The sequence below is a fragment of the Neoarius graeffei genome, chromosome 21 (genome assembly GCF_027579695.1).
Source record: "Neoarius graeffei isolate fNeoGra1 chromosome 21, fNeoGra1.pri, whole genome shotgun sequence".
In the NCBI taxonomy this organism is placed as follows: Eukaryota; Metazoa; Chordata; class Actinopteri; order Siluriformes; family Ariidae; genus Neoarius; species Neoarius graeffei.
In genome coordinates, this window is record NC_083589.1 from 23,415,154 (window position 1) to 23,487,242 (window position 72,089).

Below are 72,089 nucleotides of genomic sequence, written 5' to 3' on the forward strand. Positions count from 1 at the left end.
GAAGAACCATAGTGTGATTGTCAGGTGTCCGTATACTTTTGGCCATATAGTGAAGCAATACTTTCATCTGCAGCCTCCGTTTGTGCGCCTTTATCACATCTCTTTGGTGCATACCGCCACCTACTGTACAGGAGTGTGTAAAGGGACTTAGCAGACTATCATGGCTATCTGAAGTTTAAGAGAGAAAAAAAAAGGATCCTAGGCCAGCCTTAAAAAAATCTTTGTTGGGGGTAACATGACCAAATAAAATTCACCAGGCAGGCAGCAATTTTTTTTTTTAGCCTCTCAGAGCCACCACGGATTTGCGGGGATTTTTTTTCCATCTCAGGCCCTCAATATTTGCAAATCACTTGCGAGTTACTGTATAAAGTCAAGATAAAAACATACATTGCAACCAACAATAATTTTATTCTAATAATTTTATTCTATTCTATTCTATAATTTTATTTTAACTTCAGCATGAAAAATACACTGAATTTCAGACATTTCTTGCAATGAATGTTCATTTCTTCCTTTTTGCTCCAGCCAGAGGACCACGCTTCAGAGCTTTGTGTCCCTTCGCCAAACAGTACAGGCATACAGGAAGAACAGTTCTGAATTACTTCTTTAGTGTCTGGTCAATATTTACTGTACTGGGAGAACAGAATGCACAAGTGCTTGGGCTGCCAAACTTGGATGCATAAAAAGCCCACTCCACTGGGCTTGAACAAGAAATTCCCAGTCGAGAGAAGACGACCTTGTGAAGCGCATGTTCTGCAGATAAAATAAGAACTGTGTTGAAATGAAATGCAGTTAATTTCATCTCATCTCATTATCTCTAGCCGCTTTATCCTGTTCTACAGGATCACAGGCAAGCTGGAGCCTATCCCAGCTGACTACAGGCGAAAGGCGGGGTACACCCTGAACAAGTCGCCAGGTCATCACAGGGCTCCATATAATATCTCATCTCATCATCTCTAGCCGCTTTATCCTGTTCTACAGGGTTGCAGGCAAGCTGGAGCCTATCCCAGCTGACTACGGGCGAAAGGCGGGGTACACCCTGGACAAGTCGCCAGGTCATCACAGGGCTGACACATAGACACAGGCAACCATTCACACTCACATTCACACCTACGGTCAATTTAGAGTCACCAGTTAATCTAACCTGCATGTCTTTGGACTGTGGGGGAAACCGGAGCACCCGGAGGAAACCCATGCGGACACAGGGAGAACATGCAAACTCCGCACAGAAAGGCCCTCGCCGGCCACGGGGCTTGAACCCGGACCTTCTTGCTGTGAGGCGACAGCGCTAACCACTACACCACTGTGCTGCCCTATGCACTCCCAATAACGCAAAAATAGACCTAAAAAGCATTTCACTCCGGAGTATTCCTTTAAGGGTACCTGCATTCAAGCTCATGTAGCAAAAAAATCCCACCTATCATGGTAAATCATGGGTAATATTTTTTCGTTCGTACTATAATTTGGAAGAAATACAGCATAGTGGTCGTTGCAAAATTTTGTTCTGGGTATATGTTTTATTGAATGTCGGACATTCATCATTGAGTTAAATGGCCAGATCAAAGGTACTGTCGGTCCTTAGATAGTAATTACTAGTACGGAGTCCGAAAGCGTCAATAATTTTGCAGCCACAGAATGGTGTCTGAGAACGATCTTTTTTCTTTTTTGTAGATTTTCTTCCCACCCGGCTGCTATATTTTAATTTTTTTTTACTACCAAATCATCCACCCGGCGATTTTTTTAGGGAAGTTTCAGCCCACCCGGCTGCATTACCGCCGACAAGAATAATTTTAAGGCTGGCCCTAGATCCTTTTAATTAAACCTGTATCATTAAGAAAAATAAATAGGGATTTGATCCTATCTCTCTGCATTCCTTCTTCCTTAAAGTGCCATTCCACCATTGGATGTATTCTTTGGCATAAAATACAATATACAGTGGGGTAAAAAAGTATTTAGTCAGTCACCAATTGTGCAAGTTCTCCCACTTAAAAACATGAGAGAGGCCTGTAATTTTCATCATAGGTATACCTCAACTATGAGAGACAAAATGAGAAAAAAAAATCCAGAAAATCACATTGTCTGATTTTTAAAGAATTTATTTGCAAATTATGGTGGAAAATAAGTATTTGGTCAATAACAAAAGTTCATCTCAATACTTTGTTATATACCCTTTGTTGGCAATGACAGAGGTCAAACGTTTTCTGTAAGTCTTCACAAGGTTTTCACACACTGTTGCTGGTATTTTGGCCCATTCCTCCATGCAGATCTCCTCTAGAGCAGTGATGTTTTGGGGCTGTCACTGGGCAACGTGGACTTTCAACTCCCTCCAAAGATCTTCTATGGGGTTGAGATCTGGAGACTGGCTAGGCCACTCCAGGACCTAGAAATACTTCTTATGAAGCCACTCCTTCGTTGCCCGGGCGTTGTGTTTGGGATCATTGTCATGCTGAAAGACCCAGCCACATTTCATCTTCAATGCCCTTGCTGATGGAAGGAGGTTTTCACTCAAAATCTCATGATACATGGCCCCATTCATTCTTTCCTTTACACGGATCAGTCATCCTGGTCCCTTTGCAGAAAAACAGCCCCAAAGCATGATGTTTCCACCCCCATGCTTCACAGTAGGTATGGTGTTCTTTGGATGCAACTCAGCATTCTTTCTCCTCCAAACACAACAAGTTGAGTTTTTACCAAAAAGTTCTATTTTGGTTTCATCTGACCATATGACATTCTCCCAATCCTCTTCTGGATCATCCAAATGCTCTCTAGCAAACTTCAGATGGGCCTGGACATGTACTGGCTTAAGCAGGAGGACACGTCTGGCACTGCAGGATTTGAGTCCCTGGCGGCGTAGTGTGTTACTGATGGTAGCCTTTGTTACTTTGGTCCCAGCTCTCTGCAGGTCATTCACTAGGTCCCCCGTGTGGTTCTGGGATTTTTGCTCACTGTTCTTGTGATCATTTTGACCCCATAAGGTGATATCTTGCGTGGAGCCCCAGATCGAGGGAGATTATCAGTGGTCTTGCATGTCTTCCATTTTCTAATAATTGCTCCCACAGTTGATTTCTTCACACCAAGCTGCTTACCTATTGCAGAGTCAGTCTTCCCAGCCTGGTGCAGGTCTACAATTTTGTTTCTGGTGTCCTTTGACAGCTCTTTGGTCTTGGCCATAGTGGAGTTTGGAGTGTGACTGTTTGAGGTTGTGGACAGGTGTCTTTTATACTGATAACGAGTTCAAACAGGTGCCATTAATACAGGTAACAAGTGGAGGACAGAGGAGCCTCTTAAAGAAGAAGTTACAGGTCTGTGAGAGCCAGAAATCTTGCTTGTTTGTAGGTGACCAAATACTTGTTTTACTGAGGAATTTACCAGTTAATTCATTAAAAATCCTACAATGTGATTTCCTGGATTCTTTCCCCCCATTCTGTCTCTCATAATTGAAGTGTACCTATGATGAAAATTACAGGCCTCTCTCATCTTTTTAAGTGGGAGAACTTGCACAATTGGTGGCTGGCTAAATACTTTTTTGCCCACTGTATTTTATGACAACATGACTAGACAGAGAAATCTTTTAGCTTCAAAATGATATATCAAACATAATTTTTTGACAATGACAAGTATATTAATTTTGCGACCAAAGTCACTTACCCTTTTAATTTCCGTGCGGTAGTGAAACGTGATGTCATCGGCAGGTTCCCCTTCTTGTGTACCACGTCACATGTGACGTGGCACAGATTATCAGCAACGGCGGATAGAACGCGATTTCCACTTGTCGATTGCTGTGCCGATATTCACCATCGACCGTCTCCTTTGGGCATCACTTGCTATTTTCCTTCGCTTCTTTTCCGAAGCTGACAATCGCGTTCTATCCGCCATTGCTGATAATCTGTGCCACATCACACGTGACGTGGTACACAAGAAGGGGAACCTGCCGATGACATCACGTTTCACTACCGCGCGGAAATTAAAAGGGTAAGTGACTTTGGTCGCAAAATTAATATACTTGTCGTTGTCAAAAAATTATGTTTGATATATCATTTTGAAGCTAAAAGATTTCTCTGTCTAGTCATGTTGTCATAAAATATATTGTATTTTATGCCAAAAAAATACATCCAATGGTGGAATGGCACTTTAAGGATGTTTTCTATTCCATTATCAGCCTCTCTCTCCATTGCTGTCTGTGTTCTGTGTATTTATTGCAATTAAATAAAACATGAACTACATCTTCTAGAACTTGACATTCACTACATAAACCATTACTCTTCCCTATTAACCGTAGAGTGCCATTAAGACCTGTGTGACCCAATCTTAGTCTACTATATACAGTACCACCTCTTCCCTTCTGTTGAGACCTGATATTATCCTTTTCCCCAAAACATTTTCCTGGATCTCATGATAATGCCTTGCATTGAATTCTACCTTCCATTCATTTTGCCATTTAAGTAGAACTTCTGTTTTTATTTTAGATTTAGGTTCTCCCTTCGGGCGGCACGGTGGTGTAGTGGTTAGCGCTGTCGCCTCACAGCAAGAAGGTCCGGGTTCGAGCCCCATGGCCGGCGAGGGCCTTCCTGTGCGGAGTTTGCATGTTCTTCCCGTGTCCGCGTGGGTTTCCTCCGGGTGCTCCGGTTTCCCCCACAGTCCAAAGACATGCAGGTTAGGTTAACTGGTGACTCTAAATTGACCATAGGTGTGAATGTGAGTGTGAATGGTTGTCTGTGTGTCAGCCCTGTGATGACCTGGCGACTTGTCCAGGGTGTACCCCGCCTTTCGCCCGTAGTCAGCTGGGATAGGCTCCAGCTTGCCTGCGACCCTGTAGAAGGATAAAGCGGCTAGAGATAATGAGATGAGATGAGATGAAGTATATTAATTTTGCGACCAAAGTCACTTACCCTTTTAATTTCCGTGCGGTAGTGAAACGTGATGTCATCGGCAGGTTCCCCTTCTTGTGTACCACGTCACATGTGACGTGGCACAGATTATCAGCAACGGCGGATAGAACGCGATTTCCACTTGTCGATTGCTGTGCCGATATTCACCATCGACCGTCTCCTTTGGGCATCACTTGCTATTTTCCTTCGCTTCTTTTCCGAAGCTGACAATCGCGTTCTATCCGCCATTGCTGATAATCTGTGCCACATCACACGTGACGTGGTACACAAGAAGGGGAACCTGCCGATGACATCACGTTTCACTACCGCGCGGAAATTAAAAGGGTAAGTGACTTTGGTCGCAAAATTAATATACTTGTCGTTGTCAAAAAATTATGTTTGATATATCATTTTGAAGCTAAAAGATTTCTCTGTCTAGTCATGTTGTCATAAAATATATTGTATTTTATGCCAAAAAAATACATCCAATGGTGGAATGGCACTTTAAGGATGTTTTCTATTCCATTATCAGCCTCTCTCTCCATTGCTGTCTGTGTTCTGTGTATTTATTGCAATTAAATAAAACATGAACTACATCTTCTAGAACTTGACATTCACTACATAAACCATTACTCTTCCCTATTAACCGTAGAGTGCCATTAAGACCTGTGTGACCCAATCTTAGTCTACTATATACAGTACCACCTCTTCCCTTCTGTTGAGACCTGATATTATCCTTTTCCCCAAAACATTTTCCTGGATCTCATGATAATGCCTTGCATTGAATTCTACCTTCCATTCATTTTGCCATTTAAGTAGAACTTCTGTTTTTATTTTAGATTTAGGTTCTCCCTTCGGGCGGCACGGTGGTGTAGTGGTTAGCGCTGTCGCCTCACAGCAAGAAGGTCCGGGTTCGAGCCCCATGGCCGGCGAGGGCCTTCCTGTGCGGAGTTTGCATGTTCTTCCCGTGTCCGCGTGGGTTTCCTCCGGGTGCTCCGGTTTCCCCCACAGTCCAAAGACATGCAGGTTAGGTTAACTGGTGACTCTAAATTGACCATAGGTGTGAATGTGAGTGTGAATGGTTGTCTGTGTGTCAGCCCTGTGATGACCTGGCGACTTGTCCAGGGTGTACCCCGCCTTTCGCCCGTAGTCAGCTGGGATAGGCTCCAGCTTGCCTGCGACCCTGTAGAAGGATAAAGCGGCTAGAGATAATGAGATGAGATGAGATGAAGTATATTAATTTTGCGACCAAAGTCACTTACCCTTTTAATTTCCGTGCGGTAGTGAAACGTGATGTCATCGGCAGGTTCCCCTTCTTGTGTACCACGTCACATGTGACGTGGCACAGATTATCAGCAACGGCGGATAGAACGCGATTTCCACTTGTCGATTGCTGTGCCGATATTCACCATCGACCGTCTCCTTTGGGCATCACTTGCTATTTTCCTTCGCTTCTTTTCCGAAGCTGACAATCGCGTTCTATCCGCCATTGCTGATAATCTGTGCCACATCACACGTGACGTGGTACACAAGAAGGGGAACCTGCCGATGACATCACGTTTCACTACCGCGCGGAAATTAAAAGGGTAAGTGACTTTGGTCGCAAAATTAATATACTTGTCGTTGTCAAAAAATTATGTTTGATATATCATTTTGAAGCTAAAAGATTTCTCTGTCTAGTCATGTTGTCATAAAATATATTGTATTTTATGCCAAAAAAATACATCCAATGGTGGAATGGCACTTTAAGGATGTTTTCTATTCCATTATCAGCCTCTCTCTCCATTGCTGTCTGTGTTCTGTGTATTTATTGCAATTAAATAAAACATGAACTACATCTTCTAGAACTTGACATTCACTACATAAACCATTACTCTTCCCTATTAACCGTAGAGTGCCATTAAGACCTGTGTGACCCAATCTTAGTCTACTATATACAGTACCACCTCTTCCCTTCTGTTGAGACCTGATATTATCCTTTTCCCCAAAACATTTTCCTGGATCTCATGATAATGCCTTGCATTGAATTCTACCTTCCATTCATTTTGCCATTTAAGTAGAACTTCTGTTTTTATTTTAGATTTAGGTTCTCCCTTCGGGCGGCACGGTGGTGTAGTGGTTAGCGCTGTCGCCTCACAGCAAGAAGGTCCGGGTTCGAGCCCCATGGCCGGCGAGGGCCTTCCTGTGCGGAGTTTGCATGTTCTTCCCGTGTCCGCGTGGGTTTCCTCCGGGTGCTCCGGTTTCCCCCACAGTCCAAAGACATGCAGGTTAGGTTAACTGGTGACTCTAAATTGACCATAGGTGTGAATGTGAGTGTGAATGGTTGTCTGTGTGTCAGCCCTGTGATGACCTGGCGACTTGTCCAGGGTGTACCCCGCCTTTCGCCCGTAGTCAGCTGGGATAGGCTCCAGCTTGCCTGCGACCCTGTAGAACAGGATAAAGCGGCTAGAGATAATGAGATGAGATGAGCTTCTCCCTTCCCCATTGAAATATTAATTCCTATATGTTCTTTTTCCAGCATTTTCTTAGCAATTTTGTCAGCCACTTCATTTCCTTTAATCCCAATATGGGCTGGAACCCAACAAAACTGAACTAACAATCCAAGGTTCTTAAGATTCAATAAAACATATCTTGCCTCTATTACCAAATCCTCTCTTATTGAGTTTCCTGTTTCAAAGCTGAGTAAAACTGCCAATGAGTCAGTACATATGACAGATCTTAGAGGTTTGACTTCTTCAATCCATCTCAGAGCAGTTATTATTCCCATCAGCAGATTCGCCTCTAGACAGCGCGCTTATTTCTCTGCGTGTGTGTGTGTTTGTTTTAAGCTCAGTATGAAATACGAGGGATTTCGTACTGAAAACGGAATACAAATGATCTTTCCCGTCAGTCAGGCATTTTGTGAATTATCAGATCAAGGTTGCGTTTTACGAATCTGTATTTTGAATCGTCAAATGACTGCTTCTGGTTTGGTTTTGGGCGGGTTAAGTGATAGTGCGGCTGGATGTAAATTTATGTTCATAAATATATCTGCAGTAATTATTTTAACTATGATCATATTTTAGCTCGTGTGTAAAATCAGTAGTAGCTTGTTTTTTTAAATAGTTTGTTTTTAAAAGTTTTTTTTAACTCTAAGAATGAACTCGTAGCTCCGAGCAGCAGCTCGCGCTGTGTTTACAAAATCCTTTAAATCAACAACACTTCATTTCAGTGAACTCTTTCACTGATCTGCTTTTATAGAAATGGAGCGGCCTTCTAGGTCTGTGATCATCTCCTTATTCTCTTTGTAAATGTTTGCTTTTTTGCTGTGACGTGAAGGTACTTATTTCCAGCTTTTGTGTTTTTATTAATTGTATTTGTCAGGAATAAGAAAGCCATCAGTTACTCAGACTTCTTGGATGATGATGATGGTAAGGATGATGATGATATTTTCCTTGGTGTTGCACTTATAGCACTTTAATGCATCCTACAGCTATGATACAGTGCTCTCCACAATTATTGGCACTTCTTGTAAAGATTAGTAATTATCTTATCTTTCCCATGTTGAGGGAACTTGGCCTCTGTGTTACCTCATATTTGTTCCCCAGTTAATCAGGAAGTTATGGATTACAGCTTGAAAGTTCCTACACACTCAAATCAAACATGCTTCAGTTACATTACTAATCTTTACCAGGGGTGCTAATAATTGTGGAGGGCACTGTATATTTTCTCATCTCATTATCTCTAGCCGCTTTATCCTGTTCTACAGGGTCGCAGGCAAGCTGGAGCCTATCCCAGCTGACTACGGGCGAAAGGCGGGGTAGCCTACACCCTGGACAAGTCGCCAGGTCATCACAGGGCTGACACACAGACACACACAGACAACCATTCACACCTACGGTCAATTTAGAGCCACCAGTTAACCTAACCTGCATGTCTTTGGACCGTGGGGGAAACCGGAGCACCCGGAGGAAACCCACGTGGACACGGGGAGAATATGCAAACTCCGCACAGAAAGGCCCTCGCCGGCCACGGGGCTCGAACCCGGACCTTCTTGCTGTGAGGCGACAGCGCTAACCACTACACCACCGTGCCGCCCACTGTATATTTTATGATATTATATTATATGGAGCCCTGTGATGACCTGGCGACTTGTCCAGGGTGTACCCCGCCTTTCGCCCGTAGTCAGCTGGGATAGGCTCCAGCTTGCCTGCGACCCTGTAGAACAGGATAAAGCGGCTAGAGATAATGAGATGAGATGAGAATAGAATGCCTTTATTGTCACTATACCCATGTACAATGAGATTAAAAGCAACTCCAATAACAGTGCAAACAGTGTGTAGAGAAGAAGGGAATATATATATTCAGCTACAGGGTCGCAGGCAAGCTGGAGCCTATCCCAGCTGACTACGGGCGAAAGGCGGGGTACACCCTGGAAAAGTCGCCAGGTCATCGCAGGGCGCTATTATTATTATTATTATTATTATTACTACTACTACTATACATACACATTCCTTTTGGGTGTTCAGCACGTCTTTCTCTTTCAAAATTCTCTCAAAATCTTCCATATTTAACGAAGCAAACCTGGTGGCCATGTTTGTTTACAAATTGTCACAGTCACTCACTAGCGCGGAAGTTTTACGTCTCCAACATGTAATGTCATGTCTTGATGACCATGCGATATCGTAAACCATATTCGATGCTCATTCTCCATTGGGTAGAGTGATGTAATACATGTAGGATAAGCGATATGCTAACAATATTGCATGCTATCAAACCAAATGAATGAAACCTGCTAGAAGGGAATAGAACACATTTTTATTCCGTCAAAAAAGTGTCCTGTATGTATAATAATTCCTGATATTTCACTCCGATGACGTCACTCCCAGTGTTTTCCCGCGGACTAGACTCACCTTGTCAAAATGTTGAACTGGTTCAGAATTAAAATTCTTTTGATTAACTTGTGTATTTTTTGTAGATGTGTCCATATAATATAAAGAACATTACATGGTGGCGCAAAGATATGAAGTTTATCTTCTCGTGTTGAAAAATATTTATACTCGTTCACTTCGTTCACTCTTGATATATACATTCATCACTCGAAGATAGATTTCATATCTTTATGCAACCGTGTAATATCCTCTATGTGTTGTATTGGGTGACAGATTAAAAAAAAAAGATAGGTTTGTGGGAAAATGTCACTGCAGATTGTCCTGTGATGAAGCATTTTTCTTTCCTTATGGGACAGGTGTCTTCCAAGTTGACAGTGTCCTCATCCACAGGACACGAGACTCAGTGAATGGTTTGAGTGTTAAAATGATGTAAATCACATCCTATGGCCTTGGTGATGGTATTAGATGGGAAGGCTACAACTGAATATCAATAGCTTGATAATTAAGCAGACATGTCACAGCAATGGGCGAGAGTATATTCACCCAAATGGTGATCAAAACAAGGGGGCAAGTCATGCTGAAAGTGCCACTTCAGATCATTCTGAGTGTTTTTCTACACTTCAAAAAAAAAAACAAACAAGATCCTATTTAAAACATTTGTTAACTGCAAATGAGAAATGCAAAAAACTAATCCTTATACTGATTCCACCCCCACCCCCCCCCCCCCCCCCCAATCTTGGCTTAGCCATTTCAGCATGTTGATGTAAGCTGCCCTCCTCTGGGAGATTTTAAAGGAATATCTTTGAAAAGAATGGTGTTCATCCTTCCAGTACAGTTCCAGAGACATGTAGAATTGGTGCTAAGGCACAGTGAAGCTGTTTTGGTGGCTCCTGGTGGCCGAAAGCACTACTAATACACTTTATGTTGATTTTTCCTGTAAATGGTCACTCATTTGTATGGCTCAAGTGTGCACTGTTTTCATTTGCTATTGCTAACTATAAGCTTGTGTGCACAACAGATGAGGATTTTGCCACAGCGAAAGCCCCTCCGAATAAAAAAGCTCGAGCTTCTGTTAAGGAATGTCAGCAAGACAAAACCCAGAAAAATGAAATCATTGATTTAACAGCTAAAGCACACAAAGAGAGGTACGTGATTTCTTTCATTAAGTTAACAGGATGAAATCGTACAGTAAATCATGTTTCCTGTGAATGTAAAATAGCTACAGTTATGTGATATACAATTGTTTTTCAGACTGTCTCTGGATGAAAAACTGTATAAGCGAGATTTAGAAACTGCTCTCATTTTGTCTCAGCTCCAGTCGACAGAAACATTCCAGGAACCAACTAGCAACGGTCTAGGTGTGTACGTTATCGTGTTGATCAATCTTTTGATAGATAAAGATGATTTCGATCGATAAATACTATCTAAGCGTGTTTTTTCTGCCCTGAAGATGAAAAGTCAGAGCCCTGTGAAGATGTACCTCCTATGCTGACACACTTCAGTGTAGATAGCAGCTGCTTCGGTAATACATCAGTTCATCTTTCTGTTTGTATTTGGAAATGGTTTTGCCACAACTGACCGTTTTAAAAATGATTTGTTTCAAGAAGATAAACCCTCAAGCCACCCTTCGCCCCCTGTGCTGTCAGACTGTAGCGTGGACGTCACCTGCTTGGGTAAGACACGGTTCTGAGTTCACATCCTGAGAAATACAGTATGATAATTGATTGTGTAATGTATATCAGAATTCTGTTCACTGAAAGAGAGTTGAACTTGACCATTGAATTGAAATGAACCTTGCTGATCTAGGATTAGATCAGATCACCAGTGAGCCCTCATCTGCCATGTGCATGAAGAGAAAGTCCCAAAAAGCAACAAAGCAACAGAGGTGTGTGTTAGAGGACGTGAAAGAAAATGAAGAGGATGAAGACTATAGACTTCAGAACACACCTGGTACATCAACCCACTCAATTCGCCATCTCACCATGGTGTTTGTGATTTAAAAAAAAAAAAATACACACACACACAGCGTTTTGGTTATATTGTATAGTTGTTTGATTTAATGCTGCTCTGTTTTATATGTATCCAGAGAGTGACTCTGAGTTCAGTGACATGGACGAGAGTGAGGATGAAGAATACACAGTGAAGAGAAAACGAGAGAAACTGAAAACAGCTAAGAGTGTGAAAAAGACAGCACCAAAAGCTGTTAAGAAAGAGAAGAAGCCGATGAAACCGGATAAAACCAAACCACAGTCCAAAGGTTTGTACTTATTTATTTATTTATTTATTTATTTTAAATAATCAGATCTCAGTATAATTCAAGGGTAGACACATCAGTAGGCCGGGGGCGGGGACGAGCTGATGCTATGTCCGGGCTGTGTGTGCATATTTACATCAACACATGATGTAACTACAACATGTGCTTCTGAATCCTACCACCTGCTGCACTACACACAAAGGCAGAGGTGTGATCTAGCTCAGGGGTTCTCAACCTTTTCTACTTTAAGGCCCGCCTATTCATACTTGTAACGAGTCGGGGCCCATTGAAAAAGATCCCCAATTATTTTGGCTCATCTATCCTATTACAGTGTAATAATCTACTGTTAAGTGTATTAATGGAATGCAACATCATTCCCTGTTACAGATGGGAGCCCAGGAATTAAATAAATGCAATAAAAACAAACTGTTTTAAATTGTAGGTATTGTATTTAAAACTGTATGGATGTGCCAGAAGCCAACATAAAACCATACATGCAGGGCATTCTCAGTCAGAAGGGATTAATGATCCAAAAGTGGAGTCTGGTCCATTAACACAAGAACTTATTGCCATGTTTGTGTTCAGAAAAAAGTAAGAAATACACTCAAAAGAAGTGGATATAGAAACCACTCAATGGGATTAGATCCTTACACATTAACAAAGAAGGATTTTTCCTACGAGTTGGAAAATTATTCATCCGTTGAGTTCCCTGACATCTCAAACTACCTGCTGCTGCAGACATCGTTCTATACGGACACACAGAGGAAAACCTGGAAGAGCATGGAGGAGTACAACTTTTTATATGTGGCTGGGTTAAAGATCTGGGGCTCAGGACACAAGATAGACAGATCTAAGTGCAGGAAGAGTGTTTAATAGCAGGCATGATATTTACAAAAGCAAAACAGAAGGCAGAGTATTTAAAATGGCTAGAAACAAACGTGACAGTGATAATGCTTCACAAAGCCTTTGTGAAAACGGCGCCCATATCTGTGCGTGCTGATTGCGTTCAAATCAGTATCAGGTGTTTCCCATAACAACTGGGTCCCAAGTGTGCACACAATGTGCTCAGTGAATGCGCACGGCCGGTCGAGCTGTGCTAGACTTGAGCATGCCAAGGTGTGACGGTCAAGTGTTTACCTACTGTGTGACCACAACTTTTAGCTCACATGTATATCTCCATCAACGTGTCTCATTTTCATCAATAACCCATCGCGAGCTGTTGTATGACTGTAGCTTAATGAGGCGGATGTGACGTCGGATGCAACCCAGCAATTGTACCCTACTACGAGTAAAAAAAAAAAATTAACTTCAACTTGGAAAAAAAAATTGCAGCCCAGTAGATGGACCAGTGGTTGAGAAACTCTGATCTAGCTGACAGTAGATAACTTCATGAAAAACAATATGTTGACAATGGAACAATTAGATAAATTTGATAATCAGAAGCATCTACGTCAGTTAGTCTTAATCATGTCAAGTCAAGTTTGTTTGTGTAGCGCTTTTAACAGTAGACATTGTCCCAAAGCAGCTTTACAGAATCCGAATGACCCAAGACATGAGCCAATTTTATCCCTAATCTATCCCCAATGAACAAGCCTGTGGCAAGGAAAAACTCCCTCAGACGACATGAGGAAGAAACCTCGAGAGGAACCAGACTCAAAAAGGAACCCATCCTCATTTGGGCAACAACATGACTATAACATTAACAGTTTTAACATGAAGTCAGTTTCGTTGATGTTATAAACTCTTCACTGATGGAAACTTGAGTGCAAAACTGTACATGACAACTGCAGTCCTAAAGTTAGCAAATCAACTGTAGTCCTCAGCCATAAAAGCATTGCTGTAAGTGTCCAGAGCGTCCTCCAAGTGTGACTTTCAACTGTCCATATGAGGCCGTCCTCCACAGGAGCGATGTGATAAGACTCCAACCAGACACAGGGCACCAGGATGCACTTGAGCTAAATATCAGTCATGGCACTTAAAGAACAAGAGCCCCATAATCACTCTGGACTCGACTGATCGCATTACTCCAATTCTAAGGTCCCTTCACTGGCTTCCAGTAAGCTACAGAATTGACTTTAAAGCATTGCTGCTGGTGTATAAATCTCTAAATGGTACAGGGCCCAATTACCTCTCTGATATGTTGCAGCGGCTTAACCCAATCAGATCTACCAGATCGCAACAGAAAAATTTACTATTAAAACCAGTTGTTAAAACAAAGTGTGGTGAAGCAGCTTTTAGCTACTATGCAGTACATCTATGGAACCAACTGCCAGAGGACATTAAAAATGCTCCTGCTGTTGGCAGCTTCAAATCTAGGTTAAAGACCAAGCTGTTTTCAGATGCTTTCTGTTAAATAATTAATATTTTTACATTTTTTATAATCTTTACTTTCTCTGCATGTTTTAAATTTACTTTAATTTTATTCTATTTTATTCCGCTGGTTTCTTTCTCTTTTTCTCCTTTTTTTCTTTTTGGCATTTTATTATTTTATTTCTACTATTGTTTAATTTTTATTATTTTCTTTTAATTCTTTTAATTAATTGTTTTAGATTAAAAATAAAATTATTTTATGTAATTTTATTTCTCTATTGTTTACTGTTTTTGTTTTTGCTTCTGTAAAGCACATTGAACTGCCATTGTGTATGAAATGTGCTATATAAATAAACTTGCCTTGCCTTAGTGCTAAAATAATCACTGATTCATTTAGTAAGTTTTGCTGGCTAAATTTTCCGTCTTTAAGTAGCATTCAAACATTACAACTGACATCTCGACAGTGTACGTGACAGCACATGTGAATCAAGTCAAGTCAGTTTATTTGTATCACGCTTTCAACAACAGACATTGTCACAAAGCAGCTTTACAGAAAAATAAAGACTTTAAACATATGAGCTAATTTTATCTCTAATAAATGTATTTATGCCTCTCTGATGAGCAAGCCTGTGGTGATGGCGGTGAGGAAAAGCTCCCTCAGGTGACACAAGGAAGAAACCTTGAGAGGAACCAGACTCAAAAGGGAACCCATCCTCATCTGGTTGATAACAGATAGTGTGATTATAAATAACTTGCTTCTATAACTGTGTCCTCTGTAGTCACAAAGTACAACTGTCCAACCAGGAAATTCATTATAGTTTTAACATGAAGTCTATTTTGTTAAACTCACCATCTGTCCATCGATGGAGACTTGAGCACAAAACCGTTCATGACAACCACAGACTCAAAGTCACCATGACAATTGCAGTCCCAAACCATTGTAGCGAAACTGTAGGTGTCCAGAGCCATCTCCTAAACATATCTTTTGACTGTCCATATGGGGTTGTCCTTCACAGAAGCGATGTGATGAGACTTCAGCCAGAAATAAGGCATCAGGATGGATCAGGCAGGTCTAGGAAACAAGAAAGATCAGAGTCACTGGTATTAATACTTTTTATAAACTGAACCTACCAAAATGGGACAGATTGGGGAAAAAGACCCAGTGATGTTTTTCCAAATCTTTAACTGTCCAGTTTGAATGAATGAACCCTTTATTATCACTGTACCAGTAAAATTGATCATCAACCTGTCCTTACATACATACATACACATAATTAACAGAGGGGGAGTAGACAGGACAGGAAGACAGGGAAAAAAAGAAATTGCAGAGAACATGAGGAGAGGAGAAAAAAGCAACCCCCACTCTATGCTCCTGCGAGGAGTACAGTGTGGGAGCATAAAAAAAACCCTCAGCATATAAGCACAAAAAACACAAGTACACTTTACAACATGAAAACACGGGACTTGAGGGGGGAGGGGGGGAGGTAGAGATAACCCAGCGCAAGCAAGCAGCCGTCCGCTCCTGCAGCCATGAGGGCACTGGTCATGCACCCGCTTGTCCCACTGGGGGTGAAAGCAGCGACCGCGGGAAGTGGGGGAAGGAATGCGAGAGCGTATCACAGCAGTGACCTTCAGGGGGAGATGTTGGCCCAGCAACGGCCTTGGCCGAGGCCGGTGCTGTCTCAGGGAGCCGAAAGTAGATAAGATTGGGATTGTTTGGTCTTGCGAGCAGACGCATTCTTTGCACGTCCACTCCGCTCGACCATATCTGTCCATTTTGTTCAATTTGATCTCCGAAATACTTATTCTTTGCAAAGCCGAAAGCTTCTCCAAGATGACAACCATGTTGTGGTTCAAGTTCTGAATAGCCACAGTCTGAGTGCCGACAGCTCTGCCCACCACTTCAATCATATCGGGAAGCTTTGTGGGGCTTTGAACAGCTGTCACCGTTTGTCTAATTTCCTCAATATACCAGGGCAATGCCTAATCCAATCAGCAAAAGTCCTGTAATCATGGTTCCGAATAGGTAGATATCTTCAGTGTCCTCCACAGAAAGAATCGCCAGGCACACGACCCGCCACCGCTCCCACACATCCATCATGTAACCAGCTGCGAACGTTCCGGCAGGACAGGCGGGTTCCCCCGAACCCAGGCTTCTCGTCGAGGAAACTGTGTCAATTTTGTTAGGAGACCAGTTTCTCATCTCATCTCATCTCATTATCTCTAGCCACTTTATCCTTCTACAGGGTCGCAGGCAAGCTGGAGCCTATCCCAGCTGACTACGGGCGAAAGGCGGGGTACACCCTGGACAAGTCGCCAGGTCATCACAGGGCTGACACATAGACACAGACAACCATTCACACTCACATTCACACCTACGGTCAATTTAGAGTCACCAGTTAACCTAACCTGCATGTCTTTGGACTGTGGGGGAAACCGGAGCACCCGGAGGAAACCCACGCGGACACGGGGAGAACATGCAAACTCCACACAGAAAGGCCCTCGCCGGCCCCGGGGCTCGAACCCAGGACCTTCTTGCTGTGAGGCGACAGCGCTAACCACTACACCACCGTGCCGCCCGGAGACCAGTTTATCATCTCATCTCATCATCTCTAGCCGCTTTATCCTTCTACAGGGTCACAGGCAAGCTGGAGCCTATCCCAGCTGACTACGGGCGAAAGGCGGGGTACACCCTGGACAAGTCGCCAGGTCATCGCAGGGCTGACACATAGACACAGACAACCATTCACACTCACATTCACACCTACGGTCAATTTAGAGTCACCAGTTAACCTAACCTGCATGTCTTTGGACTGTGGGGGAAACCGGAGCACCCGGAGGAAACCCACGCGGACACGGGGAGAACATGCAAACTCCACACAGAAAGGCCCTCGCCGGCCCCGGGGCTCGAACCCAGGACCTTCTTGCTGTGAGGCGACAGCGCTAACCACTACACCACCGTGCCGCCCGGAGACCAGTTTATCAATATATATATATTTTTTTTAGTTTAGAGAGCAATGCGGAGAGAGTCTCTCAGAAGTTAACAGGATGACAGACAAGACGAGACAAAGAAGCACAAGCAGGGAAAAAAAGGAGGGAGAGGGAGAGCAGAGAAAAATGCGACCGCCTTCCGTGGAAGCACGGAGAGAAAAAAAAAAGTTTGGGTGATCCTGTGCCAATGCATCCTCAGATTTCTATTCTTGGTTGACCAGAGTGGAACTCCATGGGTCCTTCTGCTCTTGTAGCTCATCCGCATACAAAAGATATGATGTGTTGCATGTTCTGAGATGCTTTTCTGTTCACCCTGGTTGTAAAGAGAGGTTATTTGAGTTACTGTAGACTTCCTGTTGGCTCAAATCAGTCTGGTTGTTCACCTCTGACCTCTTATCAGCAAGGCGTTTCTGCCTGCAGAACTGATGCTTACTGGATGTGTTTTTTTTTTTTCTGCAGTTTCTGAAATACTTAAACCACCAGCAACCATGCCATGGTCAAAGTCACTCACCACATGTGTCACTCATTCTGGTGTTTGATGTGAACATTAACTGAAAACTGCCTTTTTGCTTGGAAAGAATTCGAGCTTGCCTTGTATGCTTTGGTGATAAAGTGACCTTGGGATGACCTTGTGGTTGAACCTGGGATTTCTGCCAAAATCCATTGTTATTACTGCACTGGATGGTACTTTGTGACTTTGCAAGAAGATCTCTGCTCGTATGTGCACATGCACAAAGCTGTATCCTGGTGATTCTCGCCTGCCCTTTAGCCAGGGTTCATAGATCAGTACTTTCCCCAGAGAAAAATATCAGAGTGGTGCTACTGATGCAGAACCCTGGCCCAGAGGGCCAGCTGCTAGTGGGGTCCGGGGGCATGCTCCCGTGGGAAAATATTGAAATTAGAGACTTCAAATGGTGCATTCTGGTGACATCTAGGACTGACTTAGGCACTATTCAACATTTATTAAATTTCCTGTTTTTTACCTTGTCAAATATGCAAGGGGCAAAATTTAAAGGGCAAAAATAGATTTGAAGTGAAAACACTGGAAACAGTCGATTCAGAGAAATATTTAACTTTATTGCACACCAAACAAATGCATAATATTGAATCTGGCAGCTGAAATTAGAATATTAGCAATACGACTGTCAACTACAGACCTGCAACCCAACAGGCAAAAGTCACACACAAAAGCCTGCATTATAGTGCCAGGAACAGAATTGAGGTCAAATCGCACAACAGCACCATCTAGTGGCCAGTACCAAGAACCTGGTTTTATGTATGGTTGCGAATGGCAGTCAGTGCATGCAGCGAAACCCTTTATTTTCACTTCTGGGTTCAGTACCAGGATAGTCTAGACCTATATATTACAATATCTTCCTATTTCTATAGTTATTACTCATTTTCAGAGAGGAATAAGAGATATTTAGGTGTGGAAAGTACTCTGCATTGTTCGATTTATGGTATTATTTTTTGGTTTGTTTTTTGGTGTGCAAGTGACAGCGTGGCGCTGACGTCGCACAGCGCGGCGTGTATCTGCACTTTGGAGAAAACCATGATGGTTATGTACATAACTACAGCTTGTCTGTTGTAGTGCTGTGTTTAGTTGTTATAAATGGCAAGTTAATGTTGCACTAAACAGTTAGTGCTGAATACACACTATATGATCAAATGTTTGTGGACACCTGGCTATCACATCTATTTGGGCTTGCTGAAAAACCCATTCCAGATTTAGTGGCTCATTCAGCCACAAGAGCATTAGGGATGTAGGGCGAAGGGGTCTGGGGTGCAGTTGGTGTTCCAGTTCATCCCAAAGGTGTTCAGTGGGGTTGAGGACAGGGCTCTGTGCAGAACACTCAAGTTCTTCCGCTCCAACCTTGACAAATTGTCTTCATTGAGTGTATTTTGTGCACAGGGGCATTGTCATGCTGGAACCAATAACTGACTTTTTGCTCTTCTTCTCAGTCAAAAACACAGTACTCAGTAGTCCAGAGGTCCGGAGTCCAGCTGCTGCTCAGCCTCTATGTGCACTGAACAGAACTCCCACATCTCCTCCTGTGACTAAATCTACTCTCCATACCAGTCCTGCTGGGGGCAGAATGCCAAAGTGGACTCCTCCTGGTAAGGCGTGTGTAGAATGCATGCGTATGTAGACAACAATGACTTCTTTAAAGTGAATCTTGTACAGTTGATAATCATGTACAAACAGCAGTCTCTCTCTGCAAGGGATGTATCCTATTGTCTGAATGTCTGAATTTTTATCTACAAAGCAAACTGATGCTTTACTCTAGAAATATTTATCATATTGAGGTATACTAATTATTAATCCCTCTATCTAAGACCTAAGCAAATGATCTGTTCATTTTTTTTTCATTGGATGTTATCAGGTCTGGTAGGAAGAAGCCCTAGCTCATGTCAGAGTCCTCCTGTGAAGTCCCCTGGACTTGGTCTACGATTAGGACTGTCCCGCCTGGCTCGAGTAAAACCCCTGCACCCCAACACTGTAGCGCATTAGAAGCTTTTTGTTTAAAAAAAATCATTATACTGAACATAATTGTATCTGTCTAGCCAATATCTTTTTTTTTCTTAACTGTCTTCACTTTTTTTAATTGAAAAACGTCCAATCTACATATTTTGTGTTTTATTTGTCTTTGGCGTGTAGTGAGAATTAAAGGTGTAAATTAAATCCTTGTCATGTTTCAATTGAAATCACTCCTGACTGCCAATTTGTACGCTGCAAAATTGTTAAAGAGGGTGATGGGAAGTCCAGTACGTTTGAACCATTCAAGTTAAATGAGTCAATTGCTCCAAACTAAATCAAAGATTCGAAACATGGGTTTTGCACGGAATTAGGATGGTTCAAACATGCGGCACATTTTGTTACATGTTGTGTCTCTTTCTTTTATAAGTTAGATTTCTGGTTGGTTATAAATACATTGACTTACATTAATCTGCCTGTAGGGCGGCACGGTGGTGTAGTGGTTAGCGCTGTCACCTCACAGCAAGAAGGTCCGGGTTCGAGCCCCGTGGCCGGCGAGGGCCTTTCTGTGCGGAGTTTGCATGTTCTCCCTGTGTCCGCGTGGGTTTCCTCCGGGTGCTCCGGTTTCCCCCACAGTCCAAAGACATGCAGGTTAGGTTAACTGGTGACTCTAAATTGACCGTAGGTGTGAATGTGAGTGTGAATGGTTGTCTGTGTCTATTTGTCAGCCCTGTGATGACCTGGCGGCTTGTCCAGGGTGTACCCCGCCTTTCGCCCGTAGTCAGCTGGGATAGGCTCCAGCTTGCCTGCGACCTTGTAGAACAGGATAAAGCGGCTAGAGATAATGAGATGAGATAATCTGCCTGTTCATACACAATAGAAACAGTTTGAGGAAGAATCAGATACGGGTGTAGTCAGGTATCCACATACTTTTGACCATATAGCGTTGAAATTAAAAGTTCCTGCACATTATTTTTCCTTCTTGCTTTAGAAAAAAATTAACCTGTTATTATTTTAAAAAAAAAAGCTTTTGTTCATCAAATAAGTTGGATGATGCATAGAAACAAATTCCTGGCCAATTTTTTCCACACAACTTAAACGATACAGACAATGATCTGGCTTTATTTCGCCACGTAACATTTGATCAACTGTCTGTAAATAAGACACATGTATTGATCAGGCAGAATGCATGTTTATTATATACACGTTTTCACAGATCAGAAATAAAAAAAGCATTGCTCTGCATTATTGTAAGTAATGTATTATTGTGTGGATAGAGGCAGTGGAGTGATATTTATTGGAAGGCTCGGTTTTGAGGTGTTCAGAAAAGACTACACTGAAAACTGTTCATAGTCGTAGCAACTTTACTGGGAGTTAACAAAAGTTAATGAACTGGAGGCCAGATTTGTAGTCATTCAATGTTAATGTTGCTTAAAACTGATTCATATTCACAAGCAGCGTTTTCAGTCTAGTTTTGTCTCACTAAAATTCTGTTCTTGAATTGTGTTTTTATTATAAAATAAAACCACAAGTTCCACTTTAATTCAGAAAAGCATATTGTAACATAAATTATCACAATATCACCCAGCCCTATGTGATGGAGACTTTTAGAAAACATGAAGGTCAGGATTTAGTCAAATAGCCAAAGGATCTCTGCAACAGTACTCCAATAAACTATGGCTTCACCAGAGAGTTGGTGGTTGTTTTTTTTTTTTCTTTTCAGTGTGAAAATGTCATTCAAGTGTTTTCTTCAACTTTCAGTAGCTATGGTGAATACTTCGATATAAATTTGTTCCATTTTTGCTGCCATAAGGCCATGGCCTTATCCTTAAGCACTGCTGGCAAGGAACTGTACCTGTACGCAAACAAAGCAAGTCAGTCGGAAATTTCTTTCAAACATAAAAAAAAGCTTTAATCTAATTACAAAGCAAAAGTCATTCACCTGATTGAATTCATTGCCAACTCCTTCAGCATGCCTACATTGGCACTCAGACCTCCAATTCCTACAAAGACTTCATAGAAATCATAGGTGAGTCCAGTTGTGCCAAGCAAGGCCGGATCATCGGAGCTCACCACCATGGGATGGCCCTCTGACATTAACACTGCAGCGGGGTGATTTCGCAGATCTGAGACCAGCTTCAGCACCTACAATACATATAAATCCACCACGACATTTGTGAAGAGGAGGACAGGTATCCATATGCACTATATATATATACACACACAAAAGCATGTGGACACCTGACCACCATACTCATATGTGCTTGTTGAACATCTCATTACAGATTTCATCACCCTGTGTGTTTGCTGTTATAATAAGCTCCACTCTTTCAGCTCAGATCATTCAGATACAAGAGCATTGCTGAGATCAGGTACTGATGTTGGATGAGGAGGTCTGGGGTTCAGTTGGTGTTCCAGTTCATGTCAAAGGTGTTCAGTCAGGGTTCTGTGCAGGACACTTGACTTCTTCCACTCCAACTTTAACACACCATGTCTTCATGGTGCTCAGTTTGTGTACAGGATCATTGTGATGCTGGAACAAGTTTCGGTCTCAGTTCCAGTGAAGGGGAAATTGTAATGCTACAGGATACATTCTATGCAACTGTGTACTTCCAACTTTGTTGGGAGAAAAAACACATATGGGTGTGATAGCAGGTGTCCACATACTTTTGGCCATATAGTGGACCACCACCACCAATACCACTTTTTGACCAACAGGGAAAGGGTTCTGGAACCAGTTCTGTTCAGGATTCTTTGAACCTTGGTGCCAGCTAGAGAACTAGCTTTGCTCAGAATCATAGTAAATCAATGATGCATCATCAACGGAGGGCATTGCACAATTCACAACAGGAGTAAACAGTAGCAGCAATATCTCATCTCATTATCTCTAGCCGCTTTATCCTGTTCTACAGGGTCGCAGGCAAGCTGGAGCCTCTCCCAGCTGACTACGGGCGAGAAGAGGGGTACACCCTGGACAAGTCGCCAGGTCATCACAGGGCTGACACATAAACACAGACAACCATTCACACTCACATTCACACCTACGGTCAATTTAGAGTCACCAGTTAACCTAACCTGCATGTCTTTGGACTGTGGGGGAAACCGGATCACCCGGAGGAAACCCACGGGGAGAACATGCAAACTCCACACAGAAAGGCCCTCACCGGGCACGGGGCTTGAACCCGGACCTTCTTAGTAGCAGCAGTATATCAGAGCATATTGATTACCTGCAAACTTTTGTTCTGTTATTACAGATACTTGTTTTCGGTCCATTTTTTCTGAAGATATATCCTTTTCCGTTGCGTTCTCCATTGCTGCACTCTGCTTCCTCTCCAAACGAATGACACGACCATTGATGTCACGGTTTGTGCTGGAAAAAACAGCTATATTTTGGTTCCAGCTGGGAACTAACTTTTCAGGTTTCGAACCAATTTATTTTTGGTTGAAATGCTCTGAACAGTACAAAATTTGGTGCACGAACAAGAACGGAACCTGTTCCCTGCTGGTTGAAAAGGGGTACAAGAAAACTACTCCTATAAAATATGCCTTTAAAGGCTGTTGTTGGGCACAGTCAATTGAACTTGCAGATTTTCATGCTAATTTCAAAAACCCATGCTAATTAAACTGATAATTATATCATCACTATTTCATGAATAGTCTTCATCCAGAATGTAGCTGGGCATTTTTTCTTCAACTGTTTTCTCATGTGTTTGATTCAACTAATCATGGCACATTTGTATGTCAGTATTTTGTGAATAAAGTGATTGATATGTTAGTGGTATTTAAATGGAAGGGACTAAGGGAGCCTATAATTGAATCAAAGCACCCCAAAGACAATAAAACGTTCATATTTAGCTAAATAGCTATAGGGATACGGTATTTGTGTGCAGTCTATTTGCTTCTATTTGCTTTATCAACACTTGATACTGATGCCGTACCTGGTTGGATATAGAACATACTTCCACTGGCACTCCCAGTTTTCTGGAGAGCTCTTTAGCCAGGGGATGGTGTGCCAAGGCAAAACCATGCCCAATACGCGTAGTGTTGAAATACAGAGCATCCAGAATGTTCCTGTCAACATCTGTGCCGTATAAGCCTATAAACACACATACACTCCAGTATAAACAAGATGATAATCTATATTGTAATATGGATGTATTTAATATGTTTATATCAAAGTAACATTAGGGATTAGTTTATAGTTAAGTGAGTCTCAAAAGTATATAATGCATTCAGATGTACAGTGGTGCTTGAAAGTTTGTGAACCCTTTAGAATTTTCTATATTTCTGCATAAATATGACCTAAAACATCATCAGATTTTCACACAAGTCCTAAAAGTAGATAAAGAGAACCCAGTTAAACAAATGAGACAAAAATATTATACTTGATCATTTATTTATTGAGGAAAATGATCCAATATTACATATCTGTGAGTGGCAAAAGTATGTGAACCTTTGTTTTCAGTGTGGGTGCAATCAGTTAATTATTCTTATTAAGTGATCAATCTCGTTAAATCAGTCTCATTAAATTTTGAAGGTCAGTAATTAAAATGAATCAATCCCATTGAATCGTTTACTTTGACTCGTTTGAATTGAATCATATCATAGAATCAGTCTCATTCAGTGAATCATTTAGTGAATCGTTCAATGAATCGTTTAGTGAATCATTCAATGAATCATTTAGTGAATCGTTCAATGAATCATTTAGTGAATCATACCAATGAATCATTTAGTGAATCATTTAGTGAATCATACCATTAATCCTGGTGCTTAATAATAAATTACCAAACAGCTAAATTATGGTATATTTCCAAATTATTACGATCACTTACCATATTACATAACTTTTATATGCACCCTTTTGAATTCTTTGAGAAGATTGGGGACTTCACATATTGTTGTTCACACAAATAAACACAGTTTCTTTAATAAATGAATTTATTATACAAAGATAAAAATAATAAATCAATATATACAAGCAGTGAAGTGTGTGTGTGTGCGCGTGTGTGTAGGACTTGACCATGTGTTTAGCCTCGTGTAGCTAACTACACGTGGTGGAGGCCTAGCTTGTTGCTAGCTAAAACAAAAGAATGTTATCTAAATAGAACAAAGGATTAGCTCTGTGTTTAGCCTCGTGTAGCTAACCACACGTGGTGGAGGCCTAGATTAGCCTTGTGTTGCTAGTATGTGTTTGTGAAAGGCCCTATGGCCTAGCTAAAGTGTGTTTGTTAGGCCTTATGAGGCCTACTGAGCACGTGTTGCTAAAGACAAAGGGAAGCTATCTAAAGTGTATCAGGCCTGGTCAGGCCTGTTGAGCACGTGTTTTCTCAGTAACAAAAAGATTCCACAATCATAACATTACCAAACTCACTGAAACCTTGATAAGGTCAAAATGTATGATAAGGAAGTTAGTGTTAGTCAGAATAAGAGAGAGAGAAGCATGCGCAGCCTAGCTATTAAACAATTAAGAGAACATAGAACCAAAATAAATCAACACGCTGCGTGTCTAATAGTGTAATGAATAAACCTGGGTTTAAAGTCACACTATTTCAAATAAAAGCAAATTCCTAAGACTATCTTAATTATGCCCAAATGCCAAAATCTTACTTAATCCTGCCTTTAGCAAGATATGAAGAACTATTCGCCGGTGTAGTTTCGGGCCTCGCCGTGGGAGCACGTGAGCCGCTCGTGATGGAGGCGCAGAAAACTTTCGGGTCCAGCGGAGCACTTGGGTGGTTCCTGTGGAAAGCAGAGGATTCTTGGTCCGAATCTCAGCGTTCGTGAGGAAAAGTCTCTGCTCAGAATAAGATGCACAGCACTTTTGAGTTAAAAAGGATTCAATCGCTTCTTAACTTTTAACTGCCTGAGCTGCAGTCGTGACGTCACTTCTAATGCAAGTAAACCGGTTGTAACTCAGGTTGAGTTTAAAGATCGCGCGACTCTAGAGTTTACCTTTGCCAAGGGTAAGAAAGAAAATCGCGCTGAGTGATGGATCTTGCAAGAAAGAAGACGTCTTTTTGATGGAGAGCGCCTCTTTATGCGTCCAGATTCATCGGAAGCCAGACGAGAGAGACAAAATGGCAGAGCTTCCGCTTGGATTTATGCGTGCATGGCAGACTGACGTAGATGATCCCGCCCACGCGTGATGTAGGTCACGCGGAAGTTGCCTGGGAATTGTAGTTCTGACACAAGATGGCGGCATGATACCTACATCAGTATCTGGTGTGACCCCCTTGTGCAGCAATAACTGCAACTAAAGGTTTCCGGTAACTATTGATCAGTCCTGCACACCAGCTTGGAGGAATTTTAGTGCATTCCTCCGTACAGAACAGCTTCAACTCTGGGATGTTGGTGGGTTTTCTCACATGAACTGCTCGCTTCAGGTCCTTCCACAACATTTCGATTGGATTAAAGTCAGGACTTTGACTTGGCCATTCCAAGACATTAACTTTATTCTTCTTTAACCATTCTTTGGTAGAACAACTTGTGTGCTTAGGGTCGTCGTCTTGCTGCATGACTCACCTTTTCTTGAGATTCAGTTCATGGACAGATGTCCTGACTTTTTCCTTTAGAATTCGCTGGTATAATTCAGAATTCATTGTTCCAACAATGATGGCAAGCTGTCCTGGCCCAGATGCAGCAAAACAGGCCCAAACCATGATACTACCACCACCATGTTTCACAGATGGGATAAGGGGTTTATGCTGGAATGCAGGGTTTTCCTTTCTCCAAACATAACACTTCTCATTTAAACCAAAAATTTCTATTTTGGTCTCATCCATCCTCAAAACATTTTTCCAATAGCCTTCTGGCTTGTCCATGTGATCTTTAGCAAACTGCAGATAAGCAGCAATGTTCTTTTTGGAGAGCAGTGGCTTTCTTCTTGCAACCCTGCCATGCACACCATTGTTGTTCAGTGTTCTCCTGATGGTGGACTCATGAACATTAACATTAGCCAATGTGAGAGAGGCCATCAGTTGCTTAGAAGTTACCCTGGGGTCCTTTGTGACCTCACCGACTATTACAGACTTTGCTCTTGGAGTGATCTTTGTTGGTCGACCACTCCTGGGGAGGGTAACAATGGTCTTGAATTTCCTCCATTTGTACACAATCTGTCTGACTGTGGATTGGTGGAGTCCAAACTCTTTAGAGATGGTTTTGTAACCTTTTCCAGCCTGATGAGCATCAACAACACTTTTTCTGAGGTCCTCAGAAATCTCCTTTGTTTGTGCCATGATACACTTCCACAAACGTGTTGTGAAGATCAGACTTTGATAGATCCCTGTTCTTTAAATAAAACAGGGTGCCCACTCACACCTGATTGTCATCCCATTGATTGAAAACACCTGACTCTAATTTCACCTTCAAATTAACTCCTAATCCTAGAGGTTCACATACTTTTGCCACTCACAGATATGTAATACTGTATCATTTTCCTCAATAAATAAATGACCAAGTATAATATTTTTGCCTCATTTGTTTAACTGGGTTCTCTTTATCTACTTTTAGGACTTGTGTGAAAATCTGATGATGTTTTAGGTCATATTTATGCAGAAATGTAGAAAATTCTAAAGGGTTCACAAACTTTCAAGCACCACTGTATTTGTATGCATATAGAACCTATAGATCATCTCAGTCTGAACAGAAAAGGAAACCAAATACGTTCAAACTTTAAGATGTTTGTTATACTAAAGCTTAAGTGCAGGTCATTTATCACTAATCCATTTTCTATGCCATTTATCCTACGGAGTGTCATGGATGAGCTGAAGCCAATCCCAGTTGACATTGGATGAAAGGCAGGGTTCACCCTGGACAGGTCACCAGTCTATATTGTAGGGCTAATATGGAGAGACACACTCACCATCACACCTACAGGCAATTTAGAGTAGCCAGGCATGGCAAGAACATGCAAACTCCATGCAGACAGGCCCCTGCTGACCAGCAGATTCAAATCCAGAAGCTTCTTGCCATGAAACAACACCACTATCCACTGCATGACCATGGCACCAATTTATCACCAATAAAACAATTTTCTAAGCAATAAGGGTGTATTTGAGAAGGTGTTTGGGTGGTACAATCCTTAATCATACTCAATAATTAAGTTATTCCATGAAATCGAGTCGTACATGAGCTGATAGCCAACGAGGCACGTAGCACCGAGTTGGCTATAAGCCATGTACGACGAGATGGAGTGGAATAATTGTTTTATTCTATCCACATTCACTGGATTTTGAGAAACAGAGCATTTTTATTTTTGGCAAATTCAATAAATAAAAACTTTGTACAAAACTTCTGACAAAATCATTTCTACTTAGAATGTAAACAAACCGGTGAAATAACAGTAGCAATTTGTGAAAAATATAATAATAAATATTTCTTGAAAAAAGATATGTTCTTACCATCAAATACTTTTATTCCATATTTTGTTGCTTTTTTTGTATTTTCTGGGTTTTTGTTTTCAAGTAGAGTTTTTATTTTGTCCTCAGTTGGTTCAGCAACACGCTCCGCCATTTTGTTTTTCTCCACTCACGGTATATGAGCTGATAACCTAGTAGTAGAGTAGCCAGTCAGAGCATACGATTGCTCATATCCAGTGAATGTGGACAGAATTAAAAAAAAGATACTTTTTAAACCCTTTTTCAGAAGGAGATTTTAATAGGACAAAACCAAAAATCCATATCCCTGCATTTTTATTGATTGATATTTGTGCAGACCGCTGATTTCAGAGACGTAATGGGGGAGTAGTTTGTGTACAAATATGTGATTTACATTTTTTTGACTGAATATTTCTGATGAGATTTACCTGGTGTTATCATATCATACTGCTATTATTCGCAATGACATTCATCTAATGAACTCTTCAAACTGCAGTCTCTTCAAACTAGTCACAAGTACCTTCATAGTTATTTAAGCACTGCTTTTATTGGATGTTCTATTATCTGTCATTTTGTTAATGCAGCTCTTGCCATCTAGAGCTCTGATATGGCATGTATCAGCCAGCACCAGGTCTCAGACAGGGCATGAGTCCTTTATGTGGACATTAAAGAAGGTGCAGGAAACTTTGGCACACATCCAGAGCTGTAGGATCTTGGCTGTGAGTGTGTGGACAGGAAAACACACAATGAGGCATTACATAACACTGGAGGAACTGGCATGTACATTGCTGATGCCCCCATAGGGAAAGTGTGAAAGTGCTCTCGAGGGTGCCCCTGTGGTCCAAGCCCAAATCAGAACAAGTTGGGACAGTATGTTCAAATTGAAGTTAAACCTGAAAACAATGATTTGTAAATAATATTTGACCTGTATTGCACTCAAAGCAATACAATAGCACATTATGTGATGTTTTACCTCATGAATTTTATAGCTTTTCAGAATAAACACTTATTTTAATTCTGATTCTTGCAACACATTTCAAAAAAGTTGGGATGGTAAAGCATTTACCACTTTATAGTGTTTCCACTCCTTCTTACAACACTTAAAAAATGTTTAGGGATTGGAAACACCAAGTGTTGAAGTGTTTCAGGTGTGATTTTGTCCCAGTCTTCCTGCAAACAGGTCTGAAGGTGTGCAACAGTACAGGATCATCGTGGTCATATTTTTCATTTCAGAATTCTCCACACATTCTCTATTGGGGACAAAGGAGACAGACACCCTCTTCTTCCAGAGCCATGCCTTTGTAACGTCAGCAGAATGTGGTTTTGCATTGTGTTTTGAAATCTCCCTGGAAAAGATGTCTTCTTGAAGGCAGCATATGTTGCTCCAAAATCTCAATGTACTTTTCTGCATTAATGTTGCCATCACAGAAGTGCAAGGTACCTTTGCCAAGGGCACTGACATAACTCCATACCATGACAGACCCTGGCTTTTGGACTTGTTGCTGGTAACAGTTTGGATGGTCATTTTCGTCTTTGGTCCAAAACACACCATGTCCATTTCATCCAAAACAGATCTGAAATACTGATTCATCTCACCACAGTACACGTTTCCAATGTGTGATGGTCCATCCCAGATGCCTCCAAGCCCAAAGAAGTCAATGGTGCTTCTGAACACAGTTAAGATAAAGCTTCCTTTTTACACAGTAAAGTTTTAACTGGCATTTGTGGATGTAACTCCATATTATAGTGCTTGATAAAGGTTTGCCAGAGTAATCCCGAGCCCATGTGATTATATCAGCTATAGATGAATGACGGTTCTTGATGCACTGCTGTCTGAGGGATTGGAGATGACAAGTGTTCAGCTTTGGCTTGTGCCCTTGCCCTTTATGCACTGAAATTCCTCCAGATACCTTGAATCTTCTAATGATATCATGCACCGTAGAGGGTTAAATATCCAAATCCCTTCCTATATTTCTCTGAGGAATATTCTGTTTAAACACCTCATTAATTTTCTCACACATTTGTTGACAAACTGGAGATCCTCAGCCCATCTTTGCTCCTCAAAGACTAGTCCTTTCCTGGATACTGATTTTGTACCAAATCATGATTACAGTCACCTGTTGACATCACCTGTTTAAAATCACATCATTATTTAATTGTTTTACCTCATTACTAACCCTAAATTGTCCCCATCCCAACTTGTTTTGGAATGTGTTACAGGCCTGAAATGCAGGAATGGATGTATATTAACAAATGAAATTAACTTGACCAGACAAACCATGAAATATCTTGAGTTCATTCTGTATGCAAGGAAATACAAGTCAAAGTAAATTTAGAAAATCACTGCTGGGTCATTCCATGCCAAATCAACAAATATCTGACAAATTTATGCTCGACCATCTCAGATTTCAATGAAATTTGGAGGGCTCAGAGATACTATTAAAAGAAGTTAATCCCCAAAATTTGAGCTTCCTATCTCCAACGGTTTCAGAGATACAGGCATTTGAATTTTTTCAAATTTTTTTGCATTTTGCTCAAAACATACATATTTCAAAGTGTAATATAATCTTTATTATGCAAGATAGAAACCTAAAATTTTGCAGAGAGAGACTCAATGTCTTGTACTACAAGCTTCAACTTAGAATTTCAATGGTCATTGTATATTATGCCGCTTTTCCACTACCAACTCGGCTGAGTTGGGCTGAGCCGTGCCGTGCTGAGTTGGGCTGAGTCGAGCTGAGTGGGGCTGTTGGAATTGCATTTTGACTACAACCACGCTGAACCGTGCTGGCTGGAAGTGGGTGGACACATTGGGTGGAGTTAGTGAAAGTGGGTGGACGTCACGTGATGTCGTTAGGTGGCGCAAACAGTGACATCAGTGGTCTTTTAAGCGGTAGTCTCACGACCGGGATAGTAAACAATAAACATGGAGGACATGGAGTCGTTAGTGTTGCTGGTCTTGATGCTGTGGCTTGTTGTCACCGACAACGCCAACAGATACTGGCAAGAGCGTATAGATGAGGCGAGGCGCATAAGGCTTCATAATTCTCGTAATTCATAATTCTCCTTCTTCCGGGTTTACGGTGTTTACAGATCCCATCGTGCTCGCGGGGCGTGTGTGGGCATGTGAGGACACTCCTCCTCACCAATCAGTGCACAGGGGAGTGTCTCCTCACGCCCCTAGCCCCACTCAGCTCGGTTTGGCTCGCTTCAGCCCTACTCCAAAACCGTGCGAGTTTTGGGTGCTAAGTAAGGCTGAAGCGGGCTGAGTCGTACTGCTCTGAGGTAGTCGAAACGCGAGCCGTGTCGGGCTGAAGTGAGCTGAAGTGAGCTGAAAAAGGGTAGTGGAAAAGGGCCATAAGATGGTGATTTTAACAAGGAAATTAAAAAGACAAATTTGCATTTTTTGCATTTTTAATTCATTCTGGAAGCTTGTCTGTGGCAGTAATGCTTAAACTAAGAATGTTATTCAAATCTACACAGAAATATCTACCAATTTCAGTTTTACCAAGTCTCCACTATTCCTAGTTTGTCTGTAATAGGGTTTTGAAATTCGCCAATTTCTAAAACATGCCATTTTCAGTAGCTTCCAATGTGGGATAGCAGTTAGGAACTTGTAAATTTTTTTTCAGTAATCTCCTAGACCCATATTTTATATTTCCAAGTTTTTGCTCTGTGTCTCTCAAGTATTTCTGAGCTACAGGTGTTTAAAAAATCCATTTTTTCCAAATTCGAATTTTTGATATTATTTCCATTTTATTGATGATTAAGGACTGATAAATACAACTAAATGATTTGTATAGATAAGGAAACATTTTACTTGTGTTCATGTCACAGAAATATGGTTTTAAAAATATTATAATTTTGACATAAGCTAAATAATATATGAACAGGGTTTTTTCTAGAAAAATTTAGTATGAGGGCGCTCACCATGGCGAGGGAGCGAAGCGGGGGGGGGGGGGGATGGTGCCGGTTGTCCCCCCCCGCCGTGCAAAGCCTTTGAAAAATGCTCCAATGGGACATTCTGAGGCTATCTGAGAGGGAAATTGTAACAAATTGTCTGTCAACATTGAAAAAGAAAGAAGTAATCTTCTTCTGCCCCGGACAGTCTTTGGCTTTCTTCCGCTTCGTGCCGTGGGATGACATCTTTAAATGCCCAAGTGTCAACAAAAACAACTCGCGAACTACTTCTGTCAAAAGCTCCCCCGCCGGTGGGTGAAAGGTCATTCAGTCTCGAGAAATCTCGCTCGACAAGTCAGCTGACCTTGTATGTAACCCATGTCAAATCTCGTGAGAGCAGCCGCGACAAGTAAACAACTAAACAACATGGCGCCTCAGTCTGGAAAACGCCAATTCGGATTGTTTTTGCGCCGTCTGGCGGTGTATCTACTATGATTGGAATATTTTTGGAGCAATTATAACGTATTTGATGATCAGACACATTGTCATGTAGTGTTGCTGGGATGTTTTCATGGAGTTGGTAAGGGGGCGCACGCCGAGAGTAAGAGGGCACAGCGCCCCTGTTCCCCCGTTTAGACGAAAGCCTGATGAACATTTCACATTTTTCAGTAAATATATATATAAAAAACTAAAGAAGTCAGTCATTTTTCATATAAATCACTTACAGTAACTTACAATTTCTGTTGTATGTTAGTTTATGGCACTCAGAATCTTTCTTTAGTCCAATTCCTATAGAACAGGGAGGAAGTTCAGCAATTTCTAGATGTCTAAGAACAAACTCATTTACACTGATCTCAAATTGAAAGCAACTACAATTAAATTCCCGAGTCAACTATTCAAAATATCCAATCCTTGCAAAGAAACACATTCAGTTAATAACATTGGTAAATTTTCTCAGTGCTCTGTATTACAATGTATTTAATATAATCCAAGCAATATAATGTTATCTGAACAAGTATGCAGTTTACAGACTCTAAAACTATAAGATATGAGCCACCTGTTCTGGTATCAAAGGTCACCTATTGTGCTGTGTTGATATTGATAAAGCTGACTGTTGACTGGTACACAATAGCTGGTCATTGATTGTTAATGTTACACAGTCTTAGATTAAAATCAATTTACAAATAATTAATACTGAGCATTAATTGAAATTTTATTTAAAACTGAGGAAGAAACATGTCTCCTAACCTACTTGAGCCTTATTGAAGCATTTATTAACCCTCAAATATCAGTTATATGAAAATATATCAAAAATTCGAATTTGGTGAAAATGGATTTTTTAAACCCCTGTAGTTTAAAAATACTTGAGAGACACAGAACAAAAATTTGGAAATATAAAATATGGGTCTTGGGGATTACTGAAAAAAATTTACAAGTTCCTACCGGTAACTGCTATCCCACATTGGATTTCTTGCTACTGAAAATGGCATGTTTTAGAAATCGCGAATTTCAAAACCCTATTACAGACAAACTAGGAATAGGAGACTTGGTAAAACTGAAATTGGTAGATATTTCTGTGTAGATTTGAATAACATTCTTAGTTTAAGCATTACTGCCACAGGCAAGCTTCCAGAATGAGTTAAAAATGCAAAAAATGCAAATTTGTCTTTTTAATTTCCTTGTTAAAATCACCATCTAATATACAATGACCATTGAAATTCTAAGTTGAAGCTTGTAGTACAAGACATTGAGTCTCTCTGTGCAAAATTTTAGGTTTCTATCTTGCATAATAAAGATTACACTTTGAAATATGTATGTTTTGAGCAAAAAACAAAAAAATCGAAAAATTCAAATGCCTGTATCTCTGAAACTATTGGTGATAGGAAGCTCAAGTTTTGGGGATTAACTTCTTTTAATAGTATCTCTGAGCCCTCCAAATTTCATTGAAATCTGAGATGGTCGAGCATAACCTCTTGTTGATTTGGCATGGAATGACCCTGCTTTCTTTTTAATTTGCATTTTTCCATACCACCCCAACTTTTTCTGATATGGGACTGTAGATAAAATGGAGCACTGCCCTACTGGGTGGCCCTTTACGGTATAAGAAGAAACATGATGGAGTGCCCAAATGGTTGCCTAATATGAGGTGTTTTTTTATTTATTTATTTTTTGCTAAACCTATAAGTTACCCCTTAAAGCCAATTCTCTCCAAAGAATAATGGTAGTTTGAGAGTCTGATCAATTGTATAAGCAGGACTGTCCAAATATGCCTGCACTGAGGGATGTAAAGTCGATTGAGATGCATTTAAACACACTATAATTCATGTAAAAGACACCATAAATCACAGTGTAAATCGCAAGATGTTCCTTTAAACAACTCATTTATTTTCCTTTTAATTATGAACTTTTTCATAGATTTAATTTTTTTTCGGCAGGATGTTGTGAAGTATTTATGAAGAAATCAGAACAAAATATCTTCTTTTGTAAACATTTGAATGTGAGTTATATTGTCTGTATATGTAATATATTAATATGACACTTACCAGTCTCACCTGCATGGAAAAAGTAGGAAAGTTTGGCTTTAACTTCAGCAGGAATTGATAGAGCATCTCGAAAATACCAGATGGAATTTCCTTTATCCTCTTGCCCAACCTACAGCAAGAGATAATCCCAAATTTAGATCATTAAATTACTGTAGATCGTAACAGAATTTCATTACCAGATGTATTTCTACTATGGATTTGGCATAAAGTCATGTAAAGGATTTCACCAGGTCAAAGCCAGCGATAATCTCTGGATATCGTTTTTGCATCTCAATAGTATCTCTTACTGCTATTTTGACCATGGACAAGTTCTGTAATCTGTACAAGGAAGCAGAAGACACACATCTCAAAACAGCAAAGCATTCACAAGACATACAGATGAGTGACAGTCAACATCAACAAAAATCAACATAAAAAGAGTCTTCAAGTTTTCAGCCAGGAAAATCAGACAAAACAGCTTCAGTGCAACTTGGGTCAATTCTACAAGTTTCTGGAATTGTTGTACCAGAACAACTTGTCAAATGTAATTCCATGTCAGCTTACCTATCGACAGAATAAATTAATCGAATCCCAATGAAATCTGGATACTCCAGCGTGAACTGCTCCGTTACATTTTTGTAGGTTTGAATAATCCATTCTCTGTCATGAATGGTGCCATCAAGTTCATATGTCTGAGGCAGAAAATCATGCTTAGTATTGCTAAAAAAGCAGTATCATTTAGTCAGTTACAAACCTTGCCTGGAAATGAATACATCGTTACATACACTATGACTTCCTGAATAACTATACTCAATATTCACCAACCTGGGAAAGGTCAGTCCTCAGCTCCAAATACAAGATATTGTCATTGTAGAGTTGCAGGAGGCCTTGGTAAATGTACTCTTTAAAAACAGGTGCATATGAGACCAGCCCTGAGATTGACTGAAATACTTGCTCAAACTGATTCCACACTTCATCCTGAGTCGGGTATTTTACATCAGGGTCCTTAGTGAACAGCATGAGGTTCCGTATCAAACTGAGAGGAAAATGTGGAAAAGATTAGATTGACCTTACTTAACAATCCCTTGCATTGTTCATGTGTCTGTACTTGGGGTAGGGTGGCTAGACTGAAGCAGTTCCTCAAGAACAAAAAGCATTCAAGCCTGCTTAAACCAAGTTCTTCTCCAAGTTCTTCCATGGTAGAACTTTTTGAGCATAATTCTAAAATATATGTTTGGTGCATAAAAACAAACAAACAAACAAACAAGACAGCTTATCATCCAAAAAATGAACCCACGCTGAAGCATGGTGGTGGCAGCATCATGCAATGTGGCTGCTTCTCTTCAACTGGGACTGGGGCTCTAGTCAAGATAGAGGGAATTATGGATAGCTCCTAATACCAAACTAGTGTATTTGGGCACAAAACCTGTAGGTCTTTGTTAAACAGGTGAATCTGAAGAAATATAAAACACAGCTTCCTCCAAACCAAGTATGAAATGTATCACATTCATAAGTTTCTTCAGATTCTTAAAGAAGTACTTAAGATCAGGAATAGAGAGTGAGGATTTTATATTCATCTCATCTCATCATCTGTAGCCGCTTTATCCTGTTCTACAGGGTCGCAGGCAAGCTGCAGCCTATCCCAGCTGACTACGGGCGAAAGGTGGGGTACACCCTGGACAAGTCGCCAAGTCATCACAGGGCTGACACATAGACACAGACAACCATTCACACTCACATTCACACCTACAGTCAATTTAGAGTCACCAGTTAACCTAACCTGGATGTGTTAGGACTAGGACTGTTTTGGCCTCTAGAGGCCGCTGTTATTTCCTTTTCATGTCGTGTTTATTTTGGCCTCTAGAGGCCGCCACTGTTCCTGTGTCTTGTGTTTGTGTTAATTGCCTAATTATCTTCACCTGTGTCCTTAATTAGTTTGTCTATTTATACCCCTGAGTTCAGTCCTCTTGTCACGGAGTCTTTGTGCTGTTATGTTTATCTCCAGTTTCCTTTGTACTGTGTTTTTTGATCTTCTTAAGCTTTTGAATTTTTGCACTTTGCTTTTCTTTTGGATTATACTCTTTGGTTTTTTTTTTTTGTCTTTTGTTTTGCCCTGTATATAGTGTATATAGTTTAAATAAACCTTTTGATTCTTTTTCTACTTCCGCCTCACGCCTCTGCATTTGAGTCATCCCCCTGGTGGCCTAGTGGGGGTTTGCTGGATTATCACACCAACGAACCAGGTTCGAATCCCAGCAAAACCCTAACAGAAAGACTCCGTCATGACCGACTCAGCAGAGGCTGCTTCAACTGTCTACCCGGCCAACCTTCAGGGAATTATGGCAGCTTTGACACGCTTCGGAGCGACCATGGACGCTCATGGACGTACGCTCACCAGCCAACGTGAGGCCCTCGCTCGCCACGAGGAACTGCTTCAGCAAATTGGGAAAACCCTGGCACAGCTGACATCTCTGCCTGCATCTCCTGATCCAGTTCCTGCTCCTGATCCAGCTCCCACTCCTGCTCCAGTGCCTCCTGCAATGCTGCCTTCTTCACCTCGCGAACCCAGCCTTCCTGCACCACAGAGGTATGACGGCAAGCACAGTGAGTGCCGAGAGTTCCTTACCCAGTGTCAACTCACCTTTGAGCTTCAGCCTACCACCTACACTACGGATCGCCGCAAGATTGCCTTTGTGATCACCTTATTAGCTGGTAAGGCGCGAGCCTGGGCTACTGCTATCTGGCAAAGACAGGGACCTGAGTGCTTTGATTTCCAGCTGTTTTCTGAAGAGATGCTTCGGGTCTTCGATCAGGCAGACATCAGTACCGACGCAGCCCGAAAGCTCATGTCCATCCGGCAAGGAGGAAGCGTCGCAGATTACGCCATCTCGTTCCGAACACTCGCAGCAGTAAGTGGATGGAACGAGACTGCCCTGGTGTCAGCCTTCCACCATGGTCTGTCTGACCCCATCAAGGACGGTCTGGCCTCTATTGGATGCCCAAGTGACCTCGAAACCCTCATCTCACATGCTATTCGTCTGGACAACAGGATGAGAGAACGCCACCAAGCCTTGAGCCCCCCCAGCCTCCCTACCTCTACCTGGAGACCGTCTACCTCCTTCAGTGACTGTCCAGAACCCATGCAAGTGGGTCGTACTCGCCTCTCCGCATCTGAGAGGGAGCGCAGAAGGAGGGACAAGTGCTGCATCTACTGTGGCAAGCCTGGTCACTTCCGAGCATCATGTCCCGAACTCTTGGGAAAAGGACCGCCCCGTCCAGCCGAGGGAGGGTTGTGACGGGGCCTACCCTCTCTCCCGGACTCCCTGGCCAAGGAATCTACATCCCGGTCTCCATCTCCTGGGGTGAGTCTGTCCACTCTTGTCAAGCTTTGATAGACTCAGGGGCGGCTGGGAACTTTATGGATATTCACTTCGCCCAAAGCATCAATATTCCGACTGCACCTCTTGAAGTCCCACTGTCTGTGTCTGCCCTCGATGGCCAAGCGTTAGGTGATGGAAGAGTCACCCAAGTTACTTCTCCAGTTTTCCTCCAGTCTCAAGGTCACAAGGAAGAAATATCCCTGCACCTGATTCCTTCACCTGAGTTCCCAGTTATTCTAGGCCTTCCTTGGCTTACTCGCCACAACCCTCGCATAGACTGGGTAACAAGCCAGGTTGTGGAATGGGGCCCTGCATGCCATGCCTCTTGTCTGCTCTCTAGCTCTCCTGTGTCTCCTGCCGAGCCCCCTGATCTCACCGAGTTATCTCAAGTTCCCACAGAGTACTGGGATCTCAAGGAGGTATTCAGCAAGAGCAGGGCCGCCGTTCTTCCTCCGCACCGGGCCTACGACTGTGCCATCGACTTGCTCCCTGGGACTACCCCTCCTCGTGGCAGACTGTTTTCACTCTCTCAGCCAGAACGCAAGGCCATGGAGGAATACCTCAAAGATGCCCTGGTCTCTGGGTTTATTCGACCCTCCACTTCACCTGCTGGAGCCGGCTTCTTCTTTGTCGGCAAGAAGGATGGGGGGCTCCGACCATGTATTGATTACAGGGGCCTGAATAAGATCACTGTGCGCAACCGATATCCCCTTCCGCTGATGTCCACAGCTTTCGACCTGCTCCAAGGCGCCACCGTCTTCACCAAGTTGGACCTACGGAACGCATACCACCTCATCCGTATCCGACAGGGAGACGAGTGGAAGACTGCCTTTAACACCCCGTCTGGGCACTACGAATACCAGGTGATGCCCTTCGGACTCACCAACGCACCAGCTGTTTTTCAGGCCCTAATCAACGACGTCTTAAGGGACATGATTAACCTATACGTTTTTGTCTACCTCGACGACATCCTTATCTTTTCCAAGACCGTGCAGGAGCACCGCCACCATGTCCGCCAGGTTCTCCAGAGGCTGCTACAGAACAATCTGTTCGCCAAGGCCCAGAAATGCGAATTTCATGTTCCCGAGGTCTCCTTTCTGGGATTTATTGTACGGACAGGCCAACTCCAAATGGACCCTGCCAAGACCCTGGCCGTCCGGGATTGGCCTACTCCCAAGTCCGTTAAGGAGGTTCAGCGGTTCTTAGGATTCGCTAACTTCTACCGCAAGTTCATCAGGAACTTCAGTTCTGTGGCAGCACCCATGTCAGACCTCACCAAAGGGACAGGTGGATCTTATGGCTGGTCTCCTCAGGCAGAAAAGGCGTTCAAAGACCTCAAGGACCGCTTCTGCACGGCACCCATTCTGGTTCTCCCGGACACCTCCCAACCATTCATCGTGGAGGTGGACGCCTCGGACAGTGGTGTCGGCGCGGTGCTCTCTCAACGTTCGGAAGGAAAGCTGCACCCCTGCGCTTACTTCTCCCACCGCCTGAGTCCTGCTGAGTCCCGGTACGATGTGGGGGATCGAGAACTGCTAGCGGTCAAACTGGCCCTTGAGGAGTGGAGGCACTGGCTGGAGGGAGCACAACATCCATTCCTGGTTTGGACTGACCACAAGAACCTGGAGTACCTCCAGCAAGCCAAGAGACTGAACCCTCGACAGGCTAGGTGGGCCCTGTTTTTCAGTCGGTTTGACTTCACCCTCTCATACCGCCCCGGCTCCAAGAACACCAAACCTGACGCACTGTCCAGACTGTTCTCTGCCACTAACAGGGAGAATGAAGTCGGGCCTATTATCCCTGTGTCCCGGATTGTGGCCCCTGTCCGCTGGGGTATTGAGGAGGCTGTCCGACGAGCCCAACGCCAGGACCCCGGTCCTGAGACGGGGCCACCAGGCCTCTTGTACGTCCCACATCAAGCCCGGGCCAAGGTTCTCCAGTGGGGTCACTCTTCCCCTCTCACCGCCCACCCGGGAGCTCGGAGGACCCTGGACTTCCTGAAAAGACGCTTCTGGTGGCCTAACATGGAGAAGGAAGTAAGGTCATTTGTCCTGTCCTGTGAGGTTTGCACCAGAACCAAGAACCCACGACAGCGTCCCCAGGGTCTCCTGCATCCTCTGACCATTCCCCGGCGTCCCTGGTCCCACGTGGCAGTCGACTTTATCACGGGTCTCCCTGAGTCACAAGGTAACACGGTCATTTTGGTCTTAGTTGACAGATTCTCCAAGGCCTGCCGCTTCATACCACTGTGCAAACTCCCCTCTGCTCTTGAAACTGCGAAACTTTTGTTTAATCATGTCTTCCGAGTCTTTGGTCTTCCACAGGACATCGTCTCAGACCGAGGGCCCCAGTTCTCCTCCCGAGTGTGGCACGGGTTCTGCAAGGTCATCGGAGCCACTGCCAGCCTCTCCTCTGGGTTTCACCCACAGTCCAATGGTCAGACGGAGAGGCTCAACCAGGACCTGGAAACCACCCTGCGAGGCCTGGCTATGGATAACCCGACATCGTGGAGCACCTGGCTGCCATGGGCGGAGTACGCCCACAACACCCTGCAGTCATCGGCCACCAAGCTGTCGCCATTCCAGTGCCAATTCGGGTTCCAGCCACCTCTGTTCCCGGACCAGGAGGAGGACGCGGGGGTGCCCTCGGTCAACCAATATGTGAGACGGTGTCGCAAGACCTGGAGCAAGGTCAGGAAGACCCTCATACAGACCTCCAGAACCAACCAGACTCAGGCCAACCGCCATAGAAGACCTGCACACGCTTTCCGCCCTGGGCAGCGTGTTTGGCTGTCCACTAAGGACCTTCCACTGCGGGTGGAGAACCGCAAGCTTGCTCCTCGCTACATTGGCCCCTTCAAAGTGGTGCGCAGGGTGAACCCTGTCTCCTACCGGCTCCAGTTGCCCCGGACTCTGAGGATCAACCCCACTTTCCATGTTTCCCTGTTACGGCCCGTACTGACGTCTACGTATGCCCCTGCCCCTAGGAACCCCCCACCCCCCCGCATCTTCCAGGGGCAGACTGTGTTCACTGTGAATCGCCTGCTTGACTCCCGCCGGGTCCGCGGCGGGTTGCAATATCTGGTGGACTGGGAGGGCTATGGTCCTGAGGAGCGCTGCTGGGTTCCTGCTCGGGATGTCCTTGATAAAGAACTATGTCGGGACTTCCATTCGGCCCATCCGGATCGCCCTGGGAACGTCAGGAGACGCTCCTAGAGGGGGGGGTCCTGTTAGGACTAGGACTGTTTTGGCCTCTAGAGGCCGCTGTTATTTCCTTTTCATGTCGTGTTTATTTTGGCCTCTAGAGGCCGCCACTGTTCCTGTGTCTTGTGTTTGTGTTAATTGCCTAATTATCTTCACCTGTGTCCTTAATTAGTTTGTCTATTTATACCCCTGAGTTCAGTCCTCTTGTCACGGAGTCTTTGTGCTGTTATGTTTATCTCCAGTTTCCTTTGTACTGTGTTTTTTGATCTTCTTAAGCTTTTGAATTTTTGCACTTTGCTTTTCTTTTGGATTATACTCTTTGGTTTTTTTTTTTGTCTTTTGTTTTGCCCTGTATATAGTGTATATAGTTTAAATAAACCTTTTGATTCTTTTTCTACTTCCGCCTCACACCTCTGCATTTGAGTCATCCCCCTGGTGGCCTAGTGGGGGTTTGCTGGATTATCACACCAACGAACCAGGTTCGAATCCCAGCAAAACCCTAACAGGATGTCTTTGGACTGTGGGGGAAACCGGATCACCCGGAGGAAACCCACGGGGAGAACATGCAAACTCCGCACAGAAAGGCCCTCGCCGGCCACGGGGCTCGAACCCAGACCTTCTTACTGTGAGGCAACAGCGCTAACCACTACACCACCGTGCCGCCGGATTTTATATTATCTGGCTTTATTTAATACATTTTAGAGGAACATAAGATTGGGTTTGTATTTCATACTACTCTTATAATGGACAAGATTGCTCTGATTCAACACTTATATGCATTAACAACCAAATCAGTTCAAACAGTTACAAGTATCAGCACTGCTATCTTAATAAAACATTAAACACTCCAGTAGGTGGTTTATAAAGACTATTCTCTGCTTCTCATTTTTTTAAATACACAAACAAATTTAGGCGCTCAAGTAGGTCACCTCTTGTCAAAAGTTGTTACATCACTGAGATTGGCCCTCAGGTTCTCCAATAGGTTCCATTGAGAGCAATTCAAAAGTGCTAAAGGCTGTTGTGCTGAGAATATGAACTGCACGCGTCCCATCCATGTGAAACAAACGTAGCAGTGAGGCCGATACGTTACATTCATCACAAGCCAATTCACATGTACCAGAGTATCACCATGTACAAGTAGCACCTTAAAGGAACAGATAGTAGAATTTTGTGGTCATGACCAACTCAGTTCTTGGTTCTCTATTCAGTCCTCTGGAACACTCAGTGTAAATTCTTAATGTCTCACGTTTCTAAAAGCTCAGTAACCTGGATCAGGAATCATTATACTGTAGATAGTACAAATAGAACCAAATAAACCCAATGTAGGCTTGTTGGGAGTCCTTGAGGAAATTTGGTACATTTTAGATAAGGAGTTAGAGATTCACAAAAATACCTTTTGGCATTTTTTTTAGTAGTTTAAACACAGGACTCTTTTGGATGTAGGGCTTTGCTTTAAAGAAGTGCATAGCTGGAGGGAAATATGAAGCCATTATCTCCCGCTCTTTCAGTTTACGCAAGAGTGAGTCAAGTCGACGTTCTGCTGCACTGAGCTCCACTCTGCCACCCATCTGCCTGGAGGCTTCCTCTTGGAGTAAAAGCTTTCTCTGATGAGGGTCTGTTATACATTTGCTATCTTTCACAGAGGCTAAGATCAACATCGTCAGCAGAGCTGTAGTACTGCATGATATGTAAAAAAATCTCTTCATGGCCTGTAAAGAAGGATGGGCAAAAGAGTCATAAATTAAGTGTAATTCATTACTGCTGATTCTCAGATTTAATGCAATAAGGCCTTATTTAGCTCAGCAATTTCCAGCTCACACTTAATATGTCATTTGTTTGAATTATTTGAATTAAGCGAACATGAAATAATAATAAGTTCAATTTATTTCACAAACCCAAGGATGCTTTACACAGGAGTTACCCCCCCCCCCCCCCCAAAAAAAAAAAAGCCACACTAGGAAGAGTAGTGTGAGGAAAAGAGAAAAGTTCAAGTTAGCTTTGAAGGAAGAGAGAGTGGAACAGTCACGAAGCAATTGTGGTAACGAGTTCCAAAGCCTAGGAGCAGCAACACCGAAAGATCTGCCACCCATAGATGCCTGTTTAAAACGTGGGACAGTCAGAAGCCCACAGACAGAAGATCTGAGGGAGTGAGAGGGACAGTACAAATGAATTAGCTCACAGAGATAGGAAGAGGCGAAACCATGAAGAGCTTTATAGGTTAAAAGCAAGATTTTGTATTTAATCCAAGAAATAACTGGCAACCAATGCAGTTGCTGTAAAACAGGAGTAATGTGAGCAGTGCACTTGGCGAGTGTGAGGACTCTAGCTGCTGAGTTTTGGATGTACTGCAGGCGATTGAGCAATGTGGCAGGGAGACCATAAAAGAGAGAATTGCAATAGTCGAGATGAGAAAAAATAAACGCATTGACCAACATTTTGGCATCAGTTTCCAAGAGAAGAGGGCAGAGACGTGCAATATTGCAGAGGTGAAAGAAAGCATTCTTAGTAATTAGTTTTAAATGGGGTTCAAACGTAAGGGTGGAGTCAAAGAGAACTCCAAGGTTTTTTATAACTTGGGAAGGACAAAAAGACACACCATTAACATCAATAGTGAAACTGGAGAAGTTCAGAACCTGTCTTTTGGTACCTACTAATAGAACCTCCATTTTGCTAGCATTAAGTTTAAGGCAGTTCTTATGCAACCATTGCTTAAGGGTCAGTGATGCAAGTTCTTAGCAGCTGAACAGAGGCTACGGAAGGGGTAATAGTGATGTAGATTTGAATGTCATCAGCATAACAATGAAAGTTAAGGCCATGGTTACGAATAGTCTGGCCTATAGGAGACATATATAATATAAAAAGAAGGGGACCAAGGACAGAACCCTGAGGCACACCTTGAGCAACAGTAACAGTGGATGATTTATGAACACCAATAGAGATTAACTGTTGCCTGTTTGCTAGGTATGACTGAAACCAGGCTAAAGCTAAGCCAGTAATACCAAAAGAAGATAGTCTGGAAATGAGTATCTCATGATGTACAGTGTCAAAGGCAGCTGTAAGGTCCAAGAGAACAAGGACATTGAGATGGCCAGCATCAGCTGAGAGCAAGAGGTCATTAACGACTCTTAAGAGAGCAAATACAGTGCTATACAGATTGCGAAAGCCTGACTGAAAGGGTTCATAGAGATCATTATGAGCAAGGAAAGTATAAAGCTGAGAGGCTACAACTCGCTCCATTACTTTAGCTAGGAAAGGGAGATTCGAAATGGATCTGTAATTGGACAGTGAAAAAGAATCTAGACCAGGTTTCTTTAGTATTGGTGTAAAAGAAGCAATTTTGAGGGAGATGGGAACAGTGCCTAAAGCAAAACACTGATTAATCATATGAGCAATATAAGGGGAGATAGCAGATACACAGGATTTAAGAAGTGCAGTGGGTGCAGGGTCCAGCAGACATGATGAGGAGGAGGACTTAGTCATAATTTCTGATACTTTAAAAGAATCAACAGGAGAGAAAGCAGAGAGACAGCAGTCAGCTTTATGAGAAAGAGCTACTTGCAAGACAGAAGAATGAATTTCAGAATGAAAGTGTTGGTAAATAAATACTGTCAATTTTATACTTGAAAAAATCCAAAAAAGCCTGACACTGAGCAGGGGAACTGGGAGTGGTTGAGGAAGGAGGCTGAAGAAGATTATTTATTGTATTAAACAGAGATTTGGGTCTATGGTTGCCACTCTTAATGATGTTAGCGTAGTGGGAGGATCGGGCAGCATTAACCCTTTGGTGACTGACCCCTTGAAAATGGTTCCTCCAGGAACCATGACGTTTCAGTTGTCAAGACAACGGAAAAACTAAAATACAAATACAAGAGCATTTTGTTTTGTGCACAAGAGCATTGCGACGTATCTTTCTGTTTTTGTATTTTAGTTTTTCCGTTGTCTTGACAACTGAAACGTCATCGTTCCTGGAGGAACCATTTTCAAGGGGTCAGTCACCAAAGGGTTAAGAGCATCCTTATACTTTGTGATGTGTTCAGAGAAGAGTGAAAGATGAATAGTAAGGCCAGTTTTCTTATAAAGGCGCTCTAGCCGCCTTCCCTTGGCCTTCATGGCCCTAAGCTCAGAGGTGAACCAAGGAGAGGCGCGATTTGCGGAGCCCTGTCTTGTTTTAAGTGGAGTGAAAGTGTTAAGTGTGTTAGATATAGTATTATTGTAAATAGAAACTGTATCATCAGGGGAGGAAACCTCAGCAAATTTACAAAAAGAAGAGAGGCAGAGAAAGAATGCATATCAATAGAAGAAAGATTATGGAAAAAGACAGAAGAACGCAGAGGAAATTTAGAAGAAGGCACACTGAGACAACACTCAATCAACTTGTGGTCAGTAAAACCTACATCAGTACCTGATACAGATACAATTTTTATACCAGTAGAGCAAAGCCAGTCAAGTATATGACCATGATTATGTGTGGGAAAATCAACATGCTGAGTTAAACCAAAACATTCAAAGACAGACAGTCAAGAGCTCATCAGTAAGGGTAGTATCTCACTGGGCTGCAACAGCCTGCAACTAGTTGGAGACACAACAATTGTGATTTAAATATGCGAATTAGTGACAATTTTCACTTGGAATCACACTGAATTGATATTCGCATATTTTATCGCAATTGTTGTGTCTTCAACTAGTCACAGGCTGTCGCAGCCCAGCGAGATACACTCACACTTCCTGTCTCACGGAAACTAACTTGAGAAGGGTTCGTGATGGCTTTGCGACACCAGCGACGCATTTGCAGCTATTTTGAGAGAAATTTTGTCACACAAATTTTTTGAACATGTTCAAAATTTCAGCGATGAAGGAGCGACACTTTGCGACTCACGCGAGGAAATTGAGAAGCCCCGCGAATGTTTCAAGACACTTTTGAAACGCTCTCGCGAATGACGTTCGCCATTTGTTGCAAGCTGTCGCAACCCAGTGAGATACTGGCTTAAGGGAGCAACTAATGTCAACATGAATATTCAAGTCACCCAGAAGAATGACAGCAGTACAGACAGATGAGGCGACAGTTAGCAGTTCATTCAGTTCAGACAGAAAAAGAGATGGCAATGATTTGGGAGATCGATAAATTAATTGAGGCTCCAAGTCTCCCGATAAATCGGGAGATCTCCCGTTATTTGGCACTTTTCTAAAAAAATCTCCTGATCTCCCGACACATGAAAAAAATCCTCCCGACATTTCGTTGACTGAAGTCTCATCTCATCTCATTATCTGTAGCCACTTTATCCTGTTCTACAGGGTCGCAGGCAAGCTGGAGCCTATCCCAGCTGACTACGGGCGAAAGGCGGGGTACACCCTGGACAAGTCGCCAGGTCATCACAGGGCTGACACATAGACACAGACAACCATTCACACTCACATTCACACCTATGGTCAATTTAGAGTCACCAGTTAACCTAACCTGCATGTCTTTGGACTGTGGGGGAAACTGGAGCACCCAGAGGAAACCCACGCGGACACGGGGAGAACATGCAAACTCCACACAGAAAGGCCCTCGCCGGCCACGGGGCTCGAACCCGGACCTTCTTGCTGTGAGGCGACAGTGCTAACCACTACACCACCGTGCTGCCCTGACTGAAGTCGAAAATTATTTTTATACAGTTTTTTCTGCGGAAGGTGATTGCAGCGCCACTCGATCGTCAGTTACTATTTTCGCCGTAAAATGTCACCTCACCTAGTCTAGTTCCCTCCTTCCGCCAGAAGTAAATCTGTGTACTTTCAGTTTTCTGTGGTCGGCAGCATTTTTTTGCTCTGACCAACGAAAAGTAGTAAATTAAGGATGCCAAAACGACAAAATACAGAACTTGATGGCTCTCAACTGCTTAATAAGTCAATGAAGTACTTGTCGAAGTATCAGTCGAGTTGGAAAATGGAGTATCCATGGGTCAGAGAGAGCAAGAAAGGACTGACGTTCGCCAAGTGTGTTTACTGTTTTGAGACTTTCTCGGTAGCCTATGGAGGTAAAAACGATCTTCGAAAACATTCCGATCGACAAAAACACAAAGACAGTGAACGTTCTGCCAAACAGAGTGGTACTCAAGCAAGATTGACTGCTCTACGTCACTCAATATTAGTAACTGAAACTGTGTACGATAAAGTGACAAAAGCTGAGGTACTGTTTTGCCAGTTTATAGCTGAGCATAACTTACCATTTTCTGTTGCCGAGCATATAACTCAGCTTGTGAAGGCAGCTTTTCCAGACAGCAGGATAGCAGAAAAATTTCACTGTGGACAAACAAAAACCACAGCTATAATCAATAAGGCTCTTGCTCCTCACTATATGAAAAACATTGTGGAAACTGCTCAAGAGGGCCCGATCACCATCATGATGGAGGAGTCCAACAAAAGGTCAGATGGCAAAGCTTGTGCCATCAGGGTCAGACTGCTTGACAAAAGGACCTTCAGAGTTGAAAACAGATTTCTAGGCATTCCAGTGTGCAATATACCGAATGCTCAAAACTTGTTCACAACTCTACAAGACACACTACAGTAAGTGTTTTTCCCATAATATAATAATTATTAACAGATAAGAGAATAGCTTTTTATTCCAGTTCTTAAATTCTGTGTCAATCTAATGATAGGCCTACAGTACCACTTCTTGTTAATTTTTTTTTTAATAAAACACAGATAACACATGCTATGAGACCAAACCAAGTACCTCCTTGATCTCTTTGGCTAAGATGGCAACAGTCCAGTATAATACTGAGTTTATGGAGAAGAGAGTTCCTGAATAAATAGATTGTGATACTGAAACTCTGTGATTGAAAAAAGGACAGTAACTGCAATGAGTAAACTTAATTATCCTATTACAGTGATCCATCCACATTGTTTTATTTGTCTCCTATTGTTGTTATAAATTTGATTCTTGATATTATTTTATCATAGTTCTAAAATTTCAAAAAGATTGTTTTGGATTTTTTTTATTTACAGTTTATTTTTTTCAAGATTTTATTACTTACTCCTTAATATGATTGTACTTCACCCAACTGACAGATAACAAAATTTTAATAAATAGATGTTGTTTTGATACAGAAATCTTGTTTGTTTGGACATTTTTAATCATTTGTACTGGTATGTGTATCATTTAGCATCTTCCTGTAGCTTTGTGTACTGTAAGTAATTCAAGGTTTAAAAAATTCTCCCTATTTTCTGGGGTGAGTGTAGGGAGATCTCCCTCTTTTTCATTGAGCTTGGTTGGGGCCTCTAAGAGCAGCAACATCGGTGTGGGAGTGGAGATTTTCAAAGCCAGATATTCACAGGATGTAATATCATGAAAAACAAACAAACAAAAACACTAAGTTTCAAACCACATCGGAAAACTGCAGCTAGACCTCCACCTTTCCCTGTGAGACGTGGCTTTGATATATGTGTGTATCCAGCTGGTGAAGACATATTTAAATGTAGATAGTCCTCAGCCTGTTGCCATGTTTCCACCAGCAGAAGTATGTCCAGGGTCTTTTGAATAATTAGGTCATTAATGAGTGATGCTTTGTTGGTGATGGAGCGGGAGTTTAAAAGCCCAATCTTCGCATGAAACACAGGTGACAATCCAGAGTCAGCAGAACATTGCAGTTTCCCAAGTGAATGAAGAACACCGTCATTAGCGTTCTTGTTGACCGTGGCAATCTGATTACAAGTCCGTATGACGGGTATAGAAGACTCCGAAGCATAATGAGCAGTCGGAGAGCACAGAGACCGGTGAATATACTGAGGGCAGTGCGCGATTCCAAAAGAGCGGCACAGATTAAAGTGCATATCACGGGTAAATTCAGGAGCAAGATCAATGTAATTCTCCTATTTTATATTAAACTTTGGTCAAATGTCTAACATTTTGCATTCTCTGCAATTTTTTTACCTTGCGCAATACCAGAAAAATTGAGTTGAAATCAAGCCATTTGAAGCGAATTGGTCCGCCTCTGAAAAAACTTGGCATTTGGATTTCCCGGCAAACATTGATTTTCGTGACGTCACGTGCGGGACGCTTCCCTCTGAATCCTACATCAGCGCTGGTTTGTTTATGAGAAAACGACATGGTGGTTTTCTGCAAATTTCTTCAACGTTATCACGTAATTATTAAAATGGTTAACAGATGTATCATAGGAGGGTGTAGCAACACCAATCTTGATGGGATTAGTACTCATTGTTTCCCAAAAGACCGGACAATGAGAGAGAAATGGGAGCGCTTGGTCTACACAGGCTGTGCACTGAAACCATGCAAAGCTCGTGAAGCCTGCTGGCGCTTCCGCAGGTGACGTCACGAATCTGGCTCCAGACTCCCTTGGGATTTTTCCAGACGTGTTTTGTTATTTTATTTTTTTCTGCTGTAGACAGATGGCCTTGTGCAAAATTACCCTTCTGGATGAGTGTGTAAAGGGACATACTTTCATATAAAAAAAAACAAAATTCGTCCAGGATATGCATTTTAAATACCGCGGAATCCAAGCGGTGCCGCGCACTAAGTCTTTTTAATTCCTCTGCCGAGTAGGTGTAAAACATGGGTAAAAGCCCGGGCCACAAAACCAATACCCAGACCCACAGTCACGATCCAAAAACAGATGGATAGACGCAGTCCAATGTAAGGTGCAAAGCCACCTTAGCCTAACACCACTCATAAACACCAGCGGTACCACACCCAGAGTACGGTGCAGGGAAGGAATTTGACTTACCAGCACATAAAACAAGGCAACAGCGTAGTACATGGTGGAAGCTCACTCACTCACCACTGCTGAAGTCAAGCAGGTGGAAAGAAAGAGGAGGCTGGCAGGTGGGTTAACTACAGGTGATTGCAAAAAGCCGGTGTCAAAACCAAGCAAGAAGAGTCCGAAATTAACCAAAAAGAAACAATATGGATTTGCAACATGTTGGCAAAAATCAGAAGCACAGTTAAAGAAAACAAAAAAAAGAAAGAAAACGCCAGGGAGAAGAGACAGCAAACTCAACCGGAAACGGAAATGTGTGTGTATGACCACTAAGTGTAATGCAATAAGATTTAAAACAATGTTTCCAGTGTTGTGTCTCATTTTTCTTCATGTGCAAGTGATGTCACGTTTGACGTCCCAACCCAGAAGTCTGCCATGTTGGATGATAAACAACAAACAGGAACCAGCGCTTCACGTCTGAGCTGCTGCAACGCGTCGTGCTTCGCCATTGCCTTTGAAGAAAGACAATGCCTACTTTATGTGCAGTGATAATGGTACTCGTGACAAAGAGAAACGGTTTTTTAAAGTTCCCAAAAATAATTAAAAACGGTGACAAAACAGATGAACTGTCCAGAGAATGCCGTGGTTCAAAAATATACATCGTAAGGACTTAAATGAGGAAAAAGCTCATTACACCCGCGTGTGTGTTGACCTCTTTATATCTGGTAAGAGTTCATTGCTAAGTAAAGCAATGTTTTCTGCTGATTATACTGAATTTTTGAGCTTTAACGCGAACACTCTGCTTCTCACCTTGCAAGAGCACAGGCAAACCTACACGATAAAACAAATCCAGATTGGGCTCCAACACTCAAATTAGGGCACAAGAAGATCAAGACGAAAACTTCTCGCAGTATCAAGAAGCAACAGGATAAATAAAAGATCTTATTATTAAAGATCGTATTATTAAAGATGGCTCTGGACAAATACATTACCCTAAATACTTTAATGACAAAGGTATCGAAAATTATAACATGGATGTAGTTGCTAATAGTTTTAATAATTTTTTTGTTGATGTTGGACCAAGATTAGCTCAAAATATCTCTGATCCAGTAACAAATGATGATTGTATTGATAATATTATAAAGAGTGTCAGCCCTGTGATGACCTGGCGACTTGTCCAGGATGTACCCCGCCTTTCGCTCGTAGTCAGCTGGGATAGGCTCCAGCTTGCCTGCGACCCTAGGATAAAGCGGCTAGAGATAATGAGATGAGATGAGATGTTGGACCAAGATTAGCTCAAAATATCTCTGATCCAGTAACAAATGATGATTGTATTGATAATATTATAAAGAGTGTCAGCCCTGTGATGACCTGGCGACTTGTCCAGGGTGTACCCCGCCTTTCGCTCGTAGTCAGCTGGGATAGGCTCCAGCTTGCCTGCGACCCTGTAGAACAGGATAAAGCGGCTAGAAATAATGAGATGTATGAGATGAGTTAATAAATGTAGTAATAAAATATCCACAGATTGTAATGATATTGATATGAAATTCGTGAAAAGTATTATTGGGGGGATTTCTAAACCATTAACATACATCTGTAACTTGTCATTTCAAACCGGTACATTTCCAAGCAATATGAAAATAGCAAAAGTAATTCCAGTGTATAAATCTGGGGACAAACACAACTTCACAAATTACAGACCTGTTGCTTTCCTTCCTCAATTCTCCAAAATTCTTGAAAAACTATTTAATAACAAATTAGATAAATTAATTGAAAAATACAAACTACTCAGTGATAATCAATATGGATTTAGAGCAAATAGATCAACAGAGATGGCACTAATGGAATCAATTGAAGAAATCAGTAACTCTATAGATGATAAAAAATATGTCGCTGGGATATTTGTTGATCTTCAAAAAGCTTTTGATACTATTAATCATGATATATTAATTAATAATCTGGAACAATATGGGATAAGGGGAGTTGTATTAAATTGGATAAGAAGTTATTTGAGCAACAGCACACAATTTGTGAAGTTGGGTGACTCTGTGTCAACTCGTTTGAATATTGATTGTGGTGTCCCCCAGGGGTCAGTATTGGGTCCTAAACTGTTCATTCTTTATATAAATGACATGTGCAATGTATCAAAGATATTTAAGATGATATTATTTGCAGATGACACAAATATGTTTTGTTCTGGAACAAATTTACATGAGTTAGAAAACATAATCTCTTCAGAAGTGTGCAGGTTAAAAAGTTGGTTTGATCAAAATAAATTATCATTAAATCTGTCTAAAACAAAAATCAGGTTATTTTATAATTATAAAATAAATAAAGCAATAAATGTACAGGTAGGTGGTATTGATACCGAAAGAGTTTCTACTAATTAATTTCTTGGGGTAATAATAGATGATAGAATTACTTGGAAATCACATATAAAATGCATACTAATTAAACTATCAAGAAGCATATCTGTTTTGAGTAAAGCTAAGCACGTCCTGGACTATAATTCACTCTGCATTCTTTACTGTTCCCTGGTTTTACCGTACTTAAATTACTGCTCAGTGGTGTGGGGAAATACGTATAAATGTTCACTTCATGCAATAACTATACTTCAAAAAAGAGCTATAAGAATAATTCATAGTGCTGGGTACCGAGATCATACTAATTCACTATTCTTAAATTCAAAATGTTTAAAATTCAGGGATATTATAGAATATAAAACTGCCTTAATAATGTACAAAGTAAGGAATTATAAAGTACCAAGGAATATTCAAATGTTCTCGGATAGAGAGGGGGGCTATAATTTTAGGGGGAAATTGAAATTTAAAATTCGCAGTGCTAGGACAACGTTAAAACTCTTCAGTATCTCTATTCGTGGAGTAAAGCTATGGAACAGTTTGAATGTGGAGCTCAGGAAATGTACAACTATAAACCAGTTCAAAAAAAAAAGTATAAGGAACAGATCTTTATGAGGTATAGGGAGGAGGAATTACAATAACATTCTATTGATAATACAAGTGTATACATGTGTATATGGGTACGTACGTATATATATATATATATATATATATATATATATATATATATATATATATATATATATATATATATATATATATATATATATATGCATAATTATGATATTATGGGTGTCTTTGTACATATGGATATGTGTATAGTTATAGGTATGGGTATATTTGTATATGTATATATGTATGTACTGTATATATGTATTGCATGTGTGTGTATATGCATAACATAAGTATCTGTATATATTATTGCTCTGGTCGATATTATACCATGTTGGTATGTCTTGGTATATGGGTATGTTTTCTTTTTTGTTGTTGCTTTTGTATATATAGTTTATTATGGCGGAAAGTGACATTTGATTAGCGGTGGTATAGAGGGTTAGGATGTGATAAGTTATTTACTTCTTCCTAATCCTTTCCGAACATTATTATGTTACTGCCTTGTGGCTATGCTATTCTGTTTGTTTATGATGATGTTTTGATCATTGCAATTTTATTTTTGTATCTTCTTTACTGTTCGGAATAAAGCAATCAGTCAGTCAATCAAAGCAAGATTAGAAGCCGCACTCACTTGGTGAGTTTGGATACACAAGGAGAACCACGTGGGTCAACTTTGCCAGGTGAGATATTAACGATGCATTTCTAGTAACTTCATGTTACTTATGCACTTTTTGTTTTACAGACGTACCAGAGTCATGAAATTGTGCCTGAAAGCCTCCCAGCACAGACAGACTGGAAGTGATGCCGGACGGAACTCAGTGGGGTTACAAATATCTCAAATGGAGCAGTGCAATAGCGATATGACTTGAGAATTGTTGCAACTTAAGAAAAAAAATACTGGAAGCTGATTTAACTTGATAAGATTGTCAAAGTCTGTGCCTTGTGCCTCCATCGTTTTTCCTTTTTATTTGAATGACGTGAAACAAGATTTAAGACAGTATTGCCAATGCTTTGTCTCCTTATAATCATATCTTCTCTCTCCCCTGCTTTAATCCAAAGGATCCCCCCCCCAAAAAAAAAGTACAAGCGATACAAAAATATAGAGCAAAATATGCAAATACACTTACCCTTGAAATGAGAATCTGTTCCACTGAATCTTTATTCACTACTGAGCCATACAGTGCTAGTAAGAGACTAAACTTACACAACTGCCCCATGTCAAAACCCTTCACTTCCCCATGTCAAAACCCTTTCCCATGTCAAAACCCTTCACTTCCCCATGTCAAAACCCTTTCCCATGTCAAAACCCTTCACTTCCCCATGTCAAAACCTTTCACTTCCCCATGTCAAAACCCTTCAGTTCCCTATGTCAAAACCCTTCACTTCCCCATGTCAAAACCCTTCACTTCCCCATGTCAAAACCCTTCACTTCCCCATTGTGTAGTAGCACATTTGGTCAGCTGAATAAGTCACGCCATTATTTCTCCCAAGGACATTGACAATAGGGGAACACAGTGAGTCATAAGATCCTAAATATGTTCACAAGAACTTCCACAGTTGCACATTCTTCAGTTTACCATCCTCCATTTTGAGTTGCGAAACAGAGGCGGACCCTGAATGATACATTTAGAGTCAAAGACAGAGAGGAGGACAGAATATTCTTTATTTCTTTACATTAAATTCCACCTAATTAAGTGGTTCAACAAGAAAAATTTATTCAGTTATGGAGCACATAATCTGGACAAAATAGGACAGGGAACCACAGTAAACATCTTACAAACAAAAAATGCTGTAATGTGGACTAGAAAGTAAACCAAGCTATGGAGGAATGTCCACTTACCATTAACACTTGGATTCGAGTCATCATGAGTGAAACCATTCAGACTCGACTGTAAACATAAAAAGTAATCCAACAGTAACAAGAAGTCACAAAATACGCCAAACATATACATATAATTCATATGATAAATACTACAATACTGGACACATTAATTCACTATTTTACATCCAAATTAAAAAGACAAACACTGGTGGGGTTTTTTTTCCTGTTTTGGTCCTGAATGCTCCTGGGATCCCATGATGATTAATCCATGAATTTGCGGTTCTGATTCACGCCAAACAGGGCAACTCTGATTTCAGGCATCATCTAAGCCAAAGAAAGAAAGTCAGTCAAAGAAAGACCTGGTTTATTTGTTACAGTGAGAATTCACATAAAAACACTTGACTGATCCTACAATCAGAAAAATGCAGTTAAAGTATACAGAAAGGTTTTATTAAGTTTTTAAAGCTCTACATGGTTCAGCACCAAGCTACATCTCTGATCCTCTTTGTCCCCTTTCCACCTCCAGAAATTTCTGATCTAATCAGCAGCTTCTCACCATTCCACGCTCTCAGATGAACGCTCTCCTCTGAAGAATCTTTTCTGTTGCTGCTCCAAGATTGTGGAATACTTTACTTTGTTTATCCCCTAAAACAGACATTTTAAAAAAATCCAATCTGAAACCGTATTTATTCTCCAAGGAATCTGATTCATGGGAAGATCTCCATTATCCAGCGACCTCTTTATTTTTGTCCTGTTACTGATGTCTTTGGGTGTCTCTCTGTTGCTTTATTTAATCTAATTTCTTAATTGTGGTGTTTTATGTTTAGTTCATGTTGCGTTAACTTTCTACTGATTGGTCAACACTTTGCCTTTTAAAATGCGCTATATAAAGCCGACTTGACTTAAACCAGATATAAATATCATGTATTGCTCTTGGAATTAAAATAGTAGTTCATTTACAGTAACAGATTTCTCATTTAAAAGTTCATATTCGGTTGGGAACATTAGCACCTGATTTGTATATCTCTCTGATTAAACTAAACGCACTAGACCATCACACAGGGCTGAGTCGTGTCACTGATGTTCGAGTTTTACATCGTGAACTGATATGCTTGAGAAACTGAAAGAAAAGGAATTGAAACAGAACTTCTCTACATGTACTGACATTCAGCACTGATATTTCAATGCATCCAGGTCTCCTGACTACTGATTTGACATTCTTGACCCAGATCATAGCAAATCTGAGATGGATTTTGTGTCAAGGATTTAGTTTCTACTGAGATTTGGAAGTTTGTCAACATCAAGAGTTTCCTTTAAAAAAAATAATCTATATATAATCAGACGCACAGCTTGTGAAGAGGCAAGGCAGGCAACTGCTTGGGGCCCCCCGAGAGTCAGGGCCCGAGGGCTTATTTATTTTGTTTTTTTTTTAAGATATTTTTTGGGCTTTTTTCACCTTTATTGGATAGGACAGTGTAGAGACAGTAAATGAGCAGGAGAGAGACGGGGAGGGATCGGGAAATGACCTCGGGTCGGAATCGAACCCAGGTCCATGGTATGGCGCCTTATCCACTTGAGCCACAACGCCCCTGTTTTTATTGTTTTTATTGTTCTTTACCATTGTATTTTCACATTTGGAATTTAAAAAACTTTGGTTTCATACATTTTTTGTTGGTGTCAGATTATAACATAAATGGTGATGAACACTGGTCAGAAGGTCCCCCTGGAAATTTTTGCTTGGGGCCACAACAGACTCTAGAATCGCCTCTGATTATTATTATTATTATTATTATTATTATTCAGGTAGCATTTTTAACCTCAGGGTTAAAAGAGCTTGTGGTTTAAATAGCACAGACTCCCAGCTGTACCAAAATCTCTTCCTGAAATCCTTAACCACACCAACCATTCATTCCGTGCAGTATAAGCTTTCATCATTAAGCTGCTGGGATTTTTTTTTTTGCATCAAGTTTGGTTGCACTGCTCGGCTGCGCACCGCGTCTGCATGCTCCGTTTGTGTTGTCCACGTCTTGTCTAAAGTTTACTAAACGTTATCCTAGTGTGAAGAAAGATGAATGTCCTACTAACCGTTCTACTGATCCTGTAGATTATTGCAACGTTACTTGTTAGATCTTGCTTGTCTCTAACATGGCAGACCGGCAACATGGGTGCAAGTGGTGAGGAGCCTCGGCCCATACGTTACAGTCGGGGAATCCTATTTGAGTTACAAACTAAACTGATTCAGGAGATGACATTAAACCACATACTTTTGGACAAAATCCCAAAGGAGCTGATAAGGCCTGGAAGACGGAAGAAAAGAGGAAGGAGAGGAGGCATCCGAAACTGACTACGGCAGAGATTTAATGGGCCACCCCTTCCATCTATTATTCTGACAAACCTTCGCTCATTAGGCAACAAAGTGGATGTGATACAGACATACACAAGGTACTGTAACAAATTTTGTGAGGCATCCTTGCTTTGCTTCACAGAGAGCTGGCTTCAACCTACAATGCCTGACGCTCTTTTTGAAATCCCTGGATTTACACTTGTTCATGCAGACAGGGAAGTCAGTTCTGGGAAAACCAAAGGAGGCGGCATTTGCGTCTATATTAATGACCTGTGGTGCCGATTGCACACTGTTAAGTGTAAGGTTTGCGACCCCAATGTTGAAATTCTCGGCATGATGTTAAGACCCACATATCTGCCTAGAGAATGTGGGTGTATTGTGCTGTTTGTTGTCTACTCGCCTCCTAGCGGCAGAGCGACACAAGCAGCCCGCACTATAGCTGACTATGTACATGACACCCAATTACGGTACCCTGACGCACCAGCAATTGTGCTTGGAGACCTAAATCAATGCCATTTGGAAACTGTATTACCCAGGTTTGAGCAGTATGTGAGGGATCATACCAGGAAACAAAAAATCTTGGACAAATGTTTTGTTAATGTTAATGCTGAAAAGCTGAAAAGCCTGAAATACTGAAAGCCTGCCTTGATTGGACCAATTGGGAGGTCTTCCAACAGGGCCCACTAGAGGAAATGACTGTTGTTATTAATGACGACATTAATTTCTGTGTACAACTAACAGTCTCCATAAAGGACATAAAAATCTATCCAAATAACAAATCATATGTGACTAAGGACATAAAGAAAATAATAAACTCACGTAAATATGCTTTTAAGAACAAGGACCAGGTAGCACTTAAAGAGACAGAACGGGAGTTAAAAAAAGACTTGAGGAGGCAAAGTCAATGCACAGACAACACTTAGAAGATGCCTTCAAAGCTAATAACCCCAAGAAGGTGTGGAACATCATGAAATCTATGACTGGACTATCTAACTCATCCAAGCCTGTTGTGTCAGAAAATGAAATGTGTTTTGCTAATAACAGTTTCTTTTCTAGATTTGAATCACATGACAATCCTGATGAGTGTGCAGATATTCTCAAAAACATAAAAGTGACCCCTGCAAACAGAATCACTTTCACTGGTGAAAATGTTAGAAAAACATTCCAATATACCAACCCAAGGAAAGCTGCAGGGCCAGATGAGTGCAGTGCTTTTCTTTTAAATAACTTTGCCTCAGAACTGGCCCCAGCCTGGCAACCTGTCTTTCAAGCATCAATAGATACACACACAGTTCCCTTACTTTGGAAAACTTCATATATTAATCCAATACCCAAAATTCTCTGCCCTAGAAAATACAAGGATTTTAGACCAATAGCATTGACCTCAGTGGTCATGAAAGCACGAGAAAGAATTCTGTTATGTTACTTGGTCAACATCATGAGGGATAAATTTGACCCTTATCAATTTGCTTATAAGCAGGGCTGTAGGACAGAAGATGCGGTAGTCACTCTGGTTCATTTGATAACCAAGCATTTAGACAAATACAACACATATGCAAGAGCTCTCTTTTTAGACTTTTCATCAGCTTTTAATACAATCAAACTAATCTATTGGTGACCAAGATGGTCAAGTGGGACCTGAACCCCTATCTAATACACTGGTATGCCTCCTTTCTGAGTGATAGAATTCATCTCATCTCATCTCATCTCATTATCTGTAGCCGCTTTATCCTGTTCTACAGGGTCGCAGGCAAGCTGGAGCCTATCCCAGCTGACTACGGGTGAAAGGCGGGGTACACCCTGGACAAGTCGCCAGGTCATCACAGGGCTGACACATAGACACAGACAACCATTCACACTCACATTCACACCTACGGTCAATTTAGAGTCACCAGTTAACCTAACCTGCATGTCTTTGGACTGTGGGGGGAAACCGGAGCACCCGGAGGAAACCCACGCGGACACAGGGAGAACATGCAAACTCCGCACAGAAAGGCCCTCGCCGGCCACGGGGCTCGAACCTGGACCTTCTTGCTGTGAGGCGACAGCGCTAACCACTCCACCACCGTGCCGCCCCGATAGAATTCAGTTTGTAAAAATAAACAAAACCATTTCATCTGTTATTACAACCAATGTGGGAGCCCCCCAAGGGTGTGTCAGCTCTGCTGTACTTTTCACTTTATATACAGATGACTGTCGTATAGATACGCCAAACCAGTTTATTTTAAAGTACTCTGATACAGTCCTACTGTCTCTTCTAAATAAATCAACTGCTCCTGAACTACACCAACATGGTGTAACTAAAGTTGTTGAATGGAGTGATGACAATGCTCTTGAGATAAATACAAAAAAAAAACCCTGAAGAAATCGTCTTTGGGGCCCCACCTGACTCACATAAATGTCCTATTGTTATTCACACTGAAGAAATTAAACAGGTAACGTCCTATAAATACTTAGGAGTATGGGTAGATCACTTGCTGTCCTGGAAGGACCATATAGAATACGTTGGCAAAAGAACAAAGCAAAGAATTTATTTTCTTCGTTGTCTTTGATCATTTGGAGCGAGCAGACAGATTCTTCTTCTTTTTTTTTTTTTACTTCTGTGATAATGAGCATCTTGCAGTACTGTAATATTGTTTGGTATGGCAGTCTATCCATGAGCTTAAAAACTAAATTGTCCCATCAAACTAAAATCTGCTCAAAGATTATTGGTCAACATCTTCATAACATCTATGAATCAGCCTATCACAAAAGCATGATAAGGATGGCTAATAACATTGCTTCTAACCATAATCATGTCTTAAATAATGAATTTCAACTTTTACCATCTAACCGCAGATTCAGTGTGCCACAATTTAATAGGATAAGATTAAAGCATTCTTTTGTACACCAGGCTATCCTGAAGTTAAACACTGAAATTAAAACAAGGTCAAGCAGACGGTGATTGGACATTTATGTCATATGTGCTGTTATTTATTTCATGTGTTGTTAAATGTATTGTGCCTGTCTGTTGTGAAACTGTGTGGGTATGTAGTTTATGTGTGTACATCACGGGCGATTGCTCTAAGACAACGAGGGAGGCTCAGCCTCCTCTAAAAATGCCCTTATAACTTTAATGTGTGCGTGAGTTTTTCCCCCTCGTGACAGCGCGATGCAGCACAGCCTCAGTGGACTTCAATGGCATTTGGGAGCTCTGCGCTTTTCAATCTCAAAATGCAAGACGGTTATTGGACAAATACTGCGAAAATGCCCGCCCACGGAGTCTCACAGACTCCCAGCCTCATTGGACTTCAACGGCATTTGGGAGCTATGCGCTTTTCAATCTCAAAATGCAAGACGGTTATTGGACAAATACTGCGAAAATGCCCGCCCACGGACTCCGAGCCTCACATGGGAGGGACATGGCAGTTTCCGCGAGGAGACTGGTGATTGGTGAAAGCAGCCAGATATTTTCTTTGATTGACAGCTCGTTTCAAATATAGACAGGCGGCGGTGAATCTCAGTTCAGTCCCATGCGGATTCGCAAGTGCTGTGGTGTATTGTAAGAGATCAGCTTACATTTCGATTTCATTCATTACATACGGTTTCTACCAGCTTTTTTAGTTTGTATATATTTTCATTGTAAATAAAGTGTAAATATAGTGTTGTCAAGTTTGCTATCTTAGTTCCAGAAATTTCGTTTATTTGAGTGACTGAACTTGAACTTGAGGGGGCTAGTCAGCTAGCAAGAAAGCTGCGCACGGATGCCAAGCATTGCTGATTTAATTTTGGCGAAGCCATTTGCCAGTCTTCCTTTCAAGGAAAAAATTAAAATTAAAGAGCAGGGTAGACCAACGCCTCAAATTGATTTGGTGAAAAAGGTAGGGAATAATACTCATTCCTTTCAGCTCTCCTGGTACGAGAAAGTGAATTGGCTAACAGCAAGTGACCCACATCAACAACAGTAAATAGGCTACTTTAGTAATATGTCATAGATGGACCAAAAATATAGAATCTATTTAAAATGTTTATGCTGAGTCTATTATATTGGAATATATGTTTTTCTGGATATGAACTAAACACAGCTACAATTTGGAAAACATTTTTAAACAAAAACACAGCCAAGAACATTTCACACTACAGACCTGGATTAAAAGTAAAGCATTATCAATACTGTCAATAAAACATTTCTCAGTCAAAATAAGTAAAATATAGGGAAAGTGTCATTGAATGAAATGTGTGGCACCCAGCTCTACTGCTGAGGTTCCTGACAAAGAGCTGCTTTCAATAATGATCAATTTTTAAACAACATGCCACAATTTTAAAGTATAAAATGTTAAAATATACCCCCCCCCAACACCACCATCATGTATATTGGACAGTAGGCTAATGGGCCAAAAGAACCTGTTATTTCACAGTTTGTGACGCTGCCAACAATCAGCCAGATCAGAGGCAAGAGTATGGGCAAAATTGATGTTTTTTCTTTTAAAATCTGGAAATATCGTAACCGACCAGCCTCCCCTGTTTGAAAGACTACCAGCCGCCACTGGTGTACATGTAACGTAGTATTGTATGTATTATCCTTCACAAATGGAGCTGCATTTGCAATACTTTGCTAGGACGTAAGACAAATTTTCAGAGTTATCTGACATTAAAGTGTTATCTATCTATCTATCTATCTATCTATGCTGGGATTTAAAAATCCTCTCACGGTCACTGATTGACGCCATCATAGCATTTCCCTGATACAGTTTAACCCATCATATGCTACCTGCTGTGCCAAAAGGTCCAGCCTGCTCTCCAGAGTGTTAGATACCTTAATCTTCCCATCTCCATTGTAGAGCTCAATCCCACCCGAGCTACAAGGAGACAAAAGACAACACACTCGGTTTGCACAAGCTGCTTCGGATTCCGAGTACAGAAATGATTTCCTCTGAACGGTGGATACGCACATATCTGGAGGGAGGAAATTGTCTTGATCAATCCTCACTTCAAGGTTGTTCTTCACAGCTGCTTTGTAGATGGGGATGTTCTTCTGCATGGCAGCCTAACGTTAAAGAGACAGACGTGATGTTTTACTGCAGCACCTTAGGAGTTAAACTTAATTACCCTGTGGACAAGGCTCATGAAGTTATGGTACATTTCATTTGTACTGGGAAGTTGGGATTTCTGAGTCAGAAAGATAGAGGAATGTTACCAACCCTGACTTAAAAATCCAAGATGGCCTGCTGACAAAGGGTGTCTCCCACTGGTTATAAATCGTGACATAAAAATCGTAAACACATACAGGACCTGCTGATTGGCTGTTCACATACTGAAGCCAAGCGAAGATTTCCGGCATCTGTTACTGTTGTCCAAAGAAAACTACAGCTAAAAAAGCTCTACTACTGGATTACTTGGACAATCTTATTCAGAAAGAAGCGAAGGATAGATATACACGGAAATTAGAGTTTATTAGCGGGTCTGATCCGTGCAAAATTCCTCGAAATGACTGGAGTGACGATGCAGATTTGTGGCCTAGCATTAGCATTAGCTACATGTTGGAATATACATTCTTTTTCCCGAAAAGTCCCGATACAGAGGGCGGCACGGTGGTGTAGTGGTTAGTGCTGTCGCCTCACAGCAAGAAGGTCCTGGGTTCGAGCCCCGGGGCCGGTGAGGGCCTTTCTATGTGGAGTTTGCATGTTCTCCCCATGTCCGTGTGGGTTTCCTCCAGGTGCTCTGGTTTCCCCCACAGTCCAAAGACATGCAGGTTAGGTTAACTGGTGACTCTAAATTGACCATAGGTGTGAATGGTTGTCTGTGTCAGCCCTGTGATGACCTGGCGACTTGTCCAGGGTGTACCCCGCCTTTCGCCCGTAGTCAGCTGGGATAGGCTCCAGCTTGCCTGCAACCCTGTAGAAGGATAAAGCAGCTAGAGATAATGAGATGAGATGAGTCCCGACACAGAAGAACAGTTTTAAAAAACTACAGAAGCACGAAAACCTTCTTTGTGTAAAGACTTTTTCCCGACATCAGCTTTTGGGAACAGAATGTTGTGAAAGCCAAAGCATTTACTCTCAAAGAGCTTTGACTTGAACTGTGGGCTAGATGGTATTCCCACCCGTCCATGTCTCAGCAACCCCAAGGCCATGTAGTTACACAGCTGTCTGCACGCTATCATTTATACAGTGATGCTTATTATTGTTAAAACAATATCTGAATTGTTATTATTTGTAAAATAACAAAATATCTTGCTCTAGACTTTCAAACAATATTGTAAGATTTTATTTTAATTTTATCTAATAGTGGATGGTACAATAATTACAAACACTAACAGAATCAGCACATTCCAGTTGTAGCTGTAGTCACAACCCTGATTCCAAAAAAGTTGGGACAAAGTACAAATTGTAAATAAAAACGGAATGCAATAATTTCAAATGTCGAAAGTGAGACATTTTGAAATTTCATGCCAAATATTGGCTCATTTGAAATTTCATGACAGCAGCACATCTCAAAAAAGTTGTGACAGGGGCAATAAGAGGCTGGAAAAGTTAAAGGTACAAAAAAGGAACAGCTGGAGGACCAAATTGCAACTCATTAGGTCAACTGGCAATAGGTCATTAACATGACTGGGTATAAAAAGAACATCTTGGAGTGGCAGCGGCTCTCAGAAGTAAAGATGGGAAGAGGATCACCAATCGCCCTAATTCTGCGCCGACAAATAGTGGAGCAATATCAGAAAGGAGTTCGACAGTGTAAAATTACAAAGAGTTTGAACATATCATCATCTACAGTGCATAATATCATCAAAAGATTCGGAGAATCTGGAAGAATCTCTGTGCGTAAGGGTCAAGGCCGGAAAACCATACTGGGTGCCTGTGATCTTTGGGCCCTTAGACGGCACTGCATCACAGACAGGCATGCTTCTGTATTGGAAATCACAAAATGGGATCAGGAATATTTCCAGAGAACATTATCTGTGAACACAATTCACCGTGCCATCCGCCGTTGCCAGCTAAAACTCTATAGTTCAAAGAAGAAGCCGTATCTAAACATGATCCAGAAGCGCAGACGTCTTCTCTGGGCCAAGGCTCATTTAAAATGGACTGTGGCAAAGTGGAAAACTGTTCTGTGGTCAGATAAATCAAAATTTGAAGTTCTTTATGGAAATCAGGGACGCTGTGTCATTCGGACTAAAGAGGAGAAGGACGACCCAAGTTGTTATCAGCGCTCAGTTCAGAAGCTTGCATCTCTGATGGTATGGGGTTGCATTAGTGTGTGTGGCATGGGCAGCTTACACATCTGGAAAGACACCATCAATGCTGAAAGGTATATCCAGGTTCTAGAGCAACATATGCTCCCATCCAGACGACGTCTCTTTCAGGGAAGACCTTGCATTTTCCAACATGACAATGCCAAACCACATACTGCATCAATTACAGCATCATGCCTGTGTAGAAGAAGGGTCCGGGTACTGAACTGGCCAGCCTGCAGTCCAGATCTTTCACCCATAGAAAACATTTGGCGCATCATAAAATGGAAGATATGACAAAAAAGACCTAAGACAGTTGAGCAACTAGAATCCTACATTAGACAAGAATGGGTTAACATTCCTATCCCTAAACTTGAGCAACTTGTCTCCTCAGTCCCCAGACGTTTACAGACTGTTGTAAAGAGAAAAGGGGATGTCTCACAGTGGTAAACATGGCCTTGTCCCAACTTTTTTGAGATGTGTTGTCATGAAATTTAAAATCACCTAATTTTTCTCTTTAAATGATACATTTTCTCAGTTTAAGCATTTGATATGTCATTGTGGCAGCGGGGGCGTGGTCAAGCGCTGGTCTGTGACAGGAGGGCGGAGTCGGGGAAGGTAAATGGCAGAATCGCTACACCTGAGGGTAATTAACCTGTGTTTGTGTGTGTTTTCCCCAGTAAACCGCCCTCTACTTAAGGAGGGAGAGGGAGAGCGGAAGGGAGCTCTCTCCCCAGCCAGACGACTTGTGTGTGTGTGTGTCTGTGTGCGTGGCTGAGAGAGTGGTGTATGCGTCTGAAAAGAGCAAATAAAAAAGTAATTGAATTTTACTCTGTCCTGCCGTCCTCTGTGCTCCACCCACACGCGATTCTCGCTACAGTGGTGCCGAAGCCCGGGAAAAGGTGGAGCATCAGTCCTGCAGCCCCATGGAATCCTCCCCGTTCGCGGACTTGGTCCACGCCCTCGCCACGGCTCAGCAGAGCCAGCACCAGGCACTTGTCATGCTCCGGAAGGAGCAGGAGCGCCGCTTCGAAGCCCTGGTGCTGGCTCAGCAGGAAGATCGAGAGGCGTTCCGGCGTCTCCTCGCATCGGTGGGGTCCACCAGTGCCCCGGCCGCGGGCCCGTCTCCCCTCACCTTAACCAAGATGGGCCCGCAGGACGACCCCGAGGCGCTGCGGATGGAGGAAGTCGGCAGCCCGTTCGCGTTTGGCCAGCAGCTCCGGGACGCCTGCTGGCAGTGGCTGAGGGCCGAAGATCGCGACGCCGAGGGAATCATCGACCAGGTGGTGCTGGAACAGTTCATCGCCCGTTTACCAGCCAGAACCGCAGAGTGGGTCCAGTGCCACCGCCCGGCGTCACTGGATCAGGCCGTAGGACTGGCGGAGGATCATCTGGTGGCTGTTCCAGCGGCAGGACAGCCAACGACATCGTCTTCTCTCTCCTCTTCTCTCTCTCTTTCTCCCCCCCCTCCTCCCTTGTCCTATCCTCGCCCCATTCCCCCACCACGGAGGCGGGGGCCGGCTCCACCCCAGCCGGCCCGCCGCACCCGTGGTGCCCTCCCGTTTCTCCCTTCTGTGTCTGTCTCTCCCCCCCTCAGGTGAGTGAGCCTCAGAACACAGCTGCAGAGGGAAGGCCCGGGCCGGTTTGCTGGCGCTGCGGGGAACCGGGCCACCTGCAGCAACAGTGTGCAGCGATGGAGGTGGGGGCGGTGGTGCGGATCCCCGACGCGCCAGAGGCTGCCCTCAATCGGGCCGGAGTGTATCCCCCACCACGGAGGCGGGGGCCGGCTCCACCCCAGCCGGCCCGCCGCACCCGTGGTGCCCTCCCGTTTCTCCCTTCTGTGTCTGTCTCTCCCCCCCTCAGGTGAGTGAGCCTCAGAACACAGCTGCAGAGGGAAGGCCCGGGCCGGTTTGCTGGCGCTGCGGGGAACCGGGCCACCTGCAGCAACAGTGTGCAGCGATGGAGGTGGGGGCGGTGGTGCGGATCCCCTACGCGCCAGAGGCTGCCCTCAATCGGGCCGGAGTGTATCGCATACCGGTAAGTGTACAAGGGGTTACATATCAGGTGTTGGTGGATTCAGGCTGCAATCAGACCTCGATCCGCCAAAGCCTGGTGCAAGACGAGGCATTGGGGGGAGCACAAGGGGTGAAGGTGTTGTGTGTGCACGGGGATATTCACAGCTACCCGTTGGTGTCGGTCCACATACATTTCAGAAGGGAAAAATCAATAGTGAAGGCGGTGGTTAATCCTCGCCTTACCCATTCTTTGATCTTGGGGACTGATTGGCCGGGATTTCGGGGTTTGATGGCACGCCTAGTAAAGAGTGGGTCCTGCCGGTTGATAGGGGAGGGTCCCAGTGTCGCTTTGGCTGGAGCTGCGTTCGCAGAGCCGTCTACGTCATCTCCGCGACAGAGTGAGGAGCCCCCGGCCCCTCCTCTTTCTATTGGGGAATCCCTCGCGGATTTCCCACTGGAACAATCGTGAGACGAGACTCTGCGACATGCGTTTGACCAAGTGAGAGTAATCGATGGTCAAACGCTCCAGCTGAACGCTACCCCGTCCTTCCCCTATTTTTCCATTTTGAAGGATAGGTTATACCGAGTGACGCAGGACACTCAGACGAAAGAGCGAGTCACCCAGTTGTTAATTCCAAAGAGCCACCGGGAATTGGTATTCCAGGCGGCTCACTTTAATCCCATGGCTGGACACTTCGGGCAGGATAAGACACTCGCCCGGATAATGGCCCGATTCTATTGGCCGGGGATTCGCGGCGACGTCCATAAGTGGTGTACGGCGTGCCGCGAATGCCAGTTAGTAAATCCAGCGGCCATTCAAAAAGCGCCCTTGCGCCCCCTACCATTAATCGAGACCCCGTTCGAAAGAATTGGGATGGATCTCGTCGGGTCATTAGATCGGTCAACACGAGGGTACCGCTTTATATTGGTTCTGGTGGACTATGCAACGCGATACCCGGAAGCGGTGCCTCTTCGCAATATCTCAGCACGCAGTATTGCAGAGGCCCTCTTCCACGTCATCTCCCGGGTTGGAATCCCGAAAGAGATTCTGACTGACCAAGGCACCTCGTTTATGTCACGAACACTGAGCAAACTGTATGGGCTACTGGGTATTAAGCCGATCCGCACCAGCGTTTATCACCCACAGACGGACGGTTTAGTTAAACGGTTCAATCGCACCCTCAAGAATATTATCAAAAAATTCGTAAGTGAGGACGCACGTAACTGGGATAAGTGGCTCGAACCCTTGCTGTTTGCAGTGCGAGAGGTCCCCCAAGCCTCCACGGGGTTCTCCCCGTTTGAATTATTATACGGGCGTAAGCCGCGCGGCATCTTAGATGTACTGCGGGAAAATTGGGAGGAGGGACCTTCACAGAGCAAAAACGAGATTCAGTACGTTATGGATCTGCGCGCAAAACTCCACACGCTCACCCACCTAACTCAGGAGAATTTGCGGCAGGCCCAGGAACGGCAAACCCGCCTGTACAACAAGGGCACGCACCTTAGAGAGTTCACTCCGGGAGATAAGGTACTCGTCCTGTTGCCCACGTCGAGCTCCAAATTAATCGCCAAGTGGCAAGGACCCTTTGAGGTCACACGGCGAGTCGGGGACGTCGACTATGAGGTTAGGCGAACGGACAGGGAGGGTCGGAGGTCCAAAAAGGGACATTGGCATCTCATACCTCTCCGGTCCCCTGTGGAGACCACCTCTCCCCGACCCAACTCACGGAGGTCGCCCAGTTGCAGGCCAAGTTTTCGGATGTGTTCTCGCCCCTGCCCGGTCGCACTAACCTCATAGAACACTACATAGAGACGCCCCCGGGGGTGGTAGTGCGTAGCCATCCTTATAGATTACCCGAACACAAAAAAAAGGTGGTTCGGGAAGAACTTCAGGCCATGCTCGAAATGGGCATCGTCGAGGAGTCCCACAGTGACTGGAGCAGCCCGGTGGTCTTGGTTCCTAAGGCCGACGGCTCGGTCCGGTTCTGTGTGGACTATAGAAAAGTCAACGCGGTGTCTAAATTCGACGCGTACCCAATGCCTCGTATTGATGAGCTGCTCGATCGACTAGGCACGGCTCGCTTTTACTCGACACTGGATTTGACGAAGGGATATTGGCAGATCCCCTTGACTCCATTATCCCTGGAAAAAACGGCCTTTTCCACACCGTTCGGCTTACACCAGTTCGTCACACTTCCGTTTGGGCTGTTTGGGGCGCCCGCTATGTTTCAGCGGCTGATGGACCAGGTCCTCCGGCCCCACGCCACCTACGTGGCCACTTACCTTGATGACATCATTATTTATAGTAATGACTGGCAGCAGCACCTGCAACACCTGAGGGCCGTCCTTAGGTCGCTGAGGCGGGCGGGGCTCACTGCCAACCCGAAGAAGTGTGCGATTGGGCGGGTGGAAGTACGGTATCTGGGCTTCCACTTGGGTAACGGGCAGGTGCGTCCCCAAATTAATAAGACAGCAGCGATTGCGGCCTGCCCGAGGCCCAAGACCAAAAAGGGGGTGAGACAGTTCCTGGGGCTGGCTGGCTACTATCGTAGGTTTATACCTAATTATTCGGACGTCACCAGCCCGCTGACTGACCTCACTAAAAAGGGGGCGCCAGATCCGGTCCAGTGGACGGAGCAGTGCCAGCGGGCTTTCTCTGAGGTAAAGGCTGCACTGTGTGGGGGGCCACTTTTACACTCCCCTGACTTCTCTCTCCCTTTTATGTTGCAGACGGATGCGTTGGACAGAGGGCTGGGGGCCGTTTTGTCCCAGCAGGTGGAGGGGGAGGATCGCCCCATCCTGTACATTAGTCGGAAGCTGTTAGTGTGTGAGGGGCACTACAGCACCATAGAGAAGGAGTGCCTGGCGATCAAGTGGGCGGTCCTCACCCTCCGTTACTACCTGCTGGGGCGCTCTTTCACCCTCTGTTCAGACCACGCGCCCCTCCAGTGGCTCCACCGCATGAAGGATGCCAACGCGCGGATCACCCGTTGGTATCTGGCACTCCAACCCTTCAACTTCAAGGTGGTCCACAGGCCGGGGGCACAGATGGTCGTGGCGGACTTCCTCTCCCGTCAAGGGGGGGGGGAGTCGGCTGCGGGCCGGACGGGCGCCCGGCCTGAGTCGGGTGGTGGGGGTATGTGGCAGTGGGGGCGTGGTCAAGCGCTGGTTTGTGACAGGAGGGCGGAGTCGGGGAAGGTAAGTGGCAGAATCGCTACACCTGAGGGTAATTAACCTGTGTTTGTGTGTGTTTTCCCCAGTAAACCGCCATCTACTTAAGGAGGGAGAGGGAGAGCGGAAGGGAGCTCTCTCCCCAGCCAGACGACTTGTGTGTGTGTGTGTGTGTGTGTGTGTGTGTGTGTGTGTGTGTCTGTGTGCGTGGCTGAGAGAGTGGTGTATGCGTCTGAAAAGAGCAAATAAAAAAGTAATTGAATTTTACTCTGTCCTGCCGTCCTCTGTGCTCCACCCACACGCGATTCTTGCTACAGTCATCTATGTTCTATTCTGAATAAAATATGGAATTTTGAAACTTCCACATCATTGCATTCCATTTTTATTTACAATTTGTACTTTGTCCCAACTTTTTTGCAATCGGGGTTGTAGATGGTATCTATGAGAGCATGGCACAGGGTGCCTTTGTTCGCTCCAGACGTAAATGGTTGGAGCAAGGTGAAAAGAACACTAGATAGTTTCATAATTTAGAAAAAAGGAATGCCAGCATTAACAACATACATAAACTAAAAATTAATCAATCAATTTCTGAAAACCCCAAGGAAATATCCAACTTTGTGGAAGAATTTTATAGAAAACTATACACTTAGCCAGATGTAATTTATGACACACTCCCTTTTTTGTCCTCTTTAAACAATAATGTAAGGCAGATTGACTGAGCACAAAAAAAGTCTATGTGATCAGAATATGTCCTTAGATGAAGTTAAAAAAATATATTAGTCGGTTAAAAAACAATAAATCCCCTGGTAATGACAGTCTTACAGGAGAATTTTTTAAAGTCTTTCAAGAATACATTGCTGAATTTTTATTGCATGTGTTCAAAGAAGCTATAGATCTTGGCAAACTCCCTTCTTCCTTGTGTCAAGGGCTAATTACCTTGATACCTAAAGCTAATAAAGATCGTTTACTAATTGAAAATTGGAGACCTATTACTTTAATAAACAATGATGCTAAATTATTTGCACATATTTTCTCACAACGTCTCAAGTTGTGTCTGCCCTCAATTATAGATGAAGGCCAGTCAGGATTTATGCAAGGAAGACTTATCAGCAACAATATTAGACTAATTTTAGATATAATTGACTATAGAGAATTTCTAACCGGCAATAATTTTATCTTATTTATCGACATATATAAGGCTTTTGACACTGTAACGCATAATGTCTTATTTGATGTTCTAGACATTTTTGGGTTCGGCCCTTTTTTTTAAAAAGGGCAATAAAAACTTTATATAATGATTGTAATAGTTCAGTGAAACTTCCAGGAGGTACCACTCACAGATTTAACATATCTAGAGGAATAAAGCAGGGAGACCCTGCAGCACCATTCTTGTTCATTTTAGTTATGCAAATTTTGGCTCGGGCTGCACGGTGGTGTAGTGGTTAGCACTGTCGCCTCACAGCAAGAAGGTCCTGGGTTCGAGCCCTGGGGCCGGCGAGGGCCTTTCTGTGTGGAGTTTGCATGTTCTCCCCGTGTCCGCGTGGGTTTCCTCCGGGTGCTCCGGTTTCCCCCACAGTCCAAAGACATGCAGGTTAGGTTAACTGGTGACTCTAAATTGACCATAGGTGTGAATGTGAGTGTGAATGGTTGTCTGTGTCTATGTGTCAGCCCTGTGATGACCTGGCGACTTGTCCAGGGTGTACCCCGCCTTTCGCCCGTAGTCAGCTGGGATAGGCTCCAGCTTGCCTGCGACCCTGTAGAAGGATAAAGCGGCTAGAGATAATGAATGAATGAATAAAACTTATCACTTTTAAAAACAAATCTATGTACTTTGAAAAGTGGGTCTCCAATAACATTTTATTTATTTCTCAATTGATTAATAACGAAGGCCAATTTCTTACATATATTGAATTCTTAAACAAATTTGCCATCCCAGTACAACCTAGAGAATACAGTATTGTGTTTGCTGCACTTCCTGACGGTTTTCTTAGAATACTAGGCCCTCAAGCTCCCTGCGAGCAGTCTACTCTACAGAGTGAGATATCACTGAATGGTGTTAGCATAAAAAATACAAAATGCAATAATAGATGGTTAAGACGAATAGTGCAGCTACCTGCTATTCCATGTTGCAAAAGCTATTGGGACGGCATCTTTGACGGAATCCATTGGGACAGGGTCTGGTGCTGTGTCAATGATTTTATATTAAATAACAAAGTAAAAGAAATATACTATAAAATAATACACATGTTCTATCCTACCAACTCTTTGTTAAAAAAATTTAGAGATACTTCAGACTCCTGTGTTTTCTGTGTGAATATGACTGAAACTATTTCCCATTCATTTTATAAATGCGTTTACACAAGGTACTTCTGGACTGAAGTAGAGAACATGTGTGGTGTGTTATGGTCCTGCAGTGTTACACTTAATCAAAAAGATGGGGTTTTTTGAGAAAGAAGCGTTTTGTAAAAATCACATTTTCACCATAAATCTTCTTATCCTATCGGAAAATTCCACATCCACAAATGTAAGTGGGGGGAGGGAAACCCTCAATCATTGCATTTAAAAATGAAATCAAATCCTATCTGAACACTTTAATGGGACTATACAGCCAGAAAGCAGACAGGACTGTCTGCGTGCTTGCAGATTTGCATTCCTCTTTGTGATTTATTTTTTGTATTTTTGTACCCCATGTATGCTGATGTATGTATT

The 72,089-nt window shown here is 42.7% G+C and overlaps 2 protein-coding genes across 3 annotated transcripts; one reads left to right on the plus strand and one right to left on the minus strand.

Annotated features, from left to right (window-relative positions):
- The first annotated feature begins 7,728 nt into the window (after nt 1-7,728).
- rad51ap1 (RAD51 associated protein 1) lies at nt 7,729-21,460 on the plus strand. Of its 2 annotated transcripts, none has more exons than XM_060902837.1 (10): nt 7,729-8,127; nt 8,232-8,278; nt 10,758-10,884; nt 10,991-11,097; nt 11,190-11,261; nt 11,344-11,412; nt 11,546-11,689; nt 11,826-11,996; nt 19,257-19,412; nt 19,679-21,460. In XM_060902837.1, exons 1-10 carry the CDS (start codon nt 8,111-8,113, stop codon nt 19,804-19,806), a joined length of 1,038 nt encoding a protein of 345 aa, XP_060758820.1. In that variant the 5' UTR covers nt 7,729-8,110; the 3' UTR covers nt 19,807-21,460. The 2 variants fall into 2 exon arrangements, with proteins under 2 accessions (XP_060758820.1, XP_060758821.1); XM_060902838.1 differs by having other exon boundaries at nt 11,347-11,412.
- Nucleotides 21,461-21,534: 74 nt separating this feature from the next.
- Nucleotides 21,535-42,808, minus strand: LOC132869945 (adenosine deaminase 2-A-like). The gene is made up of 9 exons (XM_060903512.1): nt 42,575-42,808; nt 42,080-42,294; nt 35,393-35,603; nt 35,132-35,259; nt 34,816-34,906; nt 34,589-34,697; nt 23,709-23,866; nt 21,713-21,915; nt 21,535-21,625 (listed from the first exon to the last, which is right to left on the minus strand). Exons 1-9 carry the CDS (start codon nt 42,806-42,808, stop codon nt 21,535-21,537), a joined length of 1,440 nt encoding a protein of 479 aa, XP_060759495.1.
- Between the last annotated feature and the right edge of the window lie 29,281 nt (nt 42,809-72,089).

Excerpts from the sequence above, each read along its gene's own strand:
- LOC132869945 (XM_060903512.1), bottom strand. The coding sequence starts at position 42,808 with ATGTTGATCTTAGCCTCTGTGAAAGATAGCAAATGTATAACAGACCCT. Across the intron at positions 34,907-35,131 it reads TTAATTTATTCTGTCGATAG|ATTACAGAACTTGTCCATGG; the intron begins GTAAGCTGACAT and ends TTCCTTGTACAG. Across the intron at positions 21,626-21,712 it reads TTGGCAATGAATTCAATCAG|GTACAGTTCCTTGCCAGCAG; the intron begins GTGAATGACTTT and ends GTTTGCGTACAG.
- rad51ap1 (XM_060902837.1), top strand. Across the intron at positions 11,413-11,545 it reads CGTGGACGTCACCTGCTTGG|GATTAGATCAGATCACCAGT; the intron begins GTAAGACACGGT and ends TTGCTGATCTAG. Across the intron at positions 11,690-11,825 it reads TAGACTTCAGAACACACCTG|AGAGTGACTCTGAGTTCAGT; the intron begins GTACATCAACCC and ends ATATGTATCCAG.